General features: G+C 46.0%; 1 protein-coding gene across 1 annotated transcript; it reads right to left on the reverse strand.

The window, feature by feature from the left end:
* Window positions 1-25706: 25706 nt before the first annotated feature.
* On the reverse strand, window positions 25707-60473 carry LOC137544696 (olfactory receptor 13C7-like). Its single transcript, XM_068265791.1, has 2 exons — window positions 60409-60473; window positions 25707-26689 (listed from the first exon to the last, which is right to left on the reverse strand). Exon 2 carries the CDS (start codon window positions 26679-26681, stop codon window positions 25707-25709), a length of 975 nt encoding a protein of 324 aa, XP_068121892.1. The 5' UTR covers window positions 26682-26689; window positions 60409-60473.
* Window positions 60474-65049: the final 4576 nt, after the last annotated feature.

Genomic DNA, 65049 nt, shown 5'->3' on the forward strand with positions numbered 1-65049 from the left:
CTTCAACAGCAGATCGGGCACGCCTGGGTATGTCCTCAGGAACCGCTGAACTACTAGGTTCATCACGTGCGCCAGGCAAGGGATGTGTGTCAGCTTAGCCAACCTTAAAGCGCGAATGAGATTACTCCCATTATCACACACAACCATGCCCGGTTTCAGGTCCAGCGGTGCCAGCCACAAATCCGTCTGTTCCTTTATTCCCCTCCAAATTTCCTCCCCTGTGTGCTGCTTATCCCCAAGGCAGATTAGCTTCAGCAACGCTTGCTGACGCATGCCAACAGCTGTGCTGCACTGCTTCCACGATCCTACTGCTGCTGGGTTAGCGTTTCCGGATGAGGTACAGCTTTGAGATGCGTTGGAGGAGAAGGAGTCAGAGAGGTAGGTGCTGCTGTTGTTATCCAGTGGGAGGGACGGCGGTGCAGCTGTTTGTGGCGTGGGCAACACCCGTGCCGTAGCAGGTGAGGAATCGCTGCCAGGCTCCACAAGGTTCACCCAGTGCGCGGTAAGGGAGATGTATCGACCCTGGCCGAACGCACTCGTCCAGGTGTCAGTGGTGAGGTGAACCTTGCAGGCAACGGCATTCTTCAAGCTTCGGGTTATTTTGCTGACCACGTGCTCATGCAACTCAGGCACTGCAGAGCGTGCAAAGTGGTAGCGGCTGGGAACCACGTAACGTGGGATGGCCACTGACATCATGCCCTTGAAGCTGTTTGTCTCCACCAATCGATATGGCAGCATTTCGCAGGCCAGAAGCTTGGCTATGCTGGCTGTTACTGCCACGGCCCGGGGGTCATTTGCTGGCAATTTCCTCTTGCGCTCAAACATCTCCGACACAGACAACTGAACCGTAGCGCTGCACACGGAAGGGCTGTTGGTTGTTGTGTTTGATGAACACTGGGAGACCTCAAGAGCACTACTCCGGAAAGTGACAGTGTCAGCGTCGTCTGATGTTTGTGAATGTTGTGAACCACGCAATGGCTGGGCTACTGCTGCTGCTGAGGCGGGTCTGGTGAACCCAAGGGAGGCAGTGTTGTTTCTGGTACCCTGTCCTGACGCGTTTGCCCAAAGAGTGGGATGTTTGGATAGCATGTGACGGCTCATGCTGGTGGTGGAGAGGTTGTTAATATTTTTCCCCCTGCTCAGGCGGGTCTTGCACACCTTGCAAATCGCCATGGTAACATCCTCAGTGCAGTCTTCAAAGAAAGCCCAGACTTTGGAGCACCTGCCTCCTTGCTGGCGATTTCTGTTTGCTCCTCTTTTGCCTCTCACTTGAACTTCCACGCTTGTGGTGCCTGAAATTGCGCGCCGCCTACCTTGTGGCACAAGGCGAACTCGTGCAGCAGTGTGTTCTTCAACAGACTCATCTGTGCTGCTGCTACGACGGCGATGTTCTCGTTCACAAACAAAATCTGGGTCTCTGTCCACATTGTCCATACCCTCCTCTTCCATCTCCTCAAACTCGTCATATGTCATTGTGGGCCACCGCCGTGGAGTAGAGCTCCCCACAACAACCTCTGCGCAGCACACTCCAACGTCGTCTTCCAGATCTTGTCGGCCGACCTCCTGCAATTGCAACCCCTCCTGCCCAAATTGCTCTGGGATTTGGGTTTCCGAGTCCTCTTCGGACTCGCCTTGTATTTCAGTGCGCGGTGCATTTCCCACAGTTAACGGTTGTGAATCCAGGCACAACATTTCTGGCTGTTCCTCCATTGACCTTTGAAAGGTGGAAGTTTGTTGGGCTGGGAATAGCTCCTGCGAATACCCCATTGTGTCCTGAGGTAATTCATCGGACTGGTTATCTGGCAGTTGTGTGCGTGGTGTCGCTGCCGGTTGTGTCAGCTTTGTGCCCACTGGCTCCTTGTAACTGGCTGAGGACTCGGACCTCGTGCGTGATGTGCTGGTGCTGCTTAACCCACTGCTGGACGCTTGAGAGGTCATCCAAGTAATTATCTGGTCCTGTTCTTTTGGATTTGTGAGGGTTGTTGTCCTGGACAACATGGGCGGTATTGAGTGGGTTTTCTTGGGTGCTCCCCTGTGGCCTGTACGTGAACCGTCAGGGGAAACACCTCTTCCCTTGCCCCTCCCTCTTTCACCGGATTTCTTCCTCATTTCACTTATCCTTACAGTACACGCTGACTGGCAGCAGTACAGTGGCAGTACAGAAATGCTATACAGTACCACTATTCCCAGCAGCGACACAGAGCACAATGCTATACAGTGACGGGTGAGCGGTGTACCACTATTCCCAGCAGACACAGAACAGTACACAGAATGCTATATAGTGTGGCTGAACGAGCGGTGTACCACTATTCCCAGCAGACACAGAACAGTACACAGAATGCTATATAGTGTGGCTGAACGAGCGGTGTACTACTGTTCCCAGCAGACACAGAACAGTACACAGAATGCTATATAGTGTGGCTGAACGAGCGGTGTACCACTGTTCCCAGCAGACACAGAACAGTACACAGAATGCTATATAGTGTGGCTGAACGAGCGGTGTATTACTGTTCCCAGCAGACACAGAACAGTACACAGAATGCTATATAGTGTGGCTGAACGAGCGGTGTACTACTGTTCCCAGCAGACACAGAACAGTACACAGAATGCTATATAGTGTGGCTGAACGAGCGGTGTACTACTGTTCCCAGCAGACACAGAACAGTACACAGAATGCTATATAGTGTGGCTGAACGAGCGGTGTACTACTGTTCCCAGCAGACACAGAACAGTACACAGAATGCTATATAGTGTGGCTGAACGAGCGGTGTACTACTGTTCCCAGCAGACACAGAACAGTACACAGAATGCTATATAGTGTGGCTGAACGAGCGGTGTACCACTATTCCCAGCAGACACAGAACAGTACACAGAATGCTATATAGTGTGGCTGAACGAGCGGTGTACTACTGTTCCCAGCAGACACAGAACAGTACACAGAATGCTATATAGTGTGGCTGAACGAGCGGTGTACCACTATTCCCAGCAGACACAGAACAGTACACAGAATGCTATATAGTGTGGCTGAACGAGCGGTGTACTACTGTTCCCAGCAGACACAGAACAGTACACAGAATGCTATATAGTGTGGCTGAACGAGCGGTGTACTACTGTTCCCAGCAGACACAGAACAGTACACAGAATGCTATATAGTGTGGCTGAACGAGCGGTGTACTACTGTTCCCAGCAGACACAGAACAGTACACAGAATGCTATATAGTGTGGCTGAACGAGCGGTGTACTACTGTTCCCAGCAGACACAGAACAGTACACAGAATGCTATATAGTGTGGCTGAACGAGCGGTGTACTACTGTTCCCAGCAGACACAGAACAGTACACAGAATGCTATATAGTGTGGCTGAACGAGCGGTGTACTACTGTTCCCAGCAGACACAGAACAGTACACAGAATGCTATATAGTGTGGCTGAACGAGCGGTGTACTACTGTTCCCAGCAGACACAGAACAGTACACAGAATGCTATATAGTGTGGCTGAACGAGCGGTGTACTACTGTTCCCAGCAGCGACACACAATGACTGGGGGGGACCCTGGCTAGCGTGGCTGGAGCGCGAACTACCCTGCCTGCCTACCCAAAGCTAAACCCACAGACAAATGGCGGAGATATGACGTGGTTCGGGTATTTATTTACCCGAACCACGTGACAGTTCGGCCAATCAGAGCGCGTTCGGGTCCGAACCACGTGACCCGTTCGGCCAATCACAGCGCTAGCCAAACGTTCGGGGAACGTTCGGCCATGCGCTCTTAGTTCGGCCATATGGCCGAACGGTTTGGCCGAGCACCGTCAGGTGTTCGGCCGAACTCGAACATCACCCGAACAGGGTGATGTTCTGCAGAACCCGAACAGTGGCGAACACTGTTCGCCCAACACTACCTGCGCCCTCGTAGTCACTCATTGCTGCTCCAGTCCCCCGCCATGAGCTAGTTCTGCTTCTCCCAGCCCCATGCAGCCGTCCTGTGCCCTTGTAGTCACTCACTGCTGCTCCAGTCCCCCGCCACCAGCTAGTTCTGCTTCTACCAGCCCCATGCTGCCATCCTGTGCCCTCATAGTCACTACTGCTCCAGTCCCCCGCTGCCAGCTAGTTCTGCTTCTACCAGCCCCATGCAGCCATCCTGTGCCCTCCTAGTCACTCACTGCTGCTCCAGTCCCCCGCCGCCAGCTAGTTCTGCTTCTACCAGCCCCATGCAGCCATCCTGTGCCCTCGTAGTCACTCACTGCTGCTCCAGTCCCCTGCTGCCAGCTAGTTCTGCTTTTACCAGCCCCATGCAGCTGTCCTGTGCCCCCGTAGTCACTCATTGCTGCTCCAGTCCCCCGCCACCAGCTAGTTCTGCTTCTACCAGCCCCATGCAGCCATCCTGTGCCCCCGTAGTCACTCATTGCTGCTCCAGTCCCCCGCCACCAGCTAGTTCTGCTTCTACCAGCCCCATGCAGCCGTCCTGTGCCCTTGTAGTCACTCATTGCTGCTCCAGTCCCCCGCCGCCAGCTAGTTCTGCTTCTCCCAGCCCCATGCAGCCATCCTGCGCCCTCATAGTCACTCATTGCTGCTCCAGTCCCCCGCCACCAGCTAGTTCTGCTTCTACCAGCCCCATGCAGCTGTCTTGTGCCCTCGTAGTCACTCACTGCTGTTCCAGTCCCCAGCCACCAGCTAGTTTCAGTATTGCCAAGCTCAGGGTCGGTGGGCCACATTGTGTAGATTTTTACGCATTCCCGCTGGTGCAGGCACATTAACACATACATTTGTATGCGTTAGTGGTTTACGCGTTGCACCACTAACGGGTAAAAATGTATGTGTTAATGTTCCTGCACCAGCGGGAATGCGTAAAAATGTACGCAATGCGGCCCGCCGACCCTGTGAAACTAGCTGGCAGCTAGGGACTGGAGCAGCAGTGAGTGACTTTTTTTTTTTTGCCTGACGATTCCTTTAAGGAATGGAGAGGGCGGTCTTCGGTTTAAGGCTGTTTAGGATGAAGTTTGAAATTTAGGTTGGACAATCAGTGGGAAGTGACCTCAAGGTAAAGCTGAGTAGCTTGGATTTGCTTCTGCCTGGTTATCTACTCACGTTTGTCAGCAGAACGTTCCGATCTTTGCTGAATGCAATAAGACTTGCTGTTACTCCTGCTATATTTATATATATATAAGGAAGTTATTGCTATTGCACTAGTCCCTTATGATTTCCTGTGACAGGCCAGCCCAGCTGGATTTCACAAGTGTCTAATTACCTCAGAAAGGCTAATGTCACCATCCACAGAGGCCCCAAATTCCCACAGCTAGTTCACTGAGGCTTTGCCCTTTATTATTCAGGTTTATGTCTCTTTCTACAAAAAATAATATCTACATTAAAGGACAACTGAAGTGAGAGGGATATGGAGGCTGCCATATTTATTTCCTACTTGCTGATTGCCCGGCGTTGCCCGGGTATGTATTTGGCTGGTGTCGGCTCCACCCACTTTTTCTAACCCTAACACACAATTACTCAATGACCAAGTTTTGGGAGCTTTGCGGTCTTTGGTATCAATAATTTGCATTGAAATGAAAAAATCTGATTAACTGTTTGTGGCTCCACCCCCTTTTCTGAATTTGAACCCCAGTCACCCAATGACCAACTGTACCAGGTTAACATTAACAGTGCAACAATGGTAGTAATTAAATATTCCCCTTAAAAAGCAATAGGTGAAGTTTGATTCACTTTTGTAGGCTTAACCCACTTTTCTACATAATAATCCCAGTCACCCAGTGACAACTGTGCAAAGTTTAAGAACCCTGCCATTAACAGTGTAAGAATGGCTGCAGTTTACATTTTCCAGGGAAATTTGTATTTGTCTCCACCCACTGATGACCCGGCGTTGCCCGGGTATGTATTTGACTGGTGTTGGCTTTGCCCACTTTTTCTAACCCTAACACACAAACACTCACTGACCAAGTTTGTGAGCTTTGGAGTCCTTGGCATCAATAATTTGTATATTCCCAAAGAAATTAAACAAATCAGATTGGCTGTTTGTGGTCGCACCCCTCTCCAGTCACCCAATAACCAACTGTAGCAGGTTTGAGGCATCTGCAATTAACAGTGTAAAAATGGCAGCAATTTAAATATTCCCCTTGAGAATCAACAGGTGAATTTTGATAGGCTATTATAGGCTCCACCCACTTCCCTGAATATTAATCACAGTTACCCAGTGACCATGTGGGCAAAGTTTGGGAACCCTGCCATTAATAGTGTTAGAATGGCTGCAGTTTACATTTTCCCAGTGAAATTTGTTTTTGGCTCCGCCCAATTTTTGTAACCTGGACACACAGTCACTCAATGACCAAGTTTGTGAGCTTTGGGGTCCTTGGCATCAATAATTTGTATTTTCCCATGAAATTAAACAAATCTGATTCACTATTTGTGGCTCTGTCCCCTTTTCTGAATTTAAACCCCAGTGACCCAATTACCAACTGTACCAGGTTTGAGGCTTGTTCTATTAACAGTGCAAGAATGGCAGCAATTTTAATATTCTCCTTGAAAAGCGACATGTGATTTTTGATTGGCATTTTAGGCTCCACCCACCTTCCTGAATATTAATCCCAGTCATCCAGTAACCAGCTGTGCAAAGTTTGAGAACCCTGTCATTAACAGTGAAGAAAGGCTGCAGTTTACAATTTCCCAGAAAAATCTGTTTTTAACTCCACCCACTTTTTGTAACCTGGACACACAGTCACTCAATGACCAAGTTTGTGAGCTTTTGGGTTCCTGGCATCAAAATTGTGTGACTGGAAGCAGTTTATCCAGCAAAGAAATCTGGCTGTTTTTGGATCCGCCCCTTTAATAAATTTGAACCCCAGACACTTAAAGTGAACCTCCAGATTAAAAATCTACTCAGCAGAACTGAAAAGGCTTGGTGTTTCTTTAAAAGTTTCACAGCATCAGAACCTTTTTAGCTGCATTTTTAGCTGAGCTCCACCCATCAAAGAACACTGCCTGGGCTTTTTTTCCCTGATGCTGTGCAAAGCATGATGGGATTTCCTATGTTGTTATTCATGTTGTCTAGCAACTGGAAGGGGTGATCAGCACAAGGCCAGTTGGAACTGTGTCTCACGCTACCTGTCAACTCCTTTCAACCAAAAAGATGGCTGCCCTCATGAAATTAAACATTGCCTGTTCTTTTAAAACAGGGTGGGTAAGATACTATATTACCTATCTATTTTAATTAATATAAGTAATGTAACTTAATGACAGTATGTTTGTTTAGGCTGAAGCAGGGGCGTCACTAGCCCTATTTTGGGGGGGCACATGCCCCAATCTGTCCTGGGGTGCCACGGATCTCAGGCCCAGCCGCCCCCTCTGGCAGCGGCTCCCTCCAGCCGCCGCCGCGTCACTCAGACCTCAGGATCAGGCGGCGAGCCTGCGACCAATCGTGCAGGCGCTAGGACCCCGTGCACTGATATGCGGAAGTGACATCACATCGCTGATCCTGAGGTCTGCTACGAGGTAAGGGGGGTGTTGTAAGCTCCACCCACTTTCCTGAATATTAATCCCAGTCACCCAGTGACCACATGTGCAAAGTTTGAGAACCCTGCCATTAACAGTGGAAGAATGGCTGCAGTTTATATTTTCCCAGTGAAATTTGGTTTTGGCTCCACCCACTTTTTGTAACCTTGACACACAGTCACTCAATGGCCAAGTGTGTGAGCGTTCACGTTCCTGGCATCAAAAATGTGTAGCAGTTCATCCACCAAGTAAATCTGATTGGCTGTTTGTGGCCCCACCCCTTTAGTGAATTTGGACCCCAATCACCCAATGACCGACTGTAGCAAGTCTGAAACCTCTGCCATTAACAGTGTAAGAATAGCAGCAGTTTAAATATTCCCCTTGAAAATGAATAGGTGAATTTTTATTGGCTGTTGTAGGCTCCACCCACTTTCTTGAATCTTAATCGCATTCACCCAGTGACCAACTGTGGCAAGTTTGAGAACCCTGCGATTAACAGTCTAAGAATGGCTGCAGTTTACATTTTACCATTTAAAATGAATGGCTGAAATTTGATTGGCTGTTTAATGCTCCGCCCATTTTTCCTGGAACTGTGGCAAGTGTGGGGACTCTGGCTTGATTACTGTGAGAATGGCAGCCTTTTACATTTTTTCCATTGACATAAATGGGTGAAATCAGATTTGCTGTTTGTAGCTCTGCCCAGGTGTGCAGGGGGGACGCGAGACCCCCAGAACATATCATCCCAAGTTTCGTTCAAATCTTTCAAGCCGTTTTTGAGTGATCGCGGCACATACACACACACACACACACACACACACACACATACACACATACATACATACATACATCCAATTTTATATATATAGACTAGCTGATTGCCCGGCGTTGCCCGGGTATGTATTTGGCTGGTGTTGGCTCTGCCCATTTTTTTCTAGCCCTAACACACAATTACTCAATGACCAAGTTTGTGAGCTTTGCCGTCTTTGGTATCAATAATTTGCATTAAAATTAAAAAAAATCTGATTGGCTGTTTGTGGCTCCAAACCCTTTTCTGAATTTGAACCCCAGTCACCCAATGACCAACTGTACCAGGTTTGAGGCCTGTGCCATTAACAGTGCAAGAATGGCAGCAATTAAATATTGCCCTTGAAAAGCAATAGATGAAGTTTGATTCACTTTTGTAGGCCCCACCCACCTTTCTGAATATTAAACTCAGTCACCCAATGACCAACTGTTCAAAGTTTGAGAACCCTGCCATTAACAGTGTAAGAATGGCTGCAGTTTACATTTTCCCAGGGAAATTTGTATTTGACTTAACCCACTGATGACCCGGTGTTGCCCGGGTATGTATTTGACTGGTGTTGGCTCCGCCCATTTTCTAACCCTAACGCACAAACACTTAATGACCACATTTGTGAGCTTTGGAGCCCTTGGCATCAATAATTTGTATATTACCATGAAATGAAACAAATCAGATTGGCTTTTTGTGGCTTCACCCCTCTCCAGTATTTGAACCCCAGTCACCCAATGATCAACTGTAGCAGGTTTGAAGCATTTGCTAATAGCAGTGTAAAAATAGCAGTGTAACGATTGGTGTCAGCATACAGAGAGAATCTGATTATTGGTGATCTGCAGTATCACCAACAATACATGTATATACCCGATTATTGATGATCTGCAGAATCACCAATAATGCAAGTATGACTAACCTCTAGAGATGTAGCAAACGGTTCGCCGGCGAACGGCTCCAGGCGAACTTTGGGGGTTCGCGTTCGCCTGCAGCAGGCGAACTTTTGCGGAAGTTCGATTCGCCCCATAATGCACTATGAGGGTCAACTTTGACCCTCTGCATCACAGTCAGCAGGCGCATTGTAGCCATTCAGGCTACACTAAGCCCTGGAGCCCCACCCCCCTTATATAAGGCAGGCTGCGGCGGCCATTAGCCTCACTCGTGTGCCTGCTAGAGACAGACTAGGGACAGCTTCTGCAGACTTGTTCTTCTAGGGACAGATTAGTTAGGTTCTTGGCTGCTTAGCTTGCTCCTGGCTGATTGTTATTGCTTTTAAAGCACCCCTCAATAGCTCTTGTCAGAGCTCATCCTGTACTTTTTTTTTTCTGTGTGTCAAACTGACACTTTTGTTGCATGCACAGCCTTGCTAATTGATAGTGTGTGTGCCACTGCCAGCAGCCCAGCACATTCAGTGACTACCTGTGTGTGTGACAGGGAGCTGCACATTGTACTGCCCAGTACTGCATATACCCAGTACCTGTTGTGTTTACTTAACCCACCTCATCACTGCATATACCTAGCTGTGTGTTGAGTGAACCCGGCTCACTGCATCTAACTACCTGTTGTGTTCAGTGAACCCACCTCACTGCATCTAAGTACCTTTAGTGTTCAGTGAACCCGGCTCACTGTATCTCACTACCTGTTGTGTTGAGTGAACCCACCTCACTGCATCTAAGTACCTTTACTGTTCAGTGAACCCAGCTCACTGCATCTTACTACCTGTTGTATTCAGGGAACCCAGCTCTCGGCATCTAAGTACCTTTACTGTTCAGTGAACCCAGCTCACTGCATCTTACTACCTGTTGTGTTCAGTGAACCCAGCTCACTGCATCTAAGTACCTTTACTGTTCAGTGAACCCAGCTCACTGCATCTTACAACCTGTTGTGTTCAGTGAACCCAGCTCACTGCATCTAAGTACCTTTATTGCTCAGTGAACTAAGGCTCACTGCATCTAAGTACCTTTATTGTTCAGTGAATCCACCTCACTGCATCTAAGTACCTTTATTGTTCAGTGAACCCACCTCACTGCATCTAAGTACCTTTACTGTTCAGTGAACCCAGCTCACTGCATCTAAGTACCTTTACTGTTCAGTAAACCCAGCTCACTGCATCTAAGTACCTTTACTGTTCAGTGAACCCAGCTCACTGCATCTTACTCCCTGTTGTATTCAGTGAACCCAGCTCACTGCATCTAAGTACCTTTATCGTTCAGTGAACCCAGCTCACTGCATCTTACTACTTGTTGTGTTCAGTGAACCCAGCTCACTGCATCTAAGTACCTTTATTGTTCAATGAACCCAGCTCACTGCATCTAAGTACCTTTATTGTTCAGTGAACCCACCTCACTGCATCTTACTACCTGTTGTGTTCAGTGAACCCAGCTCACTGCATCTAAGTACCTTTATTGTTCTGTGAACCCACCTCACTGCATCTAAGTACCTTTACTGTTCAGTGAACCCAGCTCACTGCATCTAAGTACCTTTACTGTTCAGTGAACCCAGCTCACTGCATCTCACTCAGGGCCGGGCCGAGGCAGAGGCTGGAGAGGCTCCAGCCTCAGGGCACAGCGTAGGAGGGGGTGCACAATTCATTCAGCTGTCATTCCCAATTGTGTTTGAAGCAGAAAGAAAAAAGAAAAGGGGATACATGACAGTGACTGCAAGCCAGATAACTAGAGATTAAGGTGTTGGGTAGGTTGGGGGCCCTGGGGCATCTATTAGTCTGATAGAAATCAGTGTGTGACGGCTGGGGTGGAAGGGATGGTGGGGCGCACTTTGCTGTCTCAGCCTTGGGTGCTGGAGGACCTTGTCCCGGCTCTGATCTTACTACCTGTTGTGTTCAGTGAACCCAGCTCACTGCATCTAAGTATCTTTACTGTTCAGTGAACCCAGCTCACTGCATCTTACTACCTGTTGTGTTCAGTGAACCCAGCTCACTGCATCTAAGTACCCTTACTGTTTAGTGAACCCAGCTCACTGCATCTTACTACCTGTTGTATTCAGTGAACCCAGCTCACTGCATCTAAGTACCTTTACTGTTCAGTGAACCCACCGCACTGCATCTAAGTACCTTTATTGTTTAGTGAACCCACCTCACTGCATCTAAGTACCTTTACTGTTCAGTGAACCCAGCTCACTGCATCTAAGTACCTTTACTGTTCAGTCAACCCAGCTCACTGCATCTAAGTACCTTTATTGTTCAGTGAACCCACCTGACTTCATCTTACTACCTGTTGTGTTCAGTGAACCCATCTCACTGCATCTAAGTACCTTTATTGTTCAGTGAACCCACCTCACTGCATCTAAGTACCTTTATTGTTCAGTGAACCCACCTCACTGCATCTAAGTACCTTTACTGTTCAGTGAACCCAGCTCACTGCATCTAACTACCTGTTGTGTTGAGTGAACCCAGCTCACTGCATATACCTAGCATCCCCCCGTGATGGACAAAATGGACAAACCAGGTAGAGGAAGAGGTAGAGGCAGACCCAGAGGAAGGCCACCAGGCACCGGCAGGTCTGTGCGAGGTGGTGTTGCTGTGATTTTGTGCAGACCTGGCCCAAAATACAGTGCTCAGAAGAAGGCACGTGCCATCACTTCCCAAGATCAGGACGTGCTTGACTATTTAACACAGAACACCTCATCTCCCGCAGCCACCAGCGCTACAACAAGAACCACATCTGCTGCATTTGACACTTCGCAGGAGTTATTTGGTGGTGGTGGTGAAATCACTGATTCACACCCACTACTGCAACAACAAGAAGAAGGCGCAGGTACACCACTTCCTACGTCTGAGTTATGTAGCGATAGTATGGACATAATGTGTGAGGAGTGGGATGATGAACCACCTGAAGTTGGTGCAGTTGAGGAGGTGTCTGAGGAAAGCAAAGCTGGCCAGGAGGATTATGATGACGATTATACGGATACCACATATGTTCCCGGTAGAGGAGATGACCATGGGGACAGTTCAGAGGAGTCAGAGAGGAGGAGGAGGAGATGACTCCATGATAGAAGCAGAGGGAGCTCGTCTTCAGAAACAGCTGAGGGCAGTGTCCGGCGCCATGTATCGCCAGCTATGGCCAGCCAGCCAACATGCCCTTCAACGTCAGCTGCTGATGCCACCGTAGCGCCATCACCCCAGGGGGGCTCAGCGGTTTGGAAATTTTTTCACGTGTGTGTCTCAGATCGGAGCAAAGCCATCTGTTGTCTCTGCCAGCAAAAATTGAGCCGTGGAAAGGCCAACTCTCACGTAGGGACAAGTGCCTTACGAAGGCACCTGGAGAGAAGGCACAAACAGCTATGGCAAGAACACCTGAGGAAAAGCAGTACCCCTCAAAAGACAAGCCACCCTCCTTCTCCTCTTCCTCCTTCAGGTGCATCGTCTTCATCCACTTTCTCCCTTGCACCTTCACAGCCACCCTCCTCCACACCGCCTCTTCCCTTCAGCGGTTCTTTCTCCTCTGCCCACAGCAGTACCCAGCTGTCCGTGAAGGAAGTATTTGAGCGTAAGAAGCAAATGTCTACTATTAGGAACTATTAGCTCGCCAGCTATTACCATACAAGCTGATGGAGTCAGAGGCTTTCTGTTAGTTTGTGGCCATTGGTACACCGCAGTGGAAGATACCAGGCCGCAATTATTTTTCACAAAAGGCCATACCCAAACTGTACCGTGCAGTTGAGAGGCAAGTGGTGTCATCTCTGGCACACAGCGTTGGGTCAAGGGTCCACCTGACCACGGATGCCTGGTCTGCCAAGCACGGGCAGGGCCACTACATTACATACACAGCCCATTGGGTCAACCTGGTGACCGATGGCAGCAAGCAGGGAGTACGTGGCTGCGCAGCGGACTGACTTGTCACACCTCCACGGCTTGCAGGCAGGCCTCCAGCCACCTCCTCTCCACCTGCTACCACCACTTCGCTGTCGTCATCCTCCTCCTCCTCCTTGGCTGGTGCCGCGATCTCCTCTCCAGTTAAACAGCCCCAGCACCCCAGGGCCTATGCTGCATGCCAGGTACAACGGTGTCACGCAGTGTTAGACATGTCTTGCCTGAAAGCTGAGAGTCACACTGGAGCAGCTCTCCTGGCTGCTCTTAACAAACAGGTGGAGCAATGGCTGACCCCGCACAAGCTTGAGATCGGCAACGTGGTGTGAGACAAATGGCAGCAAACATTGCTGCGTTGAATTTGGGAAAGCTGACACACATACCCTGCATGGCACATGTGCTGAATCTGGTCGTGCAAAGATTTGTGTCCAAGTACCCAGGCTTAGAGGACGTCCTGAAGCAGGCCAGGAAGTTGTGTGGGCATTTCAGGCGCTCTTACAAGGCCATGGCACGCTTTGCGGACATTCAGCGTAGAAACAACTTGCTGGTGAGACGCCTGATTTGCGATAGCCCGACTCACTGGAATTCCACCCTGCTGATGTTCTCTCGCCTGCTAGACCAGGAGAAAGCCGTCACCCAGTACCTGTATCATTACAGTCCAAGGACACAATCTGGGAGGATGGGGATGTTGTGGCCCAACAACTGGACACTGATGCGAAATGCATGCAGGGTCATGGAGCCCTGTGAGGAGGTGACCAAACTGGTGAGTCGCAATGAGGGCACCATCAGCGACTTGATCCCCTACGCCTACTTCCTTGAGCGTGCCGTGCGTAGAGTGGTGGATACAGCTGTGGAGGAGCGTGAACGAGAAGAGTTACGGCAGCAGGAGTCGTGGGAGCCATTTACACCCGAACCCAATGTTCCCACAACACCTGCGGCAGCACAGAGGGGGGAGGAGGAGGAGGAGGAAGAAGAGAAGTCATGTGGGGAAGGAGAGGAGTCAGACTCTGATGATGGTGATGATGAGGAAGGTGTTTCTGTGGAGGAGGAAGAGGCAGCGGAAGAAGAACAACCGCGGCAGCCGTCACAGGGGGCTTCTGCTGCTCCACGTTCCCGTGGTATTGTTCGTGGCTGGGGGGAGGAAGAGGAGTTGCATCCCATCACTGAGGAAGAGCAAGAGGAGATGGAGAGTACATCTGCATCCAACTTTGTGCAGATGTCCTCTTTCATGTTGTCCAGCCTGTTGAGGGACCCCCGTATCAAAAAACTCAAGGCGAATGACCTGTACTGGGTGGCCACGCTACTAGACCCTTGGTACAGGCACAAAGTGGTGGACCTGTTACCAACTCAACACAAGGCGGAAAGGATGCAGCACTTGCAGAACAAGCTGTCGATGATGCTTTACAATGCATTTAAGGGTGATGTGGCTGCACAACGCAATCAAGGTACCACTGGCAGTAACCCTCTTCCTCCCAAGTCCACGCAGGCAAGGACAGGACGCTTCAGCGATCTCAGGGTGATGTCAGACATGCGGACGTTCTTTACTCCAACTCCTCGCCATAGTCCTTCCGGATCCACCCTCCACCAACGCCTGGACCGGCAGGTAGCCGACTACCTGGCCTTGAGTGTGGATGTAGACACTGCGAAAAGCGACGATGAACCCTTGGACTACTAGTTGCGCAGGCTTGACCTGTGGCCAGAGCTGTCCCAATTTGCCATACAACTTCTCTCTTGCCCTGCCGCAAGCGACCTGTCAGAAAGGACCTTCAGTGCAGCTGGAGGCATAGTTACTGAGAAGAGAAGTCGCCTAAGTCACGACAGTGTTCAGTACCTGACCTTTATCAAAATGAATGAGGAATGGATCACGGAGGGCTACTGCACGACCGAAGACTAAGTCAGTCCCCACACACAGCATCTCTGCCTGCAGGCAGCTTGCCTTCTCCGCCACCACCAACAGGGTCCAGGACTCTAGGCGGATTCCTGAATTTTTAAGGCCGCTGCTAGCAGCGGCCGCTACACTAATTTTTCTGGTGCGTGTACATGCCTGGCTAATTTTTCTGGCTGCACTGCGGGCGACTGCAATAAAAAAACAAAAGGCATGTACATGTGCCCATCCCCCTTCATGATCTTTACCTTGCCACAGTGAAGGGGCTTGCGTATCACAATGAAGCAATGACCGCCGGCTATTTGAGTGTCTCGGGTGGGGGTGGCAAACAAAAGATAATAAGGTTGTTGCTTCATTGTTGTCAGACCAAATTAAATCAGCTGGACAGTCACTGTTGTTCTATCATTGAGCTACCACAGCCCGGCGACCATATGGGCTTGAAAAACGCCACAGCCTACACTCTGGCCATGTTGCGCACCAGTCCAGCACGGCTGTCACTACGCAAACAGCTGTTTGCGGTGCGTTACACAGTGAGTTTGGTATGTCAGTGTGAAGCAGAACTCTAATTACATTCCCTGATTGATGTATACCCATGCAAGATGTTTGAAAGCACTTTAGGCCTGCAATTTAGCATTCAATGTGATTTCTGCCCTTAAAACGCTGCTTTGCGTCAAATCCAGATTTTTCCCTGAGACTTTGGGCATATATCCCACTCCGCCATGCCCCCCTCCAGGTGTTAGACCCCTTGAAACATCTTTTCCATCACTTTTGTGGCCAACATAATTTTTTCTATTTTTCAAAGGTCGCCTCCCCATTGAAGTCTATTGCGGTTCGCAAACTTTTACGCGAACCGAACCTTCCGCGAAGGTTCGCGAACCGAAAATCGGAGGTTCGCGACATCTCCACTAACCTCTGGACACCTGATAAAGTGTAAGTGTTTTGGTGCCGGAGCGGGAGACGTAGATAACAATGAGAATGGACCACCTGAGGAGCAGGTGGCCCTTGGCTGGGTGTGAACTATCTCCTAGGAAAGGGGATAGAGATGACCTGTGAGCCAATGATTCCCTGCAACACTGGGAATGAGACTATACTGCAGCCAAAGGACTCCTAAGGGAGAGAGCCCCTAATTGGACTGCCGAGAGGCCTCTCTGAGGAACAGGAGGTCTCTGCAGCTACCTGACACTCGGCTGGGTAGTGTCACAGGTAGTACAGACAGACTGAACACTCAAGGTATGAGTGACAGCCAGAAGGGTCGGCCAGGCCAGGTCGGCAACACACGAGCAGATAAGGTACAGAGACAGAAGGCTGATTCGGTAACCAGGTACAGGCAGGGTTTGGCAACAGGTAGGCAGATATGCATAGGTACCGAATCAGAAAGCAGGTGTAATGAAACGCGGAAAAGCCGCTGCCTCTCAAGGTGAGGCGGCTTTTTCCGCGTCCAGCAGGGCGCCACAACGCGGGAAAAAACGCTGCATGCCACATAGGCAGAGAGGCGGAATCCGCATTGGAAACGGCGGAATCCGCATTGGGAACGGCGGAATCCGCATTGGAGGCGGCTCCCGCACTTGGTTCACTAGATACATTGCAAAGCAGTACTGGTGTGGCTGGGACTGATAGTCCACCAAGATTCAGAGTTACACGCGCGCGAGCACAGAGGCTGAGTTTAAATAACAGCCAGAAGTGAGTCAGCTAACCAGGCGGGTCAGCTGACATTTTCCAGAACTCTCATTGGTCCAGCAATTAGGGAGGTCCTGGAGAGGTCCTTGTGTATATATACTGCTGGCTGTTCACTTGCTCTTTGTCTGGTGTTGCGATCACATGACATATGTGGGAGCACCCAGATCCGTAGTCAGATCCGCAAGTGTGCCGGGACCAGCTAGAGCTGTAATCCTACACTTAGCTAGATTCTGTTGATAGCTAAAGTACTAGTTTGATTGTATTTATTTGTTATGACTTTTGCCTGCCTTGAATACCCTCCTGAACTCTGATCTTGTACCTCGATATTTCTGATACTCTGTTGCCGATCCCCGACTCGTTCCTAGACTCCGCCTCAGCCTCCTGATTCTGTACCTCGATATATCTGATACCCCGTTGCCGAACCCTGCCTGTACTTAGACTCCGCCTTTGTCTCCTGATCCTGTACTGTATCTGTCCGTGTGTGTACGACCTGGCTTGTCCGACCTCGAGAACCGACCTTACCGTTAGAGGCGGTTCCTCGCTCTGTTAGCGACCCTTCCTCCTGAGGGTCACTTTCAGACTTCCTTCCTACTGTCAGTCTGACTCCTCCCGTCTTGGAGAGCTCAGGTCTGCAGAAGGAATCTGTGCAGTACTCCTTGCTGCACTGAGGCTTAGTCCTCAAAGTGTTACTGTCACAGGAAACACTACACTCTACTCAGGTGAACAGAGGTTAGCTAGTATATCGGATTATCGGTGATACTGCAGATCACTTATAATCTGGTATACATCTGTATTCCCAGTGATACTGCAGATCACCGGTAATCAGAACCTCTCTGTGCTTCACCGATCGTTACAGCAGGAGTGAGGTCTAGAGAGCAATTGGTCATAACAGATAAAGCAGAGGTCTAGTCTAGAGTGTGAGTCCGTGGTCTCAACACCCAGGAACTGGTCTAAAGTATAACACAGCAATGACACAGTATTCCTAAGCTTAGGTGTGAGGTCCTTGGTCACAACACCCTGGAACTGGTCTAAAGTATAACACAGCAATGACACAGTATTCGTAAGCTTAGGTGTGAGGTCCGTGGTCACAACACCCTGGAACTGGTCTAAAGTATAACACAGCAATGACACAGTATTCCTAAGCTTGGGTGTGAGGTCCGTGGTCACAACACCCTGGAACTGGTCTAAAATATAACACAGTAATGACACAAGCGTAATCTGGCTAAGTGTGAATTCCCAGGTCCACCTGGTTCTAACACACTGTGGGATCTGACTATGGTCTGAGTGCTCACACGTATGTATTCGCAACGGCAGACAACCTGAGACTGACCAGCGAGATCTATATATAGTGCAGCGCTCCTCAGCGCCACCCAGCGCTACTCAGCCAATGACAGTCTGCACTTGGATCAGCTGACCAACCTGATCAGCTGATCCCTCTCCTCCTGGAATAAAGGTCCTGCCTCCGCTCTCCATCTGTGTGCACTAGAAGGCTCAGACAAACCAGACCCATGCTGCTGTGCGAAAACCGCCGGTCTGAACGCGGAGACAGCCGCCGCCAGACAGCGCGGCAGCATCTCTGCAATCCTGTACAGGCAGCAATTTAAATATTCCCCTTGAAAATCAACAGGTGAATTTTGATTGGCTATTATAGGTTCCACCCACTTCCCTGAATATTAATCTCAGTCACCCAGTGACCATCTGGGCAAAGTTTGAGAACCCTGCCATTAACAGTGTAAGAATGGCTGCAGTTTATATTTTCCCAGTGAAATTTGGTTTTGGTTCCGCCCACTTTTTGTGACACACAGTCACTCAATGACCAATTTTGTGAGCTTTGGGGTCCTTGGCATTGATAATTTGTACTTTCTCATGAAATGAAACAAATCTGATTGACTGTTTGTGGCTCTGTCCCCTTTTCTGAATTTGAACCCCAGTGACCCAATGACCAACTGTACCAGGTTTGAGGCTTGTTCCATTAACAGTGCAAGAATAGCAGCAATTTTAATATTCTCCTTGAAAAGCGATAGGTGATTTTTGATTGGCATTTTTAGGCTCACCCACTTTCCAGAATATTAATCCCAGTCACCCAGTAACCAGCTGTGCAAAGTTTGAGAACCCTGCCATTAACAGTGAAGAAAAGCTGCAGTTTACAATTTCCCAGAAAAATCCACCCAGACTCCACCCAGTTTTTGTAACCTTGACACACAGTCACTCAATGACCAAGTTTGTGAGCTTTTGGGTTCCTGGCATTAAAATACTGCTAATGGAAGAAGTTTATCCAGCAAAGAAATCTGATTGGCTGTGTTTGGTTCCGTCTCTTTACTGAATTTGAACCCCAGACACTTAATGACCGACTGTAGCAGGTTTGAGGCCTCTGCCATTAACAGTGTAAGAATGGCTGCAGTTTCAATATTCCCCTTGAAAATCAATAGGTGAATTTTGATTGGCTCTTGTATGCTCCACCTACTTTTCCGAATATTAATCCCAGTCACCCATTGACCAACTGTGTGAAGTTTGAGAACCCTGCCATTAACAGTTTAAGAAAAGCTGCAGTTTATATTTTCCAATGTAAAAAAGTTAGTTGTTTTTGGCTCCGCCCACTATTTCTAACCTTAACATATAGTCACTCAATGACCAAGTTTATGAGCTGTGGGGTCCTTGGCATAAATAAGTTGCATTTTACCATTGAAATTAAAGAAATCTGATTGGCTGTATTTGGCCCGCTCCCTTTAGAATTTAAACCCCAGTCTCCCAGTGACTGACTGTACCAGATTTGAGGCCTCTGCCATTAAGAGTGTATGAATGGCAGCAATGTAAATATTCCCCTTGAAAATCAAAAGGTGAACTTTGATTGGCTGCTGTAGGCTCCACCCAGTTTCCTGAATATTAGTCCCAGTCACCCAGTGGCCAACTGTGTCACGTTTGAGAACCCTGCCAATAAGAGAACGGCTGAAATAAATCTAACAGATCTGATTGGCTGTTTGTGGCTCCAACTCTTTAGTGAATTTGGACCCCAGTCACCCAATGACTGACTGTATCAGGTTTGAGGCCTCTGCCATTAACACTGTAAGAATGGTAGCAATGTAAATATTCCCCTTGAAAATCAATAGGTCAATTTTGATTGGCTGTTGTAAGCTCCACCCACATTTCTGAATATTCATCCCAGTCACTCAGTGGCTAATTGTGTAAAGTTTGGGAACCCTGCCATGTTAAAAATTTAGTTGTTGGCATCGGCCACTTTTTCTAACCTTGACATACAGTCACTCAGTTATCAAGTTTATCAGCTTTGGGGTCCTTGGTATCAATACTTTGTATATTCCCATTGAAAAATAAACAAATATGGCTGTTTGTGGCTCCGCGCCCTTTCTGAATTTGAACCCTAATCACCCAATGACTGACTGTATCAGGTTTGAGGCATTTGCTGTTAACAGTATAAGAATGGTAGCAGCTTAAATATTCCCTTTGAAAATCAAAAGGTGAATTTTTATTGGCTGTTGTAGGCTCCACCCACCATCCAAAATCTTAATCTCATTCACCCAGTGACCAACTGTGCAAAGTTTGAGAGCCCTGCCATTAACAGTGTACGAATGACTGCAGTTTATATTTCCCAGGGAAATTTGTTTTTAGCTCCGCCCACTTTTTGTAACCTTGACACACAGTCACCCAGTGACCAAGTTTGTGAGCTTTCAGGTTCCTGGCATCAAAAATGTGTGAATGGAAGCAGTTTATCCACCAAGGAAATCTGATTGGCTGTAGGTGGCCCCGCCCCTTTAGTGAATTTGGACCCCAGTCATCCAATGACCTACTGTAGCAAGTTTGAAGCTTCTGCCATTAACAGTGTAAGAATGGCAGCAGTTTAAATATTCCCCTTGAAAATCAATAGGTGAATTTTGATTGGCTGTTGTTGGCTCCACCCACTTTCTTGAATCTTAATCATATTCACCCAGTGACCAACTGTGGCAAGTTTGAGAACCCTGCGATTAACAGTCTAAGAATGGCTGCAGTTTACATTTTCCCATTTAAAATGAATGGCTGAAATTTGATTGGCTGTGTTATGCTCCTCCCACTTTTCCTGGATTCGTAACCTCGGTCACCAAGTGACCAACTGTGCCAAGTGTGGGGACTCTGGCTTGATTACTGTGAGAATGGCAGCCTTTTCCATTTTTTCCATTGACTTGAATGGGTGAAATCTGATTTGCTGTTTGTAGCTCCACCCACATGTGCAGGGGGGCCACGAGACCCCCAGAACATATCATCCCAGGTAGTAAGGGATCTGTATACCAAGTTTCGTTCAAATCGGTCAAGCCGTTTTCGAGTGATCGCGGCACATGCATACATATACACACATACACACATACATACAAACATACATTCATCCAATTTTATACAGGATCTTCTCAAAAAATTAACATATTGTGATAAAGTTCATTATTTTCTGTAATGTACTGATAAACATTAGACTTTCATATATTTTAGATTCAAATACACACAACTGAAGTAGTTCAAGCCTTTTATTGTTTTAATATTGATGATTTTGGCATACAGCTCATGAAAACTCAAATTTCCTATATCAAAAAATTAGCATATTTAATCCGACCAATAAAAGAAAAGTGTTTTTAAAACAAAAAAAAGTCAACCTTCAAATAATTATCTTCCGTTATGCATTCAATCCTTGGTTGGGAATCCATTTGCAGAAATGACTGCTTCAATGCGGTATGGCATGGAGGCAATCAGCCTGTGGCACTGCTCAGGTGTTATGGAGGCCCAGGATGCTTCGATAGCGGCCTTAACCACTTGAGGACCACAGTCTTTTCGCCCCTTAAAGGGAACCGTAACTGGTGGGAAAAAAAATTCACTTACCTGGGGGCTTTCCCGAGCCTCCTGCAGCCGTCCTGTGCCCGCGCCGGTCCTTTGATGCCCTCCGGTCTCCCTCCGTGGCTAAGTTTCGTTTTCGGACGACTGCCAGTCGTCCTCGGGCAAAGTGTCCTCTTCTTCCGCATTCCCCGTCGTAAAGAACCATAAAGCGCGTTTTAGCACGCTTAGCCTACGAAGAAGCAAGGCTCACCCCATTGCGAAACGGCTGTAAGGCTGTGCACCCACTGGCGCCCACAGCTGCTTCCCCACCTTCAGCAGAGCACGATAAGTACCATCACTTCCACGGACTCTGTCCTTATGTGTGTGTTTTGTGTGACATCCATTGTACACTTGCTGTGACGTATTAAAGCTACAGTGCCAGACTTCTTTTTCTCTCTTTTTGTATGAAATTGTTTAAAGTGAACCTAAAGTCTGCTCAAAAAAATGAGATGAACTCACCTGGGGCTTCCCTCAGTCCCCTGCAGCCAGGGCCGACGCTACCATAGAGGCAAAGGGGGCAATTGCCCCAGGGCCCCAGAGCTTGTAGGGGCCCCCAGTGGCTGCAAGAGGTTTTTTTTTTTAAATCGACCTTATAGTTTTTGAGAAAATTGATTTTAAAGTTTCAAAGGAATAAAATACACATTTAAAAACCCGCCGACTTTAATGGTTAATAGCAAATCCACCTTAAATGCTAGAAACCCTAAATTTGCAGGATATGTTAAGGAGATCATTGGGAATAAGAGGGAAAAAAAACAATTTTTCAAAAAGACCTTATAGTTTTTGAGAAAATCGATTTTAAAGTTTCGAAGGAAAAAAGTATACTTTTAAATGCGGTAAATGTCACTTTTAGTAGCAAACCTAACGGTAGTGTAATTTTACATGTATCAAAAGAAAGAGCAATAAATTTCCTGACGGGGTTTCCGGGGGGTCCATACGCAGCCACATCGCTTTGGCCAGGGATCGCTATACAGCCGCAATATGGCTGTATGAAGATTCCTGGCATTTTTTCCTATTTTCCCAATTTTTTTTTTATGTTTAGAGTGTGGGAATTTTTATTTTTAAAAATTATGTGGGGTCCCCCCTCCTAAAAGTTTTTAACCCCTTGTCCTCCATGCAGGCTGGGGTAGCCAGAATGTGGAGCTACAAACCGATTGGGGCTTCACACCCTGACTATACCAGCTGCAAAAAAGGTCCCTTAATGCCGATTTTTGTTCTGGGGTATCTGTTGGGGGGGCCCCCCAGGTTTATTTCGCCCTGGGGCCCCATTGTTGCTTAAACCGGCCCTGCCTGCAGCCGATCGGTGCCCTCGCAGCTCCGCTCCGATGGTCCTGTACTCGCCAGCGAACACTTCCGGTTTGGCCGTCACCGGCCGACAGGCATGGGAACGCGAGTGATTCTTCGCGTTCCCAACCTGTATATCGCTCCCTATGCTGCTATTGCAGCCTCCTGGCCGCAATAACAGCATAGGGGGCGATATTATGGCTGGGAACGCGGAGAATCACTCGCGTTCCCATGCCTGTCGTCCATTGACGGCCAAACCGGAAGTGTTCGCCACCGGGTCCTGGACCATCGGAGCGGAGCTGCGAGGGCACCGATCGGCTGCAGGGGGCTGAGGGAAGCCCCAGGTGAGTTCATCTAATTTTTTGGGGGCAGACTTTAGGTTCACTTTAAGAGGAAATAAATATGGCAGCCTCCTTATCCCTCTTGCTACAGTTGTCCTTTAAGGGTCACAGAGCAATTCCCTTACTTTTGTACATCACACATCTTCTGCTGCTTTTTTTTTTAATATGCCTCATCACTGTTGCTCCAAAGGGATATTGAGGTATATGGAGGCTGCCATATTTATTTAATACAAATTGCCTCGCTGTCCTGCTGATCTCTTTGGCTGCAATAGTGTCAAAATCACACACCTGAAACAAGCATCTGTATTGACTCTCCATGACTCTATTCCCCCACTGACTTTTTATACAAGTTGGCTAGCAGGAATTTGATGGACTTTGGGTGTCTTTGGCACCTATCTATTGCAAGTTGCTGGTCCTTGTGGAACATGAAGTGTATTTATGGAAACTTTTGTATGAAAAGAGCTTGAAGTTTGTCAATATACTACTGAGTGTGCTGATCCTAGTGTATCAAGTGGGCACATGGTGAGTGTAACCCACTTGGGGGAATGCACCCCATTAAGTGTTTCCCGGTGAAGGCACATTTGCATTTGTCCAGCAGTGATCACTAGGGTGTTTAATCTACTATACAGTATCACACAATTTGCAATTTGTTTTCATAGGGTAATCCTTCTCCTACACCTATAGGGATATAAGGACATTGGCTCTGAGCTTTGCTTTGTTGGAATAAATGTCTCTCACTATAACTAGCAAAGTGAAGATGGGCAGGAAGTTACATCACAAAGAGGGGCAAGGCTGCACTGCATTTGTGCTAAAGAGGAACTCCTGCCTAAACAAACATACTGTCATTAAGTTACCTTAGTTCTGTTAATTAAAATAGATAGGTAATGTTCTGTAATCTCTTACCCACTTTGTTTTAAAAGAACAGGCAAATGTTTGTGATTTCATGATAGCAGCCATCTTTTTGGTTGAAAGGAGGTGACAGGGAGCATGAGACACAGTTCCAACTGTCCTGTGTCCTGAGCACCTCTCCCAGTTGTTAGGCAACATGAACAACAACATAGGAAATCCCATCATGCTCTGCACAGCATCAGGAACATAAAGCCAGGGCAACAATGGAATGGTTTAAAACAAAACATATCTATGTGTTAGAATGGCCCAGTCAAAGTCCAGATCTAAATCCAATCGAGAATCTGTGGCAAGATCTGAAAACTGTTGTTCACAAACGCTGTCCATCTAATCTGACTGAGCTGGAGCTGTTTTGCAAAGAATAATGGGCAAGGATTTCAGTCTCTAGATGTGCAAAGCTGGTAGAGACATGCCCTAAAAGACTGGCAGCTGTGATTGCAGCAAAAGGTGGTTCTACAAAGTATTAACTCAGGGGGCTGAATAATTACGCACACCCCACTTTGCAGTTATTTGTAAAAAATGTTTGGAATCATGTATGATTTTCATTCCACTTCTCACGTGTACACCACTTTGTATTGGTCTTTCACGTGGAATTCCAATAAAATTGATTCGTGTTTGTGACAGTAATGTGACAAAATGTGGAAAACTTCAAGGGGAGCGAATACTTTTGCAAGCCACTGTATGTTCTCTGATGGTCTTCCCATCTGGAGAACCTTAATTTATGAGTTCCACTGTGTCTACCTCCATTCACTCTCTATCTTTAGAGTGGCAATTGGTGTTTTGTTTAGTTGCATTTTTTACTTAAAGAGGAGCTGTTAGGTATAAGGTCTCAGAGAAAATAAACACATATATCAGTAGCTAAAGATTGGCTGTACTTACATTACATATGCATTTCACTGTCCACGTTTGGATTTCACAGAATTTGTATATAGTATATGCAGAGATTGATGCTCCTGACAGCTCATGGCAGGCTCCATGTTTTTCTGTCAAATGTGTCGTCATGTCCTGCCTGCTTCCTGATCACAGAAAAGCTCGTACTGAATAACACAGTGTGCAGTGAATATTAATGAGCCATGTGGCTAGGAACAATAGCTGACTCCTGCAGTGTACTCTGCCCGGAGATTTATCAGTGCTACGCGCTGGACTGATTACAAGCTGCTGTAACGTCTCATTAGCAGCCGAGGGGAGGGCCCCAGAATGCTTTGCAGTATAGTATGCGGCTTGCGTCCTCTTGGGTCTAACAGCTTTGCTGATAAGCACACATCAAAGGTAAGAGAGATTTTTATCTTCACTAATGCCTTTTTGGCTTCCTTCTAAACTGTTTAATGCTGGGAATACACGATGCGTTTTTGCGTTCGTTTTTGCCGTCGTTTTCGCTTTCGATCGATTCTACTCTCGATTCACTGCTCGATTCCCCTCTCGATTCCTTATCTTTTCTTATCAATTACATTCACTTGAATGAGGAGAATCGAAACGAAAGTAGAATCGACCAGATCCAACAGGTTGGAATTTATCTATCGAACCCATCTATCTAAAGTAAAAACTTAACGTGTATTCCCAGCATAACACAGGAGAATAGAGGTTTAAATTAGCTTCTGCAGCCTGACAGTTACTCTTTAACAAATTTTATAGACTTCATGCTTGTATATATTACATTCATTTTACTTAGTTATTGTGTTGGGCAGTATTTTAGCCTTTACTTTGAAATGCAGAGAACTTGAAATGGAAGTCCTGAAAGTCTGTTTTATATCATTGTTTCGTAGACAGTAAATAATAGGGTTGGCAATATGTGGCACATAGGAGTACAGACAAAGGACAATCACATTAATGTCAGCATTAAAGACCAGGCCAATCTGATTGGCTGTGTATACAAAGATTCGGGGAGCGTAGTGTATAGTCACAGCGAAAAGATGAGTGGAACAAGTATAAAAAGACTTCCCCCAATTGTCAGAGCTTGACGATAAACGGATGACATTGATGATCGTGATATATGACAACGTGATAAAGCTTAACGGTACGAACTGTATAAACATGGCAAAAACAAAGGTGGCCTTCCTAATGATAGAGACGTCAACACAGGCTAAAGCTGTGACTGCAATGTTGGTGCACATCAACGTGTTAATCCTGTTATAGCCACAAGGAGGCGCTTGTGCGTTCATTATCATAGTCCACAGAGCTGTGCTGCTTGCTGCGACCCAACAGGTACAACAAGACATAGCGACCACCCTGGTGGTGATAAATTGTGAGTATCTCAAAGGCTTGCAGATAGCAAAGTATCTATCAATGGACATGAACATGAAGATATAGGAGTCTGTACCATTTAAAGAGTGGACTAAAAACATTTGTAACACGCATTCTGGGAAAGTCGTGGTGGCCCCAAACCAATACTTGGCTATGATTTTTGGTAATGTTATGGTGTCAAAAAGGAGGTCAGAAACAGCCAGGTTTGCAATTATCACATACATCGGCCTATGCAAACGTTTCTTCGTGATGACCAGGTTGATGACCGTACCATTGGCTGACAGTGATGCCATGTATATCAGAAGCAGAAGAAGGGAGACTGGAGGGTAAAATTCTTCTCTAAGTCCAGGAAATCCAACAAGAATGATCTCCTTGACCTCAGTCTGGTTCGTCATGCTCCTGTCTGAAATAAAAAGTCATAACAAACTCATAATATGTTGATCGTTTTTTAGCTAGTAAGATACCTACATATTAAATGCAGTAAAGTAAAAAAAAGTACTAGAAAAATAAGAACTGTATCCTTACTTTCAAGGGCTAAAGGATTAACTTTAGTGTTTGTATAACAATTAATCTAGTTGTTAAGGATCCATCCTGTTAGATCCTTAACAGCCCCCAATGTCTAAGCAAGGCCAATAACGATACTATTTTCAACACCCCCAACCGATTGAAGTCGAACGTCATCCCTCTACCTCCTCCATAGCAACAGAACACATTGCTATCTTTAAGTCTAGGGGCTATCTTTAAGTCTAGTCTAGCTCTTTAATGAATATAGAGGACTCCAGTATTAAGTCACTAAGCTGGGAAAATGACACAACATGTCTAATAGATTATTTAAAAAAATGTGACTGCACAACGTGTGGTACTCAAGTAGCATAAGTACCAGTACAGTTGCTGTCTGTGCATAGCAGTTTTCTAATAGGTTATCAATCCCCCCCCCCCCCCCCAAAAAAAAAAGGGTTGACAACACCACATTTCCCCTTCCCCTCCCCCCCCAAAAAAAAAAATTAAGTGGAAATATCTCTTTTTTTTCTTCTATTTGTTTGACAAAAGGCACACTACTACTGGAGGGGAGATGTTATGACACACACATTTTTTGACAGTTTGGACAGGCATATATATTTGTCTAACATGCTCAGCTAACTAGCATGATCATGTCGGAGGTCGCGACTCGCAAGAATCTTGCTAGGCAAGATTGGTGCCGATTCGCTGTGAGAACGGACTATTGTGCATTTAGTGAACGTTACATGTGCAGAGTAATGTTATGTACAATTTTACAGATGTGATTTCTCAAAAAACTGCTAACATTTTTGGCTCCCCTGCATCATAAATAGATTCCAAAGTAATTAAACTCCTGTCATTTTCTTGGAATTAATTATTTTTTAACTTCAGTACTGAATTATAATTTTCATTTAAAATTAACTCATTAACTGTTGCTTATTGATCTAACTGCTTTGTTACTAAATATTTTTTTCACGTTACACTGTGTTTATTACATTTTCAATTCATGAGGATTCATTTTATTTTTGTTAATGTTAAGTATTTTCTTGCACTGTGGATGTGTGAGTTTTGCTCGCCAGTGATTAGAGATGTCGCGAACCTCCGATTTTTGGTTTGTGAACCCCGTTTGCAAACTTTCGTGGAAGGTTCGGTTCGCGCAAACTTTCGCGAACCACAATAGACTTCAATGGGGGGGCAAACTTAAAAATTTTGAAACATTTCTGCTGACTACAAAAATGATAGAAACAATGTTTCAAGGGGTCTAATACCTGGAGGAAGACATGGTTGAGTGAAATACACATCAAAAGTCCCAGGAAAAATTCTGGATTTAATACTAAGCAGTGTTTTAAAGGGGAGCTGAAGAGAGAGGTATATGGAGGCTGCCATGTTTATTTCCTTTTAAGCAATACCAGTTGCCTGGCAGCCCTGCTGATCCTCTGCCTCTAATACTATTAGCCATAGCCCCTGAACAAGCATGCAGCAGATCAGGTGTTTCAGACTTTAAAGTCAGATCTGACAAGACTAGCTGCATGCTTGTTTCTGGTGTTATTCAGATACTACTGCAGAGAAATAGACCAGCAGGGCTGCCAGGCAACTGGTATTGATTAAAAGGAAATAAATATGGCAGCCTCCGTATACCTCATACTTCAGTTCCCCTTTAAGGTCAGAAATCTCATTGAATGTTGAATTGCAGGCCTACACTGCTTTACAACATCAGGATGTGTATCCCTCTCTCCCTCCTCACAGAGGGAGGAGGGTCTTGTCTTCCAGGGAATTGTAGTATTTCAAAAGCCAGCTTACATACCTTGGCCGGGAATAGAACCCAGTGTTGGTGGTGGTATAGTGGTGAAGTGAGCTACCTACCACACACTCAAACCTGGGTTCAATTCCCAGCCAAGGTATGTAAGCTGGCTTTTGAAATACTACAATTCCCTGGAAGACAAGGTTCTACTCCTTGCCAATGTGAGTTAGCTTTTGACATACTACAAATCCTTAAGCAATTTTCTCTTGGATATATCATAATGGTACATGCTAGGCTGACTTCAGCATGTAGTGTTGGTGGTGGTATAGTGGTGAAGTGAGCTACCTATCATTCCATTAGACCTGGGTTCAATTCCCAGCCAAGGTATGTAAGCTATTGAAATACTACAATTCCCTGGAAGACAAGACCAGGCAGGATTGAATAACAATCAGCTAGGAACAAACCTACAAGAGCCTAACTAAACTCTCCCTAGCAGAGTCTGTCAGCAGCTGTCCCTTAACTAATTACTGTAGGCAGACGAGTGCGTAAAATGACAGGAGAACCTTGCCTTTTATAATGGGGGGTGGGGCTCCAGGAGTGAGTGCAGTCTGATTGGTGACAATGTGCCTGCTGACTGTGATGTAGAGGGTCAAAGTTCTGCTCAATGGAGCATTATGGGGGCGAATCGAACTTCCGCAAAAGTTCGCCTTCGCCGGCGAACGCGAACCACCTAAAGTTTGCCTGGAACCATTCGCGGGCAAACTGTTTGGGCCATCTCTACCAGTGATCTTGAATTCAAATTTACCCATGATCACGGGTAGTTTTTCATGAATCCAGAACTCGAATTCGAAGTGGGCCTGAGCTACGTCCTAGATTGCCATGGCTGGAGCATGTTGACGTTAAACACCCAGGGCGAGGCGGTATAACCTACTTTATTGTTGGGATCCATTGGGATTGTTGGGATTTTAGCACATTTGCACCCCCGTAACTTTGGTTTGCAGAGATGTAGGGAACCAAAAATTAGAGTGCAAGTACAACAATATTCCTTCTACCTGCATGTGACATGTCCTGAGATTCAGACTTTGCTAACGGCCATGGCTGCGATTTATGTCCGTCCCCACTCCCAGTACCAAAAATGCTAAAATCCCCCATAGGCTTTCATTGGGGCCTAGGTTTTGAGGGTACAAAAGCACAGGTTTCTGCTGAACAGTACGGCTGAGCAGCCCCAAATTTTCAGGCTTTGTAAGGAGTTTCGGGCCCGTACCATACCGTTCAGCAGAAACCAGCGCTTTTGTATCCTCAAAACATAAGCCCCAATGAAGGCCTATGGGGGATTTTATCACTTTTGCACCCCCGTAACTCTGGTTTGCAGAGATGTAGGGAACCCAAAATTGGAGTGCAAGTACAACAATATGCCTTCTACCTGCATATTCAGACTTTGCTAACGGCCATGGCTGCGATTTATGTTTGTCAGAATCACCACCAGTACCATTGCAAAAATAAACAGGTTTTTGTGACCCTAGGCTATGATCTCTTTGGGTTAGGGGCCCAAAACTCACCAGTCCTGAGCGCCCTAAGAGTCCCTAAAATGCTAGAAAATTTGCCACTGCTGAGCCATCGTCCTTTGGAAAAATAGGAGATTTCATTTAACCCTTTGTGGAAATGGGTAAGGGGTACTTTGTACCCCTATACTCATTTCTCCTGCGAGGGGGTGGGCATCTGGGGTCCCCTTCTTAAAGGGGACTTCCAGATGCCACCATGAACCCCCCAGGGAGTCGTTGCTCCCACCTCCTCCTGGGGCACCAGATTGGATTGGACAAGGGCTCAGGGGGAGAGGGGAAGGCTTGGCCGCCCCTCTCCCCCGGAGCCCCCCCATACCATGGACCATGTGGGCTGCTATAGCTCAGGGTGCGAAGCCCCAGTAGGCCGGGGCTTTGCATTCTGGCTATCTCAGCCAGCATGGGGGACAAGGGGTTACAGAGGCTTGGGAGGGGGGACCCCACACCATTTTTTTTCAGATTTCCCACACTCAGACAGAACATTCTCCAAAATTAAAAATGTTGAATTTTTTATTAAATATTGATTCCCACTATCTTTTTAACATATCCTGCACATTTGGAGTTGCTAGGATGTAAGGGGCCTTTGCTATTAACTGCTGGGAAATATTTCCCACGATCTGTCATTGACCGGCATTTAAATGTATCGTTTTTTTCTTGGAACTTTTAAGAACCGGCTGAATCTGAATTTGACCCGGACCCGAATTCAAATGTACTCGAATCGAATTTGGGTACATTCGAGCATCCCTGTGTTTGATTCCTGGTAACAGGATAAATCATGCAAGAAAAATCAAAAGATTAAATATTGTAGCTCTGCTCCCACATATGACTGCAGAGCTATAAAACTGTAAAAATAACAAATTTAAAATAAAGTGGGCCTGAGCTACGTCCTAGATTGCCATGGCTGGAGCATGTTGACATTAAACACCCAGAACAAGGCGCTATAACCTACTCTACCTGGCCAAAACAAAAAAATAAAGAATTAAGAAAACTTTTTATGAGTTATACCTTCCTACTTATTTTTCATCTTAAACATAAAATATATTTTCAGTGCTTCAACAATACAATATCTTTTCACTCCCCCCCCCCCCCCCCCCCAAAAAAAAAAATAAATAAATAAAAGAAACAAATAAATAATAACTATACATTTCTTGTTTCTGATCTTAGCTACAATATTACTTTTTGTCCCTTTTGGTAAATTACTCAAAATATGGTAAAATTGCCATGCACAGCAATTTCACCAGTGTTTACACAGGTAATGTAACTTGCACATAGCATAACTCACATTATGTACACAACATATGCATAGTCTCCTTATCACGCATTTTGCGATTTGCGTCATGTGCAGAATTGAAGCAAGGCATGTGGTGTAAATAATGCAACTTTTGCTATGTTTGCAAACACCAGTAAAATTTCCTTGTACTGTAACTTCTTGGTGTTTATATTGCTTTGCTTGTTGGATGTTTAAAGGGTTCTATAGACAAGGTGAAAAACAGATTAGAGTTCTAATTGATTAAACTTTTCTCCAGCGTTTTTTCTTGCATTTTTCAATAAAATGACTTTTCAGCCAACAGTAAACAAATTGTACTTAACTATTCGCGGTCTTAAATCTACTGTATGTCCTGCATGTGGCAGCGCGGATCTGATAGGTTGTAGACTTCAATCAACCACGCAGTCACACCGCTCCTGCTGATTACGCCATTTTCTCCCTGCTGCAATACACTTGCCCTGCCGTCTTTATGACGACAGAGCTGTGTGAGCGGGTCAGGAGCCTTTTTCATTGGCTCCTGGCCCTGTCATCACTGTAAGCCAATTCCATTGGCTTACATTGATTGACAGGGTCAGGAGCCTTTGAAAGTGGCTCCTGACCAGCTCACAGCACTGTGACATCATAGGGACTGCAGAGAGAGGGACCTGCAGCGGGGACAGAATGGCGTGACCAGCGGGAGCGGTGGATTATTGCGGTAATTCGTCGGGGATTTAGCGTTTTACCTCACCAGCAGTCTCTGGTCCTTAAGGGGGCAGAGACTGCTGGTATGGAAATGGTTAAATAGGATATATAAAATGTCCTTAAATTTGATATTGCTTTTCTTTACTACTTACTTTTTATTTAAAAGTGCTTTTTTTCACTTGCTAGGTGCTGAAAATGCATTGCAAAGATAAGATGAGAAAACATCTCCTCTGAGAAAACTCAGGAGAAATGTTAATCAAATAAGTGCTTTTCCATACATTTTTCTTCCGTGTTTTCTCCCAATAGTTAAATTTGCATCTTCTTAACTGCAAAATAATGTTTAAGTACTAGGCCATTGAAAAAGTACTAAAAGTAGGGAAAAAGAAATATCAAACCATTTTCTTTTATCTTGCTTGCTGGATACTTAAATTATTTTTTATCGAAAAGTAGTGAAAACATCTCCAGTGAGAAATGTTAATTTAATAGGGGCCAGAGAGACATGTTTCACTAGATAAGCCAGATAAGGAGATAGAAATATCACTATAATGTTATAAACGCGAAAGTTTGGATGTTTGGATGTTTGTTACTCATTCACGCAACAATGGCTGAACAGATTTTAATGAAATTTGGTACTTTGATCCCCCTAACCAAAAAGTGGGCAGAGAAAATACAAATTTTACTGGGAAAATGTAAACTACAGCCATTCTTACACTGTTAATGGAAGTGTTCTCAAACTTTGCACAATTGGTCACTGGGTGACTGGGATTAATATTCAGAAAAGTGGGTGGGGCCTACACAAGCCAATCAAGATTCACCTATTGATTTTCAAGGGGAATATTTAATTGCTGCTATTCTTGCACTGTTAATGGTACAAGCCTCAAACCTGATACAGTTGGTCATTGGGTGACTGGGGTTCAAATTCAGAAAAGGGGAGGAGCCACAGCCAATCAGATTTGTTTCATTTCAATGCAAATTATTGATGCCAAAGACCGCAAAGCTCACTAACTAGGTCATTGAGTAATTGAGTAATTGTACGTTAGGGTTTAGAAAAAGTAAGTGGAGCCAACACCAGCCAAATACATACCCGGGCAACGCTGGGCCATAAGCTAGTACTAAATAATAATAATAATAATAAAGAACCATTATTCATGAGAACAAATTGTGAATGGCTCTCTCAGCCAAAAAGGTTCCTGACCCCTGCTCTAGAAGTCTGTTAGGCCCCCACGGCATAGGTCTACTCTGAGCCAGGCCTCCACTTTCCCTTCTGTAAGAGGGGAGACCCACAGCTGGGTTGGAATCTTCTGCACATGCACATGTACACCACTCGTGATTGTGCTCCCATTGCCAGGAGCACTCTGCGCATGAGTAGTTCAATCCTCTTTAAACTGTGGTAGCGCAAAGCACTCCCATCAACTGGAGCCCGATCACAAGAGGTGCGCAGTGCACCCGCGCATAAAATCCCAACCTAGTCTCAGGTCACAATCTTACAGAGGGGAGAGTGGAGGCCTGGCTCAGAGCGGAACTGCACCGTGAGACCCAACAGACTTCTAGATGCTGGAAGAAGCCCCAGCCTTTATCTTTCAGATTGCCGGATGTTTCCTTTAACCCCCATTACACGAAAGTTTTTGTTTGCACTTTAATATTATATGTGGAAAGTCGGTAGCTAATCTCTGTATAACTTCTGTATAAAAGACGTGCAAATCAGGTATATGCTGTTAGAATTATCCAAAGAATGAGAGTTATGGAGCTTCATGATCTCTTACCTGTTAGGAAAATATCAATCCCACAAGGGTTTTAGTTTTAGAAAAAGTACAGTTTCATAAAAGGAAATAATTAAGAGATAATTAACAATTCGGAGTCAATACCACTGAACAACGAGATGATGAAGTTGGGTCTCAACTGGGAACTTGGTGCTCCTCATATTACCATCTACAGACCTCGCAAGTCTCTTATAAATCGTTCCAAGTCCCTCTAGAGAAGAGGTAGACGGTGGAGAAAGAGAGATTTGTATTCCTCACGGACCTCTCTAATTGCTAATGAATGCACTTGAGAATGACGATACATTTTACGTGCTAGAACTTACAAACCATAGTACAATTTTCCCATTTTATAAAATGATGTTTTAATTAAAAAAAAAAAAAAGGAAGACCTAAATAATTGACTGAATCTAGAAATGATTAGAAAAGTCGGAAAATGTCCTCATGAATACATTTTGTTAATATTGATGGTATCATTCCATCAGGACCAGATTGCACTGGTTTTAGTGGCTTCTTGCCTTTCACAAAAAACAGAAACAGGCAAGATTTGGTTTGCAATGTTTCACAGATGATCCATAATCCAAAGTGCTTGTTCAGCACTTTTCACTCCCTTCTCCACCCCCTTCTTCTACATACTTATCAGCTGAAGAATTTGAAACATACTTCAGTGATAAAATTGACAAAATCCGTATTGTTTTTTCTATACAGCCATCTAATTCTATCCACACCTCACTTCTATTTGGCCACGGGTGAGCTGGGCACAGGGTGGGACGAATGAGGGCTTACCCTGCTGTCACTCAAATCCCTGGTGGTACTAAATACAATCCCCCCTCCTCCGAGTTGCAGAGGGAGATGTAATACTGAGTCTGGTGATCACCAGAGCTCCAAATGACCCTTTTGCGGGGTGCACAGCATAGCACTAGGGCTATGGCTGTGCCCAGCTTTGGTGCTTTGAATCATCTTGACTGTTCTCTATCTGCTTTCTCACCACTCTCTGAACATTCTCTCTCCTCTCTAATTTCCAAATCTCATTTTACCTTGTGTTCTTTGTATCCTATTACCTCCAATCTCATTCCCCAGCTGAACTCTGCTGCTCGTCTCATGCATCTTTCTTCTCACCTTTCCTCTGCTGCTCCTCTCTTTCAAGCTCTTCATTGGCTGCCAATTAACCAGTAGATCCAGTTCAAACTCTTAACTCTAATTTACATAGATCTCCACAATCTCTCTCCTGGATACATCTCCTAACTAGTTTCCAGATACCAACCCAACTGCAATCTCAGATCTGCACATGACCTTCTATTGTCCTCCTCTAGAATCACCTCCTCCCATTCACATATACAACATTTTGGACATGCTTCACCCCTCCTCTGGAATCCTCTGCCACAACACATTTGTCACTCTCCAACCTTTGATATATTTAATCACTTCAGTACCACAGGTTTTTCCCCTTTAAAACCAGAGCAATTTTCAGTCACATCATGCTCCTCCCAATAATTTGCCAATTGCTACTTATCACACTGAAATTATCTATATATTATTTTTTTGCGGGACAAACTAGGCTTTCTTTGGGCAGTACTTTTCACTAAGAATAATTTTATTTTATACTAGCTGATGACCCAGCATTGCCCGGGTATGTATTTGGCTGGTGTTGGCTCCGCTCACTTTTTCTAACTCTAAAACACAAACACTCAATGACCAAGTTTGTGAGCTTTGGCATCAATAATTTGTATATTCCTATAGAAAATAAACAAATCAGATTGGCTGTTTGTGACTCCGGCCCTCTCCAGCATTTGAACACCAGCCACCCAATGACTAACTGTAGCAGGTTTGAGGCATCTGCTATTAATAGTGTAAGAATGGCAGCAATTTAAATATTCCACTTGAAAATCAACAGGTGAATTTTGATTGGCTATTATAGGCTCCACCCACTTCCATGAATATTAATCTCAATCACCCAGTGACCGTCTGGACAAAGTTTGGGAACCCTGCCATTAACAGTGTAAGAAGGCTAGAGTTGGGCCGAACCTCCGATTTTAGGTTCGCGAACCGGGTTCGCGAACTTCCGCGAAAGGTTCGGTTCGCGTTAAAGTTCGCGAACCGCAATACACTTCAATGGGGATGCGAACTTTGAAAAAAAAAAAATTATGCTGGCCACAAAAGTGATGGAAAAGATGTTTCAAGGGGTCTAACACCTGGAGGGGGGCATGGCGGAGTGGGATACACGCCAAAAGTCCCCGGGAAAAATCTGGATTTGACGCAAAGCAGCGTTTTAAGGGCAGAAATCACATTGAATGCTAAATGACAGGCCTAAAGTGCTTTAAAACAGTGGCGGGTTCACTGAACACAACAGGTATGCAGTGGCGGGTTCACTGAACACAACAGGTATGCAGTGGCGGGTTCACTGAACAGGTATACAGTGGCGGGTTCACTGAACAGAACAGGTATACAGTGACAGGTTCACTGAACAGAACAGGTATGCAGTGGCGGGTTAACTGAACAGGTATACAGTGGCGGGTTCACTGAACAGAACAGGTATGCAGTGGCGGGTTCACTGAACAGGAATACAGTGGCGGGTTCACTGAACAGGTATGCAGTGGTGGGTTGACAGAACAGGTATACAGTGGCGGGTTCACTGAACAGAACAGGTATGCAGTGGCGGATTCACTGAACAGAACAGGTGTACAGTGACAGGTTCACTGAACAGAACAGGTATGCAGTGGTGGGTTCACTGAACAGGTATGCAGTGGTGGGTTCACTGAACAGGTATGCAGTGGTGGGTTCACAGAACAGGTATGCAGTGGTGGGTTCACTGAATAGGTATGCAGTGGCGGGTTCACTGAACAGAACAGGTATACAGTGACAGGTTCACTGAACAGAACAGATATGCAGTGGTGGGTTCACTGAACAGGTATGCAGTGGTGGGTTCACTAAACAGGTATGCAGTGGTGGGTTCACAGAACAGGTATGCAGTGGCGGGTTCACAGAACAGGTATGCAGTGGCGGGTTCACTGAACAGGTATGCAGTGGTGGGTTCACTGAACAGGTATGCAGTGGTGGGTTCACAGAACAGGTATGCAGTGGTGGGTTCACAGAACAGGTATACAGTGGCGGGTTCACTGAACAGAACAGGTATGCAGTGGCGGGTTCACTGAAACACAACAGGTATGCAGTGGCGGGTTCACTGAACAGGTATGCAGTGGTGGGTTCACTGAACAGGTATGCAGTGGTGGGTTCACAGAACAGGTATGCAGTGGTGGGTTCACAGAACAGGTATGCAGTGGCGGGTTCACAGCACAGGTATGCAGTGGCGGGTTCACTGAACAGGTATGCAGTGGTGGGTTCACTGAACAGGTATGCAGTGGTGGGTTCACAGAACAGGTATGCAGTGGTGGGTTCACAGAACAGGTATGCAGTGGCAGGTTCACTGAACAGGTATGCAGTGGTGGGTTCACAGAACAGGTATGCAGTGGTGGGTTCACAGAACAGGTATGCAGTGGCAGGTTCACTGAACAGAACAGGTATGCAGCCAGGAACAAGCTAAGCCTAACTAATCTTTCCCTATGAGAGACAGTCTGCAGCAGCTCGCCCTACTCTCACTAACGCAGGCACGCGAGTGACCGTAATGGCCGCCGCTGCCTGCCTTTTATAAGGGGGGGAGTGGCTCCAGGAGCTAGTGTAGCCTAATTGGCTACACTGGGCCTGCTGACTGTGATGTAGAGGGTTAAAGTTGACCCTCATGGTGCATTATGGGGCGAACCCGAACTTCCGCAAAAGTTCGCCTGCGGGACGCGAACGCGAACCACTGAAGTTCGCATGGAACCGTTCGCAGGCGAACCGTTCGGCCCAACACTAAAGAAGGCATGGAGTTTATATTTTCCCAGTGAAATTTGTTTTTGGCTCTGCCCACTTTTTGTAACCTGGACACACAGTTACTCAATGACCAAGTTTGTGAGCTTTTGGGTCCTTGGCATCAATAAAAACAAATCTGATTGGCTGTTTGTGGCTCCACCGCCCTTTCTGAATTTGAACCCCAGTGACCCAATGACCAACTGTACCAGGTTTGAGGCTTGTGCCATTATCAGTGTAAGAATAGTAGCAATTTGAATATTCCCCTTGAAAATCAACAGGTGAATATTGATTGGCGTTTTTTAGGCTCCACCCACTTTTCTGAATATTAATCCCAGTCACCCAGTAACCAACTGTGCAAAGTATGAGAACCCTGCCATTAACAGTGAAGAAGGGCTGCAGTTTACATTTTCCCAGGGAAATTTGTTTTTGACTCCACCCAGTTTTTGTAACCTTGACACACAGTCACTCAATGACCAAGTTTGAGAGCTTTCGGGTTCCTGGAATCAAAATTATGTGAATGGAAGCAGTTTATCCAGAAAATAAATCTGATGGCTGTTTGTGGCTCTACCCCTTTAGTGAATTTGAACCCCTGTCACTTAATGACCGACTGTAGCAGGTCTGAGGCTTCTGCCGTTAACAGTGTAAGAATGGCTGCAGTTTCAATATTCCCCTTAAGAATCAATCGGTGAATTTTGAAAGGCTGTTGTAGGCCCCATCTACTTTTAATCTCTGAATATTAATCCCAGTCCCCCAGTGACCAACTGTGTCAAGTTTGAGAACCCTGCCATTAACTGAGTAAGAATGGCTGCAGTTTATACTTTCCCATGTAAAAAGTTAGTTGTTCTTGGCTCTGCCCACTGTTTCTAACCTTGACATACAGTCACTCAATGACCAAGTTTTTGAGCTTTGGGGTCCTTGGCATCAATAAGTTGCATTTTTAAATTGAAATTAAACAAATCTGATTGGCTGTTTGCAGCCTGTCCCCTTTTTAGAATTTAAACCCCAGTCTCCCAGTGACTGACTGCACCAGATTTGAGGCCTCTGCCATTAAGAGTGTAAGAATGGCAGCAATGTAAATATTTCTGTAACGACCGGTGAAGCACAGAGAGGTCTGATTACCGGTGATCTGCAGTATCACAGGAAATACAGACGTATACCAGATTATATGTGATCTGCAGTATCACCGATAATCCAATATACTAGCTAACCTCTGGTCACCTGAGTAGAGTGTTGTGATTGGTGCAACAGTAATACAGAGGACAAGCCTCAGTGCGGCAAGGAGAACTGCACAGATTCCTTCCGCAGATCTGAGCTCTCCAAGACGGGAGGAGTCAGACTGACAGTAGGAAGGACAGACTGAAAGTAACCTTCAGGAGGAAGGATCCCTAACAGAGCGAGGAACCGCCTCTAACAGTAAGGTCGGTTCTCGAGGTCGGGCAAGCCAGGTCGTACACACACGGACAGATAAAGTACAAGATCAGGAGGCAAAGGCGGAGTCAAAGTACAGGCAGGGTTCAGCAACGGGGTATCAGATATATCGGGGTACAAAATCAGGAGGCAGAAGCAGAGTCAAGGAACGAGCCGGGGTTCGGCAACAGAGTATCAGAAATATCGAGGTACAAGATCAGAGTTCAGGAGAATAGTCGAGGCAGGCAAAAGTCAAAACAGATAATCACAATCAAACTAGTACTTTAAGCTATCAACAGAATCTAGCTTAGTGTAGGATTACAGCTCCAGCTGGTCCCGGCACACTAACGGATCTGACTACGGATCTGGGTGCTCCCACGTATGTGATCGCAACGCCAGACAAGATATGAGTGAACAGCCGGCAGTATATATACTCATACGTGTCCCCCAGCACCTCCCTGATTGCTGGACCAATGGGGAGCGGAGCTGGAGTCAGCTGACCTGGCTGATCAGCTGACTCTCTCCCGGATGTCATAAAGCTTGTTTGAGTGCGCCTGCGCGCGTCACTCTAAACCCTGTGGGACTACGAGTCCCAGCTACAGCAGCCCCGCTCTGCGGTGTCTCCGCAGCGGGGACATGTGCGCGAACCGCCGCGTCCAACGCGGCGGTTTCACCGTGTTGCACAACATGCTGCACGGAGGCAGCCACCTCATGATGTAAAGAGGCGGCTGCCTCTCCGTGTGATGCGGAAAGAGCCGCCCGCCGCTGGCTCATGGCGGCGGCTCTTCCGCGATTCCTCACAGTACCCCCCCCCCCCCCCCCCGAGGAGTGGACTCCGGACAACTCCTTCCAGGTTTTTCTGGATGTACCGCATGAAATTCCCTCACTAATTCGTCCGCAGGTACCCATTGCCTCTCCTCAATCCCGTACCCCTTCCAATGTACGAGATACTGCACCGAGTTCTGCACAGTACGTGAATCTATGATCCTCTCCACCTCATACTCAGGTTGGGCATCGACTAAGACAGGAGGAGGAGGAGTGGGACCCACCTGGACTGCGGGTTTGAGAAGTGATACGTGGAAAGACCTTACTCCGCGCATGCTGGTGGGAAGATCAACGGTATATGTGACATTGTTGATCTTTTTGGTTATCGGAAATGGACCCACAAACCTGGGACCAAGCTTATTAGAAGGTTGTTTTAGGATCAAATGACGTGTGGACACCCAGACCAGGTCTCCTGGCTGGAACCTCCACTCCAACGACCGTCTCTTGTCGGCTTGACCCTTCTGACTCAAAAAAGCCTTCTCCAGGTTACTTCTTACTGTCCCCCAAAGGTCCCTAAATGACCTTTGCCAGGTCTCCAGGGCTGGGAACGGAGTGGAAGCTATAGGTAATGGGGAAAATTTGGGTGATCTTCCCGTCACTACCTGAAAAGGGGAAAATCCGGAGGACGAGTTTTTTAAGTTATTTTGGGCAAATTCCGCGAACGGCAGAAATCTGACTCAATCGTCCTGCGCTTCAGCCACATAACACCTTAAGAACTGCTCTAACGACTGATTTATTCTCTCAGTCTGGCCATTGGTCTGAGGGTGATAACCAGACGAGAAAGATAGTTTTATGTCCATGAGCTGGCAAAAGGCTTTCCAAAATCGTGAGACAAATTGGACTCCCCTGTCTGAGACTATGTCTTCGGGAATGCCGTGCAATCGAAAAACATGCGTGATGAACAACTCGGCCAGTTCCTGAGCCGAGGGGAGTCCTTTCAAAGGTACAAAATGGGCCATTTTGCTAAATCGGTCGACCACGACCCAAATGACCGTCATCCCTTCAGACCTGGGAAGCTCGCCCACGAAGTCCATGGACAGGTGTGTCCACGGTTCAGTCGGGGTGGGCAACGGCTGCAAAGTACCGACAGGTGCCAGCCGGGAGGGTTTACTCTTGGCACATGTCACACACTCCTTCACATATTCCTTGCAATCTGCTGCCAAGGAAGGCCACCAGGCACATCTGGCTACCAAATCCTGTGTTCTAGATGCCCCAGGATGCCCTGCATTCTTATGTGCATGGAACATCTCTAGAACCTGAAGGCGAAATGGTAGAGGAACGAACAGAACCCCTGCGGGCTTCCCCTCCGGGATGTCCTCCTGAAAGGAAATCAACTTCTCTCTCCAATCTTCCCAAGTTCCAGTGGCTGCCAGTATCAACCTCTGGGGAATTATCGTCTCTGGAATGGAAGGCTGTGCTACCTCTGACTCAAAGCATCTGGACAAAGCATCTGCCTTAATATTCTTGCTCCCCGGGGTATACGTAATAATAAAAGTGAACCTGGAGAAAAATAGCGCCCACCGAGCCTGACGAGGGCTCAACCTCTTAGCCCCCTCGATGTATTCTAAGTTTTTATGATCGGTGTAAACCGTGATGGTATGCTCAGCTCCTTCTAACCAATGTCGCCATTCCTCGAAAGCTAATTTGATGGCCAGGAGCTCTCTATTACCAATATCGTAATTCCTCTCTGCAGGGGAGAACCTGCGAGAGAAATACGCGCATGGGTGCATTCTACCCTGTAAGCCTGACCGCTGCGACAGCACAGCCCCCACCCCGACCTCCGAAGCATCCACCTCCACAATGAACGGGAAGGACGTATCCACATGTCTGAGGATGGGTGCTGAACAAAAAAGGCCTTTCAGGGTGGCAAACGCATGTAAAGCCTCAGGAGACCAGTGAGCAGTATCCGCCCTTTCCTGGTGAGATTGGTAAGGGGAGAAATGACCGTAGAATACCCCTTTATAAACCTTCTGTAATAATTAGCAAAGCCAAGGAAACGCTGAAGGGACTTTAGCCCAACCGGCTGTGGCCACTCCAGTACAGCAGAGACTTTAGCAGGATCCATAGACAGGCCCGTGGTAGAAATTATGTACCCCAAGAAAGCGACAGATGTTACTTCAAAGATGCATTTTTCAAGCTTTGCATATAAAGAGTTCTGCCTTAACTGATTCAAAACAAATCTCACATGGTTTCTATGTTCCGAGAGATTGTTGGAGAAGATAAGGACATCATCAAGATAGACTAAGACGAATTTCCCCAACACCTCTCTGAATACCTCGTTAATGAGTTCCTGGAAGACGGCCGGGGCATTACATAGCCCGAAGGGCATTACCAGGTACTCATAATGCCCATCTGGTGTATTAAAGGCCGTCTTCCATTCATCGCCCTCTCTTATGCGTATCAGGTTATACGCGCCCCGCAAATCTAGTTTGGAAAAGATCTTAGCATCTGTAATTTGTGTGAACAGATCGTCTATCAGTGGCAGAGGATAGCGATTCTTCACGGTAATTTTGTTAAGGCCGCGATAATCAATGCAGGGTCGCAGACCTCCGTCTTTCTTTTTAACAAAAAAGAAACCGGCTCCGGCAGGTGAGCGGGATGGGCGACTGAAACCCTTGGCCAAGTTTTCACGGATATAATCCTGCATGGCTAATTTTTCGGGTCCCGACAGATTGTACAAATGACCCCGGGGAGGTACACAACCTGAACGGAGGTCAATGGGACAATCGAAATGGCGATGTGGGGGCAACTTGTCTGCTGCTTTGGGACAGAACACATCGGAAAACTCGGAGTACTGGTCGGGTACTCCTTCCACCTGAATTCTGGTTTGTCCCAGGGTCAACTTTCCCAAACACAGCTGAAAACAATGAGGTGACCAAGTGGTTAACTGACCCGTGGCCCAGTCTATTTGAGGTGAATGGACTTGCAACCACGGCATGCCTAGGATAATCGTGGAGGTTGACATGTGCAATACAAAAAATGATAATTGTTCCCCATGCAGTGCCCCTATGGTGACTTTTACTTCCGGAGTCTGGGATAGAGCACGATTCCGTTGTAGAGGGGAATCATCTACAGCCGTGACCTGAATGGGGGGCCTCACAGGGGTGAGGGGAATACCCAACTTTTGAGCGAATTCAAAATTCATAAAATTGGCCGCTGAACCAGAATCAATAAATGCCTCAGTGGCCACCGACTTATTCTCCCATGTAATCGTACAGGGAAGCAGTCATTTCTTTTCTTTAAGGGGTGAAAATTGTGTGCCTAGGGTGTCACCCCCCACTACTCCTAGGCAAACTCGTTTCCCGACTTGTTCGGGCAGTTTCGCACCCTATGCCCTGCTGCTGCACAATACAGGCATAGCTGTTCCGACATTCTCCGCCTTCGCTCCACCTGGGTCAGTCTCGATCGACCAATCTGCATTGGTTCGGGCGGAGGCAAGGCCGGAGAGGGTGAGATAGGCGGAGAAGGTGTTACTAGGGGTGTAGCGGATGGTGCCGCATACGAAGTCACCCTGACACGGTGACTGCCCCTAGCCTGCCTCTGATGGCGTAGCCTACGATCAACTCGAATGGCCGATGATATGGCCTCATCAACTGTCTTGGGCTCGGGAACGGTCAACAGTAGATCGGAGACCTCCTCCGACAACCCAGACAAGAAGTAGTCCATCAGGGCAAAATTGTCAAATCTAGCGGTGACTGACCACCTACGGAACTCTGCCGCATAATCCTCGACCGAACCTCCGCCTTGCCGCAAAAGTTTGAGCTTCCGCTCAGAGGTCAGGGTCGTCGTAAATTACGGCCATGGCCTTAAAAAATTCCTCTACCGAGGTCAGAGCTGTATCGGTAGAGGGCAGGTTATATGCCCAGGACTGGGAGTCACCAGTCAGCAAGGTTTTAATAAAGATGACCCGTTGGGTCTCAGTCCCCGAGGATCGGGGTCTCAACTCGAAATATGACAGCACTCTACTCCTGAAATTCCGGAAGTCAGATTTGTGGCCGGAAAATTTGTCAGGTACAGGCATACGTATGTCGTCACTAGGAGGGGATCGCACTGCATCGCACTGCATCAACTGACGTCTGGAGGGTTCGCACTGAGCCTGATAAGGCATCGATTAAGGCTTTGTGCTGGCTTTGTGCTGGCCCAGTGCCTGATGGATACTGTCCACCGAAGTGGCAAGCGCAGTCAGAGGATCAGTGCGTTCCATCTGTCTTTTGGGTCTGGCGTTCTGTAACGACCGGTGAAGCACAGAGAGGTCTGATTACCGGTGATCTGCAGTATCACAGGAAATACAGACGTATACCAGATTATATGTGATCTGCAGTATCACCGATAATCCAATATACTAGCTAACCTCTGGTCACCTGAGTAGAGTGTTGTGATTGGTGCAACAGTAATACAGAGGACAAGCCTCAGTGCGGCAAGGAGAACTGCACAGATTCCATCCGCAGATCTGAGCTCTCCAAGACGGGAGGAGTCAGACTGACAGTAGGAAGGACAGACTGAAAGTAACCTTCAGGAGGAAGGATCCCTAACAGAGCGAGGAACCGCCTCTAACAGTAAGGTCGGTTCTCGAGGTCGGGCAAGCCAGGTCGTACACACACGGACAGATAAAGTACAAGATCAGGAGGCAAAGGCGGAGTCAAAGTACAGGCAGGGTTCAGCAACGGGGTATCAGATATATCGGGGTACAAAATCAGGAGGCAGAAGCAGAGTCAAGGAACGAGCCGGGGTTCGGCAACAGAGTATCAGAAATATCGAGGTACAAGATCAGAGTTCAGGAGAATAGTCGAGGCAGGCAAAAGTCAAAACAGATAATCACAATCAAACTAGTACTTTAAGCTATCAACAGAATCTAGCTTAGTGTAGGATTACAGCTCCAGCTGGTCCCGGCACACTAACGGATCTGACTACGGATCTGGGTGCTCCCACGTATGTGATCGCAACTCCAGACAAGATATGAGTGAACAGCCGGCAGTATATATACTCATACGTGTCCCCCAGCACCTCCCTGATTGCTGGACCAATGGGGAGCGGAGCTGGAGTCAGCTGACCTGGCTGATCAGCTGACTCTCTCCCGGATGTCATAAAGCTTGTTTGAGTGTGCGCGCGCGCGTCACTCTAAACCCTGTGGGACTACGAGTCCCAGCTACAGCAGCCCCGCTCTGCGGTGTCTCCGCAGCGGGGACATGTGCGCGAACCGCCGCGTCCAACGCGGCGGTTTCGCCGCGTTGCACAACATGCTGCACGGAGGCAGCCGCCTCATGATGTAAAGAGGCGGCTGCCTCTCCGTGTGATGCGGAAAGAGCCGCCCGCCGCTGGCTCATGGCGGGGGCTCTTCCGCGATTCCTCACAATTTCCCTTAAAAATCAATAGGTGAATTTTGATTGGCTGTTGTAGGCTCCACCCACTTCTCTGAATATTAATCTCAGTCACCCAGTGGCCAACTGTGTCACGTTTGGGAACCCTGCTATTAACAGTGTAAGAATGGTTGCAGTTTATATTTTTTAAATTTAGTTGTTGGCGCTGCCCACTTTTTCTAACCTTGACATACAGTCACTCTATTACCAAGTTTATGAGCTTTGGGATCCTTGGTATCAATACTTTGTATATTCCCATTGAAAAATCAAACAAATCTGATTGGCTGTTATAGGCTTCACCCACTTCCATGAATATTAATCTCAGTCACCCAGTGACCATCTGGACAAAGTTTGAGAACCCTGCCATTAACAGTGTAAGAAGGCATGGAGTTTGTTTGTGGCCCTGCCCCCTTTTGTGAATTTGAACCCCAGTCACCCAATGACTGACTGTACCAGATTTCAGGCCTATGCCATTAACAGCGTAAGAATGGCAGCAATGTAAATATTACCCTTGAAAATCAATAGGTGAATCTTGATTGGCTGTTGTAGGCTCCACCCATTTTCCTGAATGTTGATCCCAATCACCAGGGCCGTTTTTAGTAACAGTGGGGCCCCTGGGCAAAATTAACCAGGGGGCCCCCCAGTAGACACCCCCCAACCAAAAAGTGGCAGTAGACTCCTGAGCCATGGGATGACACCCCATGGTTCTGCTGAAGAGTCTGGCGGGTCCCTAGAGAGCAACAGTTAAGCTGGGGGGAGACACCTTGGGGGTCCTACAGGCTCTGGGGCCCTGGGGCAATTGTCCCTTTTGTCTCTATGGTAGCGCTGGCCCTGCCAGTCACCCAGTGACCAACTGTGCAAAGTTTGAGAACCCTGCCATTAACAATGTAAAAATGGCTGCAGTTTATATTTGATCGGTGAAATTTGTTTATGGCTCCGCCCACTTTTTGACACCTTGACACGCAGTCACTCAATGGCCAAGTTTGTGAGCTTTCAGGTTCCTGGCATCAAAAATGTGTGAATGTGTTGATGACGACGCCCGAATTTTGATCCTAGTAAGAGAGCTTAATAATATCCCCACTACACTGGCGAATGTATATGCCCCCAATAAAAAACAGTATGATTTCCTTCGGCACTTCTTTGCAACTCTAGATTCCATGTCCATGGGTAGAATAATTATCGGGGGCGATTTTAACCTGACCCTTGACCCAGAGATGGATAATTCTAAGAAAAATCTGAATTTTCCCCATAAACAACTTGAGGATATACTTACTTTGATGAAATCTAGGAGGCTGTTAGACATATGGAGGGTTCTTAATATTGATTCGAAAGACTACACTTTTTTTCACCTAGTCATGGGATGTACTCTAGAACTGACTACTTCAGGCTTCAGCAGGACGAATTAGAGCAAGTCTTGGATATAAAAATCTTAAATTTTACTTATTCTGACCACGCACCTGTGGTGCTCACACTTAAAGAGGAACTCCAGTGAAAATAATGTAATAAAAAAAGTGCTTCATTTTTACAATAATTATGTATAAATGATTTAGTCAGTGTTTGCTCATTGTAAAATCTTTCCTCTCCCCGATTTACATTCTGACATTTATTACATGGTGACATTTTTACTGTGGGCAGGTTATGTAGCTGCTGTTAGCTATTTTGGCTGTTAGAGACAGCTGTAAACAGCTAATTCCTGTCTGTGAACATTGTTACATTGTGGCAGTTTGCCCAGAGTACCGTGGTGCTCAGAGCTTCTTGTGGGAGGGGTTTCAGCACAAAATCAGTCACACAGCGCCCCCTGATGGTCTGTTTGTGAAAATCATTATATTTCTCATGTAAAAGGGGGTATCAGCTACTGATTGGGATAAAGTTCAATTCTTGGAGTTTCTCTTTAAGTGGACGTCTAATAAAAGGAAAGACAGGTTATGGCGATTACATACAGATATCTTAAAAGATGCTAAACTCAAGCAAGAGTTAAAAGCCAGCATAAAGGAATTTTATGACCACAATAGAATCGATAACATATCTGAAGTTGTATTATGAGACACGCTTAAAGAAAACCTGAACTGAAAATTAAAAGTCAAAATAAGCATAGACACATCATACTTACCTCCCACACAGTTTACTCATTGGTCTTTTTCTCCTCTCCTGCATCCTGTTTGTCCACTGTGCTCGATGGAATTCTCCGTCCTCCATTTTGAAAATGGCAATGACCCTGTAACAGCCTCCGGGTCAGCAGGCTGTTAAACTGTAATATCAGTCACTTGAGCCATGGGAAACATGGACATTACCTAGCTCATCAGTTGTCCTTTCAGTTATAACTGACAGCCACTGCTACATAACTGACAGCAACTGATATATTTCAGTTCTGACAAAATGTCGTCAGAACTCGAAGGAATTGTTGTTAGAAGAAAATGGTGAGCTTCTGTGAGGAACTGATAGCGAGGAAAGTCTGTAATATTCATCTGCAGGTACATCATGTGCTTATTTTAAATAATTTGACTGAGTTCAGGTTCCCTTTAAGTGTGTTTTGAGAGGGATCTTGATTAAGCACAGCAGTAGACTGTATACGTAAAAAAATGTACTCTAGACAACTGTTTGTCAGCATTACAAGTAGCTCAGAATAGTCATAAGGCAGACCCATCTAGTCTAAATTACACAAAGTTAACAATTGCAAGAGACAACCTGAACAACAAATTAAATAATAAGTGTAAGAAACAACTTAAAAAAAACTATAGAGAACTTATGATAAATACTAATCGTTCAGGTAAACTAATGGCTAGTATATTGAAAAAAAAACAAAGCAAAGAAATGTATTGACCTAGTATATAGACATTCTGGAGAATTAGTCTCAGGGTCCAGGGAGATAGGGGAAGTACTGTATTTGCCAGCTTTTATCAAACACTAGCTGATGACCCTGCGTTGCCCGGGTATGTATTTGGCTGGTGTTGGCTCCACCCACTTTTTCTAACCCTAACACACAGAACACTCAATGACCAAGTTTGTGAGTTTTGGCATCAATAATTTGTATACTCCCATAGTAATTAAATAAATCAGATTAATGGTTTGTGACTCCGCCCCTCTTCAGCGTTTGGACCGCAGTCACCCATTGACCAACTACAGCAGGTTTGAGGCATCTGCTATTAACAGTGTAATAATGGCAGCAATTTAAATATTCCCCTTGAAAATCAACAGGTGAATTTTGATTGGCTATAATAGGCTCCACCCACTTCCCTGAATATTAATCTCAGTCACCCAGTGACCATCTGGGCAAAGTTTGAGAACCTTGCCATTAACAGTGTAAAAAGGCCTGCAGTTTGTATTTTCCCAGTGAAATTAGTTTTTAGCTCTCCCCACTTTTTGTAACCTGGACACACAGTCACTCAATGACCAAGTATGTGAGCTTTCGGGTCCTTGGCATCAATAAAAACAAATCTGATTGGCTGTTTTTGGCTGCACCCCCTTTTCTGAATTTGAACCCCAGTGACCCAATGACCAACTGTACCAGGCTTGAGGCTTGTTCCATTAACAGTGCAAGAATGGCAGCAATTTTTATATTACTCTTGAAAATCAACAGGTGAATATCGATTGGCTTTTTAAGGCTCCACCCACTTTTCTGAATATTAATCCAAGTCACCCAGTAAGAAACTGTGCAAAGTTTGAGAACCCTACCATTAAGAATGAAGAAGGTGCTGCAGTTTATATTTTCCCAGGGAAATCTGTTTTTTACTCCACCCAGTTTTTGTAACCTTGACACACAGTCACTCAATGACCAAGTTTGTGAGCTTTTGAGTTCCTGGCATCAAAATTGCGTTAATGGAAGCTGTTTATCCAGCAAAGAAATCTGTTTGGCTGTTTGTGGCGCCGCCCCTTTAGTGAATTTGAGCCCCAGTCACTTAGTGACTGACTGTAGCAGGTTTGAGGCCTCTGCCATTAACAGTGTAAGAATGGCAGCAGTTTCAATATTCCACTTGAAAATCAATAGGTGAATTTTGATCAGCTGTTGTAGGCTCCAGCTACTTTTCTGAATATTAATCCCAGTCATCCAATGACCAACTGTGTGAAGTTTGAGAACCCTGCCATTAACAGTGTAAGAATGGCTGCAGTTTATATTTTCCCATATAAAAAGTTAGTTGTGCTTTGGGGTCCTTGGCATCAATAAGTTGAATTTTTCCATTGAAATTAAACAAATCTGATTGGCTATTAGTAGCCTGCCTTCTTTTCAGAATTTAAACCCAAGTCTCCCAGTGACTGACTGTACCAGATTTGAGGCATCTGCCATTAAGAGTGTAAGAATGGCAGCGATGTATATACAGTATACCCCTTGAAAATCAAAAGGTGAATTTTGCTTGGCTGCTTTTGTCTCCACCCACTTTCCTGAATATTAGTCCCAGTCACCCAGTGGCCATGTGTGTCAAGTTTGAGAACCCTGCCAATAACAGAATGGCTGAAATCAATCTAACAAATCTGATTGGCTGTTTGTGGCTCCACCCCCTTTTGTGAATTTGGACCCCAGTCACCCAATGACTGACTGTATCAGGTTTGAGGCCTCTGCCATTAAGGGCTTGATTCACAAAGCGGTGCTAACCTATCGCGCGTGAAATTTGGTTTTGGCTCCGCCCACATTTTGTGACCTTGACACACAGTCACTCAATGACCAAGTTTGTGAGCTTTCATTTTCCTGGCATCAAAAATGTGTGAATGGAAGCAGTTTATCCAGCAAAGAAATCTGATTGTCTGTTTGTGGCCCCGCCCCTTTAGTGAATTTGGACCCCAGTCACCCAATGAACTAAACAAGTTTGAAGCCTCTGTCATTAACAGTGTAAGAATGGCAGCAGTTTTAATATTCCCCTTGAATTCCAATAGGTAATTTTTGTTGGCTGTTGTAGGCTCACCCACTTAATCTTAATCTAATTCACCCAGTGACCGACTGTGGCAAGTTTGAGAACCCTGCAATTAACAGTCTATGAATGGCTGCAGTTTACATTTTCCCATTAAAAATGAATGGCTGAAAATTGATTGGCTGTTTTATGCTCCGCCCACTTTTCCTTGACCAACTGTGCCAAGTGTGAGGACTCAGGCTTGATTACTGTGAGAATGGCAGCCTTTTACATTTTTTCCATTGACATGAATGGGTGGAATCTAATTTGCTGTTTGTCGCTCCGCTCAAGTGTGCATGGGGGGTGCGACCGTTCAAATCAGTCAAGCCGTTTTTTAGTGATTGCGGCACACACACGCACGCACGCACACACGCACACACACACACTTTTATATACTTAGATTATATAACCTGGGTAGCCCAAAAGAGAATGGACTCAACTTTCTGTCCAGAGTGGATATTCCATCATTAAATGCACAAGAACGTGAGGAGTTAAATTCCCCAATCATAGAGGAAGAATTATATTTCCTATATAAGTTCTACAAATTATGCATGAATGAACTTTCGGCCCCCTTTTGCGCCTTGACTAGTGCGCAACAGGGGGAAAGTTTATTTTCAGATCTTTCAAATAAAGCAACCATTGCACTGATTCTGAACGAAGGCAAAGATAAGACGGACTGTTCAAACTATCACCCAATTTCATTAATAATGTCGATGTTAAAATGTATTCAAACATCTTGACAATCACCTATCCAAATTATTAGGCCATCAGCAAAACGGTTTTAGGCTCGGCCGTCAGATCAGCGATAATCTTTCGTTGGTGAATAATTTTATTTTTGCTTGCAGGGAAAGGAAATTGGCAGCGGTTCTCATAGCAATAGATGCAGAAAAGGCCTTTGATAGGCTATCAAGTGATATTTTCTCTTTTTGGTCTTAATTCAATCTAGGGGACAAATTCATTGATAGAATTAGGAAACTCTATATAAACCAGTCAGCCTGTATTAACATCAATGGGCAATTAATAAAAGATTTTAAGATATCAAATGGAGTCCGTCAGGGATGCCCTCTGTCTATTCAATTTTGCCATGGAGGTATTAAAACGAGCTATTTAGGATAATGGACGAATTAGGGGTCTGACTGTGGGAGGTGTAGAAATTAAACAGCAGGTCTATGCAGATGACCTGATTCTAACCTTGACAGACCCATATGCTTCCACAAGGGAAACGCTAAAAATCCTGGCTGATTTCTCTCTCTGTTCTAATTACGAACTAAACAAGAAAAAGATGCAACTCTTAAACAAAGGCTGTAGTAACGAGACATTGGCAAGATAAGTTCTCTTGCCGATCTAAGATGGCAGAAAAACAAAATTACTTATTTGGGAACTAAGGTTTGTAGCAACCCAGAAGCATTATTTTCTGATGATTTTAAAGATATAATCAAGCCCAGTTCAGATTCCCTAGAATCCTGGAATAAACCAATGTTTAACAGTATAGGCAGGGTAGCAATTATTAAGACTTTCCTTGTCCCTAAGATTCTTTTTTTGATACAAAACATCCCAGTTGACATTCCCCAGGCATGGTTTTCGGTCATTGCACAGGCTGCTCCAAAGGTTTATTTGGTTCAACAAAACTCCCAGAATCACCTATCATTATCTTACAAAAAGCAAAGAAGCGGGTGGTTTAGCAGCTTCCGATATGGCCCAGTATCACACTGCTAACCTTCTTTAGCGAATCCTGGAATGGAGATGCAAAGGCGAGAGAAAGTGGTGGGTAGAAATGGAGACATCTTGGGTGAACTTCGGCTTGGTCTTCTCATGGAACAAGAGTAACCTTAGTCAACTCATCCCTTTATTAAATCTATGTTGAAAACAATGCTAGAGCTAATTAAACATGAAGTAAAAAAGAAGCAAATACCACTCCAAACCATAAGAGATAACCCAGACTTTATTCCCGGGCAGTCTTTAGGATGGTTTACACTGAATGGACTTAAAGGACCTCTGTCGCGAAATTCTTAAAATTTAAAATACATGTTAGCATATACAACTAAGAAGTACGTTTCTTCCGGAGTTAAATGAGCCATAGATTACTTTTATCCTATGTTGCTGTCACTTGCAGTAAGTATTAGAAATCTGAAATTACCAACAGATTTTGGACTAGCCCAACTTCTCATAGGGGGTTCTTAGGCTTTTCTTTATTTTTAAAAGCACTTAGTAAATGGCAGTTGGCCAGTTGCTCTGTCCAACTGCCAAAAAAGTGTATGGTGAGCAGGGGGACTGGCCAGCATCTTTGTATAAATCCTTTTCAGGGTCATGCTTAGAATCCCCAATGAAGAGATGGACTAACCCAAAACCTGTCGGTATTGTCAGATTTTTACTGCCTACTGTAAGTGACAGCAACATAGGAGAAAAGTAATTTATGGCTTATTTTACTCTGGAAGAAATGTACTTCTTATTTGTATGAGTTTAAAATTTTAAGATTTTCGTGACAGTTCCTCTTTAACCACTTGCCGACCGCGTACTGTACATTGGCGACGGTAAAGTGGCATGCCCAGGACCACGTAATGCCAATTGGCGTCGGGTCCTGGGACTCTTCCGGGCCGGGGATCGTGCACTGTGATGCGCATGCATCTGCTGGCAATAGGCTCTGCCAACTCGCGACGTCAACCCGCCGGCCGTACGGAAGCGCCGACAGGTTGTTGACCCTTCGATCACCGCGTTAGAAGCGTAAAATACGCTTTGTAATGTATACAAATCGTATTATACAGGCTGCCTCCTGCCCTGGTGGTCCCAGTGATCGAGGGACCACCAGGGCAGGCTGCAGCCCTCCCTGTCTGCACCCAAGCACACTGATCTGCCCCTCCCGCCCCCTGATCGCCCACAGCACCCCTCAGACCCCCCCCCTGCCTACCCCCCAGACCCAATCACCCCCCCTAATCACCCATCAATCACTCCCTGTCACTATCTGTCAACACTATTTTTTGGATTAGGCCCTAAACGGCCCCCTGGGGGCTCCTGATCACCCCCCCGCACCCTCAGATCCTCCCCAGACCCCCCCAGACCCCCCTGTGTGCTGTATACATCTATTCTCCCCTATAATCATCCACTGATCACCTGTCAATCACCTGTCAATCACCCATCAATCACCCCCTGTCACCACCTGTCACTGCTACCCATCAGATCAGACCCTAACCTGCCACTTGCGGGCATCTGATCACCCACCCACACCCTCAGATCGCCCGCAGACCCGCCGCCAGATCACTTCCCAAGTGCATTGTTTACATCTGTTCTCTCCTCTAATCACCCATCAATCACTCCCTGTCACTATCTGTCAGCGCTATTTTTTAGATTAGTCCCTAAACTGCCCCCTGGGGGCTCCTGATCACCACCCCACACCCTCAGATCCTCCCCAGACCCCCCCCCAGTGTACTGTATACATCTATTCTCCCCTGTAATCACCTGTCAATCACCTGTCAATCACCCCCTGTCATTGCCACCCATCAGCTCAGACCCTAACCTGCCCCTTGTGGACACCTGATCACCCGCCTACACCCTCAGATTGCCCGCAGACCCACCCTCAGATCACCTCCGAAAGTGCATTGTTTACATCTGCTCTCCCCTCTAATCACCCAGTGATCACCCATCAATCACCCATCAAACACCCTGTCACCACCTGTCACTGCAATCCATCAGATCAGACCCTAATCTGCCCCTGTCGGGCACCCAATCACCCGCCACACCCTCAAATAGCCCCTCAGACCTGCTCTGATCAACTCGCCAGTGCATTGCTTGCATATATTCTCCCTTGTAATCACCTACTTTTCACCTATCAATCACCCCGTCACCCCCTGTCACCACCTGTCACTGCTACCCATCAGATCAGACCCTAATCTGCCCCTTGCGGGCAACCAATCACCCACCCACATCCTCAGATAGCCCCCCAGACCCGCTCTGATCAACTCGCCAGTGCATTGCTTGCATATATTCTCCCTTGTAATCACCTACTGATCACCTATGAATCACCCCATCACCCCCTGTCACCACCTGTCACTGCTACCCATCAGATTAGGCCCTAATCTGCCCCTTGCAGGCACCCAATCACCCACCCACACCCTCAGATAGCCCCCCAGACCCTCTCTGATCAACTCCCCAGTGCATTATTTACATCTGTTCTCCCCTCTAATCACCCACTGATCACCCACCAATCCCCCCCTGTCACCACCTGTCACTGCTACCCATCATACCCATCAGATTAGACCCTCATTTGCCCCTTGCGGGCACCCAATGACCGGCCCACACCCTCAGATCGCCCTCAGATACCCCCGATCACCTCCCCAGTGCATTGCTTGCATCTATTTACCCCTCTATTCACACCCTCAGACACCCATCTATCACCTCCTGTCACCCCCTAACACACCTACCCATCAAGAGATCCTCCTCAGAACCCCTTCCGATCACTTCTCCAGTGCATTGATTGCATCTATTCTCCCCTCTAATCACCCACTGAGACACCCATCAATCACCTCCTGTCAACACCTGTCACCCCCTAGCACTCCTATCCATCAGATCAGGCCCTAATCTGCCCCCCTGTGGGCTTTTGATCACCCAGCCAAACCCTCACCCGCCCCACCGCAGTTAAATATTTTTTTTTTCTGATCACTGCTGGTACGACTTAATTGTGGCTGAGACCAACAGTTATGCCACACAATACGCAACCGCCAATCCAAGAAGCTACTATGCCCAGCCTTATCGGTGGAAGCCACTCCAAGTTTCCGAACGTAACATTTTTTGGGACCTTCTCCTTAACATGGGTCTAGTCAAAAAGAATGTATTGCGGTCTTATTGGTCTACGCACCCAATACATCACATGCCCATGTTCTCTGCTGCCATGTCCAGGTCACGATTTGAGAACATCCTGCGCTCCCTGCACTTCAGTGCCAATACAACCTGTCATCTAAGAGGCCACCCTGCTTATGACCGGTTCCACAAAATTCGGCCCCTCATAGACCACCTGTCATCAAAATTTGTAGATGCTTATTCCCCTGAACAGTCATTTTGAGGCATTTGGTTTCTAGACTACTCCTCACGGTTTTGTGACCCTAAAATACCAGGGCCGTATAGGAACCCCACAAGTGACCCCATTTTAGAAAGAAGACTCCCCAAGGTATTCCGTTAGGTGTATGATGAATTCATAGAAGATTTTATTTTTTGTCAAAAGTTAGCAGAAATTTTTTTTTTTTTTCACAAAGTGTCATTTTCCACTAACTTGTGACAAAAAACAAAATCTTCTATGAACTCACCATACACCTAATGGAATACCTTGGGGTGTCTTCTTTCTAAAATGGGGTCACTTGTGGGGTTCCTATACTGCCCTGGCATTTTAGGGGCCCTAAACCGTGAGGAGTAGTCTTGAAACCAAGTGCCTCAAAATGACCTGTGAATAGAACGTTGGGCCCCTTAGCGCACCTAGGCTGCAAAAAAAGTGTCACACATGTGGTATTGCCATACTCAGGAGAAGTAGTATAATGTGTTTTGGGGTGTATTTTTACACATACCCATGCAGGTGGGAGAAATATCTCTGTAAATGACAATTTTTAGATTTTTTAACACACAATTGTCCAGTTACAGAGATATTTCACCCACCCAGTATGGGTATGTGTAAAAATACACCCCAAAACACATTATACTACTTCTCCTGAGTACGGCGATACAAAAATGTGTGACACTTTTTTGCAGCCTAGGTGCGCTAAGGGGCCCAACGTCCAATGAGTACCTTTAGGATTTCACAGGTCATTTTGAGACATTTGGTTTCAAGACTACTCCTCACGGTTTAGGGCCCCTAAAATGCCAGGGCAGTATGGGAACCCCACAAATGACCCCATTCTAGAAAGAAGACACCCCAAGGTATTCTGTTAGGAGTATGGTGAGTTCATAGAAGATTTAATTTTTTTGTCACAAGTTTTGTCACAGAGGCGTCCATAAGCGAGGGGAGGATACCGAACAGCGCGGCCGAGCTGTGCTCGAACCGAACACAAACACCCCTATGTTCGGGGGAATAACGAACAGTGCCGAGCACTGTTCGAGCAACACTATGGTAAAAACCTTTTTCTGTCCTCCTCTAGAATCATCTACTCACATTCAGGTATACACAATTTCTTATGAGCTTCGCCCTTCCTCTGTAATCCCCTCCCAAAACACATGTAAGAAACTAGAGTAAAGGCACAGGAGGCATTTTTTTCTGTGTATTGATGGCCAAATGTCAGAAAATGGCACCAATTTTCTGAAGTGCTATATTTTTTTCAAAAAAGTGTAACTTGTACTTGTAAAGGTACCAGGCCCAAATTTACCGCACATGAGCCTATAGGCACAGATGTCCTGCCACACTAGACTTCTCTCTCCAGTGGAATTCCTAGATCAGGGTGGGTAACCTCTCATTTACACTCTCATCAGGACTCTGTATAGGGAGGAAGGCACTCAGTGAGGAGAGTGAGCCGCCTTTCCATCATCAGGCACCTGTAGGCATGTGCCTACAGTGCCTTATGAGAAATCCAGCCCTGAAAGGTACACATTTGTAGAATACAAAATACAACATAAATATTTGAAATTTCAAATTTTTTGCATATAGTGCACACAGGGCCACACCATTCAGGTCCAGGAATGCACATGAAAGTAGCTAGACACAGAGAACCCTCCAAAGAGCCCATCCAGTTGTCCACAGACACGTCTTCCACTGCTGCCTGGGCACAGAGTACTTCCATCAGGTGGTACCTTGGTCACAAGCTTCCATCCCCCTCTAGTCCAGCTGCTGATTCGGGCCACAAATACAAAAAAATTGGGGCCTCTCTTAGGTAATGCTGCAGTAAGCCGTACCCAGCTTCCTGCTGTTGTCTAGCAACAGACGGCCACAGCCACGCCTGTCATCTCTCTGATGACAGCGTGGCTTAACAGGATGGGTGGTAACATTGTTGTGATCACATCCAGCTGGGCCACTCCTCCAAGTCCTAGCAACGCTGTGGGAAGCCGGTGCCGGTTTCCTACTGTTGCCTAGCATCATCTATTTGATGACAGTGTGACTGTGTCACAGGAAGGGATTATGGAGGGAGAGTGGGTGCCAGGTCTAATTGGGAGGAAATTAATCGGCAGCAGCTGGATTCGCTGCCACAACTTGGAGAGAAAGAGAGAGGAATGGGGAGGAGGATGCTGGCAATGGGGAGAGAGGTAATGCAAGGGAATTTTAAAAATATATTCCGCTACTGCTTATCTAATTTACCCCTATGGTGGTTTAATTCGGGGTCCAGGTATTGGCAGTACTCAGATTACAGAGATTTTACTGAAGTTTTCTCTGTTTTCTCTATAGCTGTAGTTAACATGGCAGCACCAAAATTAGGCACTGCGTGGAGCGAATAAGGACTCAAAGCAACCTGACTCAGCCACTAGACACCACATAATACTATATGGGGTGGGGCGGGGCCACTAGACACCAGAAAACACTATATGGAGAGGGGCAGAGCCACTAGACACCAGAAAATACTATATGGGGAAGGGCGGGGCCACTAGACATCAGAAAATACTATATGTGGAGGAAGGGGCCACTAGACACCAGAAAACACTATATGGGGAGGGGCGGGGCCACTAGACACCAGAAAACACTATATGGGGTCGGGTGGGGCAGATCCACTAGACATCGGAAAACACTATATGGGGAGGGAGTGTGACCATTAGATCACCAGGCATCTTCGTGGTGGAGGGAAGGGGGCCACTAGATCACCAGGATTACCTATTTTCTTACAGTATATTTAAAATTACTGGCAAAAAAGGTATCTTGATTAAAGGGACACTGTAGGGGTCGGGGGAAAATGAGTTGAAGTTACCCGGGGCTTCTAATGGTCCCCCGCAGACATCTTGTGCCCGTGCAGCCACTCACCGATGCTCTGGCCCCGCCTCCAGTTCACTTCTGGAATTTCAGACTTTAAAGTCTGAAAACCACTGCGCCTGCGTTGCCGTGTCCTCACTCCCGCTGATGGCACCAGGCGCGTACTGCGCAGGCCTAGTATGGTCTGTGCCTGCGCAGTACGCTCCTGGTGCCATCAGCGGGAGTGAGGACACGGCACCAGGAGTCCTTTCTACTAGTAAAGCATGTGCATGAAAAAGAGGCACAAGGAAAAATGGGATGAAATCTTAATAAACAATAAAGATCCTGTTGAACTGGAGGCGTGGTGAAGCCAAAAACATGTAAACAATAAGTACCGTATTAAAACAGTCAGTAATAAAACAGCAGAAAATCTTACTGATATTTTACTACAGCTTAACCTAGCCCTACTCTTACATAAAACCCTCCACTAACGATGCCTAACCCTAACCCCCGATGGTGGAGCCTAACCCTAAGACCCCCCTGGTGGTGGTGCCTAACCCTAAGACAGTGCTGTCCAACTGGCCAGGCCTTCTGCTGGGGCCCTCCTGCTCCATGCTGTGACATTGTTAGCCCCCAGTCCCCAGAGCTGAGGGGCCTTTTTAAAAAAAAAAAAAAAAACCTTTTCCCCATGCCTCGGCTGCTGTAAAGTAAATTTACAGCCCCCCTCATTTCGTTCTCCTCGTGTTGCCGCCTCTAACTCACTTCAGATTGGCGGGCAGGAAATAGGAACCAGCCAGACCTGCGCATGGCAGCTGCACAGTGGACTTTAAGTGCAGGATGTGACCGATCATGTCACTTCCTGCATTTAAATTCACTGCACGCCTGCTATACGCTGGTCTGGCTGGTTCCTATTTCCTGCCCGCCACTGATCTGATGTGAGTTAGAGCCGGCAGCATGGGGGAACGAGGGGGGAATATTTACATTTAAGCAGCGGCAGCACGGGGGAGAACGAGGGGGAGGGGGGATGTAAATATTTACATTGTGCATTGCATTTTGTGGGTAAATCTGCCGCCAATCTGATTGCATTTTGTGGGTAAATCTGCCGCCAATCTGAATGCATTTTGTGGGTAAATCTACCGCCAATCGGAATGCATTTTGTGGGTAAATCTGCCGCCAATCAGAATGCATTTTGTGGGTAAATCTGCCGCCAATCTGATTGCATTTTGTGGGTAAATCTGCCGCCAATCTGAATGCATTTTGTGGGTAAATCTGCCGCCGATCTGATTGTATTTTGTGGGTAAATCTGCAGCACATCTGAATGCATTTTGTGGGTAAATCTGCCGCCAATCTGATTGCATTTTGTGGGGTAAATCTGCAGCCATTCTGATTGTATTTTGTGGGTAAATCTGCAGCCAATCTGAATGCATTTTGTGGGTAAATCTGCCGCCAATCTAAATGCATTTTGTGGGGAAATCTGCTCCCAATCTGATTGCATTTTGTGGGGAAATCTGCTCCCAATCTGATTGCATTTTGTGGTCTGGAAAAAAACCGGCCCTCCATGCCCGTGAAGTTGGACAGCACTGCCCTAAGACATCCCTGCTGGTGCCTAACCTCCACACACAAACACCCTTCCTCACACCTAACTTATACAAACAATAGTATATTTGATAACGTAAGATTTGTACATACAAACAAAATCACATTACAAAAACTATAACGTTGCAAGTTTCAAAACGATAACATATTTCATAATATTCTAATGTTGACAACAATATTTATCTGGCGCCCGCATTTATGCGCTATATTAAAGATATTTTATTTAGCAGATGTGGGCCACCCAAATCGTTGCCGGGGGCACCCAAATTTCCGCCTTCCAGGAAAGCTATGTTACAAAACGAATTTTGCAAACAAAGCAATTTTTTATGTAATTTGGCCATTCACAATGAAAAAGAATGGTAACATGTTTGAACTCGGAAAGGTACAGTATCTCAAATGTCAGGTTAGGTGTCTCATATTTTTGTATATATATTATTATATAATTTCATGAGACAACACTGAAGCTATAACTGAAGATGAGGTGGACCCTCGTCCACCTCAGCAGGCCCATCCCAGCACTGGCAACCCTGAAAAAGAGCTTGTCGATGCTTGTCAACAGCTTATATGCATATATATATATATATATATATATATATATATATATATATATATATATTCAATCAAAAAACAAACGCTCTGACACCAGTGAACAAAACTTAAAACAGCACTCCTGGTTTCGCCTCCTCCACATAGCATATAAATATTGTACACAGAGGTAGCGCCACTCAGGTTAATACAACTCTAATAATCTATATATATAAAATTGTGTGTGCGTGTGCGTGTGCGTGTGCGTGTGTGTGTGTGTGTGTGTGTGCGTGTCATGTCAATGGAAAAAAATGTAAAAGGCTGCCATTCTCACAGTAATCTAGCCAGAGTCCCCACACTTGGCACAGGTGGTCACTTGGTGACCGAGGTTACAAATCCAGGAAAAGTGGGTTGAGCATAAAACAGCCAATCAAATTTCAGCCATTCATTTTGAATGGGAAAATGTAAACTGCAGGCATTTTTAGACTGTCAATGGCAGAATTCTCAAACTTGGCACACTTGGTCACTGGGTGACTGGGATTAATATTAATTAATTAATTAATTAATTAATATTCATGAAAGTGGGGGGAGCCTACAACAGCCAATCAAAATTCACCTATTTATTTTCAAGGGGAATATTTAAACTGCTGCCATTCTTACACTGTTAATGGCAGAGGCTTCAAACTTGCTACAGTCGGTCTTTGGGTGACTGGGGTCCAAATTCACTAAAGGGGTGGGGCCACAAACAGCCAATCAGATTTCCTTGGTGGATAAACTGCTTCCATTCACACATTTTTGATGCCAGGAACCTGACAGCTCACAAACTTGGTCATTGAGTGACTGTGTGTCCAGGTTACAAAATGTGGGTGGAGCCAAAAACAAATTTTACTGGGAAAATATAAACTGCAACCATTCTTACACTGTTAATGGCAGGGTTCTCAAACTTTGCACAGTTGGTCACTGGGTGAATGAGATTAAGATTTTGGAAGGTCGGTGGAGCCTACAACAGTCAATAAAAATTCACCTTTTGATTTTCAAAGGGAATATTTAAGCTGCTACCATTCTTATACTGTTAATAGCAGATGCCTCAAACCTGGTACAGTCGGTCACTGGGTGATTAGGGTTCCAATTCAGAAAGGGGGCGGAGCCACAAACAGCCAATCAGATTTGTTTATTTTTCAATGGGAATATACAAAGTATTGATATCAAGGACCCCAAAGCTGATAAACTTGATAATTGAGTGATTGTATATCAAGGTTAGAAAAGGTTACATGACAGGGTTCCCAAACTTTACACAATTGGCCACTGGGTGACTGGGATTAATATTCAGCAATGTGGGTGGAGCCTAAAACAGCCAATCAAAATTCACCTATTGATTTTCAAGGGTAATATTTACATTGCTACCATTCTTACACTGTTAATGGCAGAGGCCTCAAACCTGATACAGTCAGTCATTGGGTGACTGGGGTCCAAATTCACTAAAGGGGTGGAGCCACAAACATCCAATCAGATTTTTTAGATTGATTTCAGCCATTCTGTTATTGGCAGGGTTCTCAAACTTGACACAGTTGGCCACTGGGTGACTAGGACTAATATTCAGAAATGTGGGTGGAGCCTACAGCAGCCAATCAAAATTCACCTTTTCATTTTCAAGGGGAATATTTACATTGCTGCCATTCATACACTCTTAATGGTAGAGGCCTCAAATCTGGTACAGTCAGTCACTGGGAGACTGGGGTTTAAATTCTGAAAAGGGAGCGGGCCAAAAACAGCCAATCAGATTTGTTTAGTTTCAATGGGAAAATGCAACTTATTGATGCCAAAGACCACAGAGCTCATAAACTTGGTTATTGAGTGACTATATGTCAAGGTTAGAAATAGTGGGCAGAGCCAAAAACAACTAACTTTGTTACATAGGAAAATATAAATTGCAGCTATTCTTACACTGTTAATGGCAGGGTTCTCAAACTTGACACAGTTGGTCACTGGGGGACTAGGATTAATATTTGGAAAAGTGGGTGGAGCCTACAAGAGCCAATCAAAATTTACCTATTGATTTTCAAGGGGAATATTGAAACTGCTGTCATTCTTACACTGTTAATGGCAGAGGCCTCAAACCTGCTACAGTTGGTCATAAAGTGACTGGGGTTCAAATTTACTAAAGGGACGGAGCCACAAACAGCCAATCAGATTTGCTTTTCTGGATAAACTGCTTCCATTCACACAATTTTTATGCCAGGAACCCAAAAGCTCACAAACTTGGTCATTGAATAGTGACTGTGTGTCAAGTTTATAAAAAGTGGGTGGAGTCAAAAACAGATTTTTCTGGGAAATTGTAAACTGCAGCTCTTCTTCACTGTTAATAGCAGGGTTCTCAAACTTTGCATAGCTGGTTACTGGGTGACTGGGGTTAATATTCAGAAAAGTGGGTGGAGCCTAAAAAAGCCACTCAAAATCACCTGTAGATTTTGAAGGGGAATATTAAAATTGCTGCCATTCTTGCACTGTTAATGGCACAAGCCTCAAACCTGGTGCAGGTAGTCATTGGGGTTCAAATTCAGAAAAGGGGACAGAGCCACAAACAGTTTCATTTCTTGGGAAAATACAAATTATTGATGCCAAGGACCCCAAAGCTCACAAACTTGGTCATTGAGTGACTGTGTGTCCAGGTTACAAAAAGTGGGCAGAGCCAAAAACAAATTTCACTGGGAAAATATAAACTGCAGTCCTTCTTACACTGTTATTGTAATGATCTTCTCAGCTGCCTGTGCAGGCAGGCAGCTTTTTGACCATTGTTCAGGTCTGCATTCTGCAGGTCTCTGGAAGAGAGACCTTTTGTCAGTTTTTCAGCCTGCTGCTGCTGAGGAATTTGCATACGTTTGTCATGCAAATTGCCTAGCCACATCCTTTGTAGGCTTGCTCTATATATACCATGTGATATCACAGACCTTTGCTGGTCATAAGGATTTATCCTGTGGAACACTCCTGGAGTGTCAGCCGTGCTTCTTGTTAAAGATTAGCTTAGAGTTATTCCTGGGACTGCACTAGGCAGATTCCCTAGTCCAGTTAGGATTGCATTATCTGTTTTGCCTGTTCTGTCTGTCTGTGGGGTGCTAACCAGAGCAGCGGTTGTTACTGGTAGACCCCTTCTGTTCTGTTGTTGCTTACTTGGATCGCACTCGCTCTGGCGGTAAGAGCAGTGGATCCAGCTCGCTCTGTTGCGATTGTTCTGTTCCAGCGGTGGTCGACAGGAAGTCGTTCTGATCTTTGTTCTTGGAGTATAGCTGGAGCAGCGGTTGCTACCTGCTATCTCATCTGATCTGTCTTGTCAGGATCGCACTCGCCTTGCGCTAGTGCTGTGGATCCGTCTGATCTCCATCTCTCTTTTTATCCTTGGATCGCACTCGCCGTGCGCTAGTGCTGTGGATCCTTCTGTTCCGTCTTCTTGGATCGCACTAGCCTCTTGCGCTAGTGCTGTGGATCCTATCTCGCACTGATCCCTGTTTTCGTGTATCTGTCTTGTCTGCTACGAACGCTTGCTGGAGGCTCGGTGGGGTAACCGTTAAGCAATCGCTCGCGTCCTCTGTTTCATGTTTGTCTGTCGGTGGTTAGTTAGGCATGCTTGTCTCTGTTGTGCTTATCACGCGGAGACCGCGCATAAACGCGTGCACTGTTGCGAATGAGTGCGGTGTTCGCGTTTAGTTAGCGTTTGTTATTTTCCTTATCATTCTCATTGTATGATTTGCTGTGCCTTTGCTACTCTCGTGCTCTGCCTTGCTGTAGCCTTGTGTCACCTCTGGCAATCGCCTCTCTCGCGATTGCGTTCCTACTTCATATCTGCTGTTGTGTATGCACCGTCGCGGGTTGGCGACTAGTTTGGTGCACACACATACAATCTGTCTCTGTGCTCATTCTCAATCGCTTCTCTTGTGATTGCGTTTCTTCCCTTCGTACAATTCCTGTCTGGCGTCTGTGGTAGGGCAGAGGATCTGTTCCTCTGCACTCCACAGCTCCATCTGCCGACAGGAATTTCCCTCTACAGGTGCCTTGCACCTTTCGCTGGGTTCCCTCAAATTATACGCTTGTGGAGGATTTCCGCAGTGTCAGCACACGTCTTGTGCGCTGATCACGGAGAGAATTCCACAATCGTTACAGTATGACCAGCCAAACCGAAATTCCCAGTGTAGAGGGAATTTCCGATTTGTACGATTTGGTCAAATATGGATCCTATGTCTTTAAGAGGTTTAAGATACTGGACTCTGAAACCAGAGATGAGTTCATATCAGAATGTTCCAGATTCTTGGCAAATCCTGAATTTCAGGCCACCAATATTTCCACTTGGAGTGGTCAGATTGCTTACAATCTTTTCCAAGGGGATCTGTTCGTGTGGGCTGATGAGTATGCCAGACACAAAAATCTGAGACATAAATCTCGCAGATTTATGTCTCATGTGTTTTCTCGTAAGCTTGGAACTTGCATGCCAAGTTATTTCTATGAGTTTTTTCCTGCAGTGCATGATGCTGATCAGATTAGCTTATGCAACATTTCTGTGTCATTACCATATGTTAATGAGTTGCTGCTTGCAGGCCAATCTGCTGATTCGGCTTGTCAGCCAAAAGATTCGTTGCCCATAGCAACCACAAATAAAGAGGTTACTTCTGTCAAGTCTGAAATGTGCAAAACCATTCAGTATGATAATGATGTTGCTCAGTCTCCGGGGTTTTTGCCCCAATCCAAAGCTTATGTGGATCCTATTATAGGTAGGATCGCACACTATATTAAAGCAGTTAAAAAATCTGTTCTGGTTCCTGATCTCCACCCATATCGAGATTATTTAGATACTGGCTTGTTTGAACCTCCATTTGCCTCATGGGACATTGGGGCCTTGATGAAGGAATTTGATTTTGATTGGAAAGCCTTTTGCGATTTTTATATCGCAAAAAGCGAAGATGTCTTGAATGATTGTCTCGATTCT

Source organism: Hyperolius riggenbachi, chromosome 2 (genome assembly GCF_040937935.1).
Source record: "Hyperolius riggenbachi isolate aHypRig1 chromosome 2, aHypRig1.pri, whole genome shotgun sequence".
NCBI classification, from domain to species: domain Eukaryota; kingdom Metazoa; phylum Chordata; class Amphibia; order Anura; family Hyperoliidae; genus Hyperolius; species Hyperolius riggenbachi.

Excerpts from the sequence above, each read along its gene's own strand:
- LOC137544696 (XM_068265791.1), bottom strand. The coding sequence starts at position 26,681 with ATGACGAACCAGACTGAGGTCAAGGAGATCATTCTTGTTGGATTTCCT.